The sequence below is a fragment of the Oncorhynchus mykiss genome, chromosome 21 (genome assembly GCF_013265735.2).
Source record: "Oncorhynchus mykiss isolate Arlee chromosome 21, USDA_OmykA_1.1, whole genome shotgun sequence".
NCBI lineage: Eukaryota > Metazoa > Chordata > Actinopteri > Salmoniformes > Salmonidae > Oncorhynchus > Oncorhynchus mykiss.
In genome coordinates, this window is record NC_048585.1 from 19,641,650 (window position 1) to 19,713,738 (window position 72,089).

General features: G+C 44.3%; 2 long non-coding RNA genes and 4 gene segments (V, D, J or C); 2 read left to right on the top strand and 4 right to left on the bottom strand.

The window, feature by feature from the left end:
- The first annotated feature begins 14,416 nt into the window (after positions 1–14,416).
- Positions 14,417–32,027, top strand: LOC110499920. The segment is given in 2 exon segments: positions 14,417–14,641; positions 31,581–32,027. Coding segments are annotated over 2 exon segments (390 nt in total).
- Positions 16,220–18,182, bottom strand: LOC118942898. The segment is given in 2 exon segments: positions 16,220–16,808; positions 17,728–18,182. Coding segments are annotated over 2 exon segments (402 nt in total).
- An 11,577-nt stretch (positions 32,028–43,604) lies between the features above and the next one.
- Positions 43,605–48,164, bottom strand: LOC118942907. Of its 2 annotated transcripts, XR_005038548.1 has the most exons (3): positions 48,030–48,161; positions 47,779–47,938; positions 43,605–43,658 (listed from the first exon to the last, which is right to left on the bottom strand). It is a non-coding gene; the product is annotated as an uncharacterized LOC118942907 (long non-coding RNA). The 2 variants fall into 2 exon arrangements; XR_005038549.1 differs by lacking the exon at positions 43,605–43,658 and having other exon boundaries at positions 47,093–47,938; positions 48,030–48,164.
- A 7,755-nt stretch (positions 48,165–55,919) lies between these two features.
- LOC110499922 lies at positions 55,920–58,136 on the bottom strand. The segment is given in 2 exon segments: positions 55,920–56,547; positions 57,966–58,136. Coding segments are annotated over 2 exon segments (333 nt in total).
- Positions 58,137–63,886: 5,750 nt separating this feature from the next.
- Positions 63,887–66,288, bottom strand: LOC118943002. The segment is given in 2 exon segments: positions 63,887–64,225; positions 66,285–66,288. Coding segments are annotated over 2 exon segments (321 nt in total).
- A 1,276-nt stretch (positions 66,289–67,564) lies between these two features.
- On the top strand, positions 67,565–68,113 carry LOC118942906. The gene is made up of 2 exons (XR_005038547.1): positions 67,565–67,676; positions 67,826–68,113. It is a non-coding gene; the product is annotated as an uncharacterized LOC118942906 (long non-coding RNA).
- The last annotated feature ends 3,976 nt before the right edge of the window (positions 68,114–72,089 follow it).

Consider the following 72,089-nt stretch of genomic DNA (forward strand, 5'->3'; position numbering starts at 1 on the left):
ACTGACTAGGCCTAATCAAAAATTGCTTTCAGAAGAAGCCTTTGACTCTCCTCCTGAACTGTAACCATAGGCCTACACAGCACAGCCATTGGTTAGCCAGCACACAACACGTTTTTGATCAGCAAGCATAGAGAAGGCCGGGGCTCAGGTTAGGAATATCCATTGCGATGTGTAATGCAGCCTAGTTCATTTTACACCATCCCAACAGCTATCTTAGAAACATAACTTTGTGCTGTGCTTCTCTGAGCATACACTTTGTAGCCTATAGCCTCTAGGCTAGGGATCATTTCATTGAGACCACACTTAATAGCCTATAGACGCACTTGATTATGAGGGGTGGCATCGGACACACGATATATTGTAAAGCCTAATAAGCAACTAATTCTAAAACACTGAGAAATACACACATTTCATAAAATGCTAATTACATGATCCTCCCCTGGACTAAATTGAAGAAAAAAAGAATACTAAACCCTCCCCTTGAGATAAATTTAAAAAGCATGAACCCATTTTCCTCCAGGTACCCATTCTGTACATTTTGATCCATCCCTTACAATGAACTACTGGTTGATGACAACGCAGTTAGAACATAAATAATTAAGCAATGACATTTAGGTCTGATAGTTTTAAAAGAAACTGTGAATCAGGCTTTATTAATATATGTCTATACCATTCAACATGTACAACTAAAGTTGAAATATTGAAAGAGACAACTAAAATATTTGTTCCAAAGGGAAAACTTTATTTTCATAAAATCTTCAAAGCAAACATTCCTACAGTATCTGATAGAAATAAAACAGAACTCATCAAATTTAGCACTGATACAACCTCAGTCTACAGAGAAGATTGACACATGAACTCAAGCAAAGCCCCCTGTTAGTCTACATGTCAGTGATCAAAAGACAGAACATCTGATCTCAGAACAGAGTCAAAGCAGAGGAACCAGCAGCCTCTCTCCACAGGGTTGTGTGACTGAGGGGTCCTACCCAGAACAGAGCCTTCCTCGGGGTCTTGGTGACTGGAGTCTGGGATTTCTGCTGGGCTTCACAGGTCACCTCTCCTGCCTTGGTCCACTCCAGGCCAGTGAGAGTCAGGGTGCTGCTCCAGCTGTACAGGCCATCCTTCTCCAGGACCGTAGAACTGGTCTCCTGCTTCTGGCTGGTCCCGTCCACTTTCCATCTTATGGTCCAGTCTGAGGGGAAGCCCTTGTTGGCCAGACACGTCAGTGTGGCTGTTATTGTACTGGACAGTTCCTCTCTAGCGGGGGGCAGGACAGTGAGGGTGGGAGCACTGTTACCTGGAACAAACAGAACACATCAACTGCATCAACTATGTCCAAAAGATTTATAAAAGCAATAGATATACAAATATATTGATTTTGAAATGCCTTCTAAATATAGTGTAGTTAGATTGATAAAAGATTTGAAGAAAACACAAACCATAATATGATAGATATACAATGCAGATTTATGAACAATATGAGTCAAGTGTTAACTTTAGCATTACTAGTATGTCAGATATCTTAGAATTGTTTCTGATCAGAATACTCTTTTTTTATTTTTATAAGAGATTTGAAGAAAACACAAAATGATAGATATACAATGCAGATTTATGAACAATATGAGACAAGTGTAAGTGCATTACTAGTATGTCAGATATCTTAGGATTGTTTCTGATCAGAATAAATTTTACCCCCTTTTCGTGGTATCCAATTGTTTTTAGTAGCTACTATCTTGTCTCATCACTACAACTCCCGTACGGGCTCAGGAGAGACAAAGGTTGAAAGTCATGCGTCCTCGGATACACAACCCAACCAAGCCGCACTTCTTAACACAGCGCGCATCCAACCCGGAAGCCAGCCGCACCAATGTGTCAGGGGAAAACACCGTGCACCTGGCAACCTTGGTTAGCGTGCACTGCGCCCGGCCCGCCACAGGAGTCTCTGGTGCACGATGAGACAATCCCTCCCTAACACGGACGACCGGACCTCCCGGTCGCGGCCGGTTGCGACAGAGCCTGTGCGTGAACCCAGAGTCTCTGATGGCACAGCTGGCGCTGCAGTACAGCGCCCTTAACCACTGCGCCACCCGGGACGCCTCTGATCAGAATACTCTTAACATCTCCAGTATATTAAGATAATCCAACAGGTTGTATAAAAACATTGTCACGTTCTGATCTTAGTTCCATTGTTTTGTCTTTGTTTTAGTATGGTCAGGGCGTGAGTTGGGGTGAGCAGTCTATGTTCCTTTTTCTATAATTTGTGATTTCTGTGTTTGGCCTGGTATGGTTCTCAATCAGAGGGAGCTGTCAATCGTTGTCCCTGATTGAGAACCATACTTAGGTAGCCTGATTTCACTTTTGAGTTGTGGGTGATTATTTTCCGTGTCAGTGTTTGTTCCACATGGAACTGTTTCAGTTTTGTTATTTCTCTGTGGCCAATGTGAGTAAAACATTTACACGTGTTAACCCTCGCAAAGCTGCCGGCCCAGACTGCATCCCTAGGTGCGTCCTCAGAGCATGCGCAGACCAACTGTCTAGTGTGTTTACAGACATATTCAATCAATCCCTATCCCAGTCTGTTGTCCCCACATGCTTGAAGATGGCCACCATTATTCCTGTTTATAAGAAAGCTAAGGTAACTGAACTAAATGACTATCACCCCATAGCACTCACTTCTGACATCATGTAGAGCTTTGAGAGACTAGTCAAGGATCATATCACCTCCACCCTACCTGACACCCTAGACCCACTCCAATTTGCCTACCGCCCCAATAGGTCCACAGACGATGCCATCACACCGTCTGGACAAGAGGAATACCTATGTAAGAATGCTGTTCATTGACCACAGCTCAGCATTCAACACCATAGTACCCTCCAAACTCATCATTAAGCTTGAGAGCCTGGGTCTCGACCCCGCCCTGTGCAACTGGGTCCTGGACTTTCTGACGGGCCGCCCACCAGGTGGTGAAGGTAGGAAACAATATCTCCACTCCGCTGATCCTCAACACTGGGGCCCCACAGGGGTGTGTTCTCAGCCCTCTTCTGTACTCCCTGTTCACCCATGACTGCTTGGCCATGTACGTCTGCAACTCAATCATCAAGTTTGGAGATGACACTACAGTGGTAGGCTTGATTACCAACAACGACGAGACAGCCTACAGGGAGGAGGTGAGGGGCCTCGGAGTGTGGTGTCAGGAAATTACCTCTCACTCAACGTCAACAAAACAAAGGAGATGATTGTGGACTTCAGGAAACAGCAGAGGGATCACCCCCCCATCCACATCGACGGGACCGAAGTGGAGAAGGTGAAAAGTTTTAAGTTTCTCGGCAAACACATCACAGACAAACTGAAATGGTCCACCCACACAGACAGCGTGGTGAAGAAGGCGCAACAGCGCCTTCAGGAGGCTGAAGAAATTTGACTTGTCACCAGAAACACTCACAAACTTTTACAGATGCACAATCAAGAGCATTCTGTTGGGATGTATCACCGCCTGGTATGGCAACCCCAGAGGGTAGTACGGTCTGCACAACGCATCACCAGGGGCAAGCTACCTGCGCTCCAGGACACCTACAGCACCATATGTCACAGGAAGGCCAAAAATATCATCAAGGACAACAACCACCCGAGCCACTGCCTGTTCACCCTGCAATCATCCAGAAGACGAGGTCAGTACAGGTGCATCAAATCTGAGACCGAGAGACTGAAAAACAGCTTCTATCTCAAGGCCATCAGACCGTTAAACAGCCATCACTAACATAGAGAGGCTGCTGCCAACATACAGACTCAATCTCTGGCCACTTTAATAAATGGATCACTAGTCACTTTAAATAACGCCCCTTTAATAATGTTTAAATGTCCTACATTACTCATCTCTTATGCAAATACTGTATTCGATACCATCTACTGTATCTTGCCTGCGCCGCACGGCCATCGCTCATCCATGTATTTATATGTACATATTATTCTTTATCCTTTTACATTTGTGTGTGTATAAGGTAGTTGTTGTGATTTTTTTAGATTACTTGTTAGAAATTACTGCACTGTCGGAACTAGAAGCACAAACATTTCGCTACACTCGCATTAACATCTGCTAACCATGTGTATGTCACCAATAACATTTGATTATATCTGATCATCATCAGAATAATAATATAATGGTGGTGTGACATAAAAGTTACCATACATTAGTTATCTGAGTAAACAGTTGCTGTTTGATAGAAAAGCTGTGACATGAAGGATAAAATACTCCAATAACTGGAACCTACTTGAAAACTGAAATAGATTTGAAACATGGATTTGCATAATGCATCTGCTCCACTGCTCTAATAGTATTTATATCCCTGTGAGTTTAACACTTCATGACTGAGAGCTGTTCTTCATGACAACAGAACCCACAACAACCATGACTTTTATCACCATATTCATCTGGACACTTGTTTTCTGCTTTCAAGGTAACAGTTTTCAGAATGAATTGTTGAAGATTCATTTAATCTATAGTGTTTACATGTAGAGTATATCAATGTTAATATTTCTATTCAGAACTATTCATTACAATATGTAATATTTAATTTATAGAAATGTTTATTTTTTATTTTTCAGAATCCAGAGGACAGTACGTTGTGACACAGACTCCTGCAGTGAAAGCTGTTCTCCCAGAACAGACAGTCTCTCTGAACTGTAAAACCAGCAGTGATGTTCATGCTTTGTTTTTTTATGAATACCTAGCCTGGTACCAACAGAAACCTGGAGGAGCTCCTAAACTCCTTATTTACTATGCTACAACACTTCAGTCTGGGACTCCATCTAGATTCAGTGGCAGTGGATCTGGGAGTGACTTCACTCTGACCATCAGTGGAGTCCAGGCTGAAGATGCAGGAGATTACTACTGTCAGAGTTTCCACAGTGATGGAGTGTTCACACAGTGATACAGAGTCGTACAAAAACCTCCCTCAGTCAGACTGCACAGTGACTGTACTGATACAGCTGGGACCTACTGCAGGTGCTGATGATGAAGAGACAGTGACATGGAACACTGGCTGAACTAAAATACACTGAGCTAAATATATCAGTGATGCTGACAGTAATGTCAACTCATCCACCTTCATGTTAAATCATTCCTTAGGTGATAACACCCATATGTCCAGATTGCATTAGTATTCCTTTTATGTTGCTGTAGTTCATATGTAAACATTGCCTTTACATGTCACATAATACGTTGAATGGACTCTGTGCAACAACAAGTGTCTCACATCATTTCAGAACAAAATCCCCAGTCTCTGTAAGATCCCTCTGTCAGGAAGTGAATTTCAAGCAAAGATTCATCCATATTTATTGAGATGGTATAACACAGTTATAAGCCCCTAAAACAACGTGAGGTTCGGTCAAGAGCAAGACCGCTCTCCTGCTAGAACCTTCCAGCAACTTGCCAGACTCTAATTTAGCCCAGTTAAATCTAGTTCACCAATCAGGGTCATGATTGCCTGGACAATCAGCCCCAACCTTTAAAATGCTGCTGCTCACACAAACCTCTTCAACAGGTCTCTTACACGGAGGAGGTGGAAATAGTTGTAGGAGTTGAGCAGAGGAACCTATGGCAGTGGATTTTTATTTTTTTAACCTTTTTAACCTTTTTTTAACCAGGCAAGTCACCTGTTTAGGACATGGCAGATTTACGCCCCCTTTGGAGAAATTGGGTACCCCTAGAAAACTGAAAAAAAAATTATAAAAAATTGCTAATATATGCATATAATAATTATTATTGGATAGAAAACACTCTAAAGCTTCTAAAACCGTTGGAATTATGTCTGTAAGTATAGCAGAACTCACAGGGCATGCATTCTTCCAAACTAGTTTTTGTGGCCATGAAAGTTGGAGCAACTTTGACGTCATGGCCCCCACCCTTCCCGACCACTTATGGATCTGGGGACACTTTCCATCTCTTCCACTAGATGTCCTCTTTCTTTGGAGCGTTCAATCGTTCAAATCGCGCGAGAATTGGCCCTATAGGAGTGATTGGAGTAAGTGTCGCGATAAAAAAACCTGTGCGTTAGGGCGCGAATTGGTCACAGCCATTCCTTTGTTCCAGTACTCCTGGGAAGAGCAAACGATGCTCGGTTGAATTGAAGTTTGTTTTGCACGTCTAAAACATCATAAAGCTTGCTTCTGCACTTAGTTTGACCTGTTTAGTCGACATATAATGTGTAATTTTGAAGTTTTGATGCGCAACTTATCCGGACCGGAGGACGTTTTGGGTGCATTTCAGCTGATGTTATTAGCAGTAGCTAATACAAAGACGCAAGACTTGAAACCAAACGATGTATTGGGTAAGTATGAACCCTTCCAGAACATTCTGAACGAAGACCATCGAAGGTAAGGGAATATTTATGCTTAAATCTGTGTTTCTGTTGACTCCAACATTACGTAGAAATGTAGCTTGGAACTGAGCGCCGTCTCAGATATATTGAATAGTGTGCGATTTCTGTAACGTTAAAAAGAAATGTAACAGAGCGGTTGCATAAAGAAGCAGTGTATCTTTCTAAGAACAAATTCTTATTTTCAATGACGGCATAGGAACAGTGCCTGTCCAGGGGCAGAACGACAGATTTGTACCTTGTCAGCTCAGGGATTTGAACTTGCAACCTTTCGGTTACTAGTCCAAAGCTCTAACCACTAGGCTACCCTGCCGCCCCAGAGCCTGAGAAGGATCCTGATACACTGATCCTGAGAAGGTGTATTTTGAGGCATTTATTGTGCAGGTGATAAATTGTACTGCCCAAACGAACAAGAAATCCAAGAAACTGGACATAATTGTATCTGCAGCTGAAAGGTTTTTGGGTCTTCAGGAATTAACAGCCGAAGCATTGCAGGGAATACTGTCTGAAGTCGTACAAAAACCTCCCTCAGTCAGACTGCACAGTGACAGTACTGCTACAGCTGGGACCTACTGCAGGAAGAGACAGTGACATGGAACACTGAGCAGGTCAACTTTGAAAATGGTTAGAACGCATGATACAAATCACACGTTCTCCAACGTCCTCATTATCGTCCTCATCATCATCATCATTAATATCATCATCATGGTTGTATCTTGTTATATTGGTAATGAACTGAAAGTGTGTATGAAAGTTATTAGACGTTTTGAAACACATTACCAGTCCATATGCAGAGTAAGATCTACAGAAGTAAAAGAAAAGTGATGTTAAATCATCATCAGCCCCTCAAACCAAATCCCTACATGCACTTCACAACCAGCTATTGATGTGATCAACTAGCATGTATTAACCCTTTCCATGAGCTGTTAGATCTGTGAATGAGACAGGATGCTGGGCTCAAACATGAGACACATTTACATAGAGACATACACTACACACTATCATCGTGAAGTATAATTATTTTTTATCTGTCATTAATTACTTGGTGCCTTATCTGTTATGTGTCCCTCCCTGAATCCGCCATAGAGGATAAAATCAGTCACCTCCCTCACATCAGTCCCAGTCCAGGGTATGTCAGGGAGTGAAACTGGTCAACTGGTAGACTGGGAGCTGTAGGAGTGAAACTGAGATTTACATAGACAGGGCTGGGTGGTTCTGCTTGTCCCAGAATAGACCAGCACTGTCACCAGATGTTCAGCCAGGGGGAAGAGACAGTGACATGGACCACTGACTGAACTAAACAGTGGCGGTCGGTGCCATTTAAGATGAGGGAGGATGATTATTATTTAATATGAGCATGGCCTTATTTCTGTTACAGCATATTGGATGACTGTCATTCATATTCCATTCACCCAGTTTAACATAGATTGGTTTAGGCTACTAAATATTACTTGCATTTTCCCTATACCCATCATGAGGTTCCCAACCACCTAGCCTATGAATTCAATATAGGTGCACACAGCTCGAGAGAAAGATTTGAGGTGACAGTGACACATTCAATACCGCCTTGCACACTCTTGCCTGCATCTAGCTGACCTAGTGTCACGTTCTGACCTCTATTTCTGTTGTTTTGTAATTATTTAGTATGGTCAGGGCGTGAGTTGGGTGGGCAGTCTATGTTTGTTTTTCTATGTTTTGGGGCATTTCTATGTTTTCGGCCTAGTATGGTTCTCAATCAGAGGCAGGTGTCATTAGTTGTCTCTGATTGAGAATCATACTTAGGTAGCCTGGGTTTCACTGTGTGTTTGTGGGTGATTGTTCCTGTCACTGTGTTTGGTGTCACAGGATAGGACTGTTTTGCGTTTTCACATTTCTTGTTTTTGTTAGTTTGTTCATGTGTAGCGATTTATTAAAACATGAATAACCACCACGCTGCGCTTTGGTCCGCTTCTCTTCCTCCTACAGACGAACGCCCTTACAGAATCACCCACCACAACAGGACCAAGCAGCGTGTCAACAGGCAGGAGCAGCAGGAGAAGCAACAGCGGCTGCAGGAGATACGTAGTAAGGAATTCTGGACATGGGAGGAAATCCTCGACGGGAGAGGACCCTGGGCTAAGCCAGGAGAATATTGCCGCCCCAAGGCCGAGCTGGAGGCAGCAAAAGCAGAGAGGCGGCATTCTGAGAAGCAAGCACGGCGGCGCGGACGGAAGCCCGAGAGTCACCCCCAAAAATTTATTGGGGGGGGGCACAGGGGGAGTGTGGCAGAGTCAGGAGTCAGACCTGAGCCAACTCTCCCCGTTTATCGTGAGGAGCCAAGGAGGAGCTCAGAACCAGAGCTGGTGTTGGAGGTGAGCGAAGCAGAGACTGTGAAGGAGTTAATGGGGAAATTGGAGGAGAGTGATATGAGGGACTTGCTGGTTTGGTGCATGAGGCACGACATTCGCCCGACGGAGCGTGTCAGGGATTTAATGGCACCGGGGTCAGCTCTCCATACTCATCCTGAGGTGCGTGCGAGGGGTCTGGTGAAGACTGTGCCAGCCTCACGCACCAGGCCTCCTGTGCATCTCCCTAGCCTTGCACGTCCTGTGCCATCTCAGCACTACAGTGCTCCTAGCAGTGCTAACTGTGGCGGGCGTGGTGCTGGTCAGGCACCGTGTTATGCAGTTGTGCGCACGGTGTCCCCAGTACGCGTGCTTAGCCCGGTGCGCTACATCCCAGCTCCCCACATCTGCCGGGCTAGGGTGAAGATCCAGCCAGGGCGGTTGGTGCCAGCCCTGCTCTCAAGATCTCCAGTACGCCTTCACGGCCCGGTCTATCCGTCACCACCTCCACACCCCAGCCCTCCGGTAGCAGCTCCCCGCACAAGGCTTCCTGTGCGTGTCCTCGGCCCAGTACCACCAGTGCCAGCACCACGCATCAGGCCTACAGTCCGCCTCGCCTGTCCAGCACTGCCGGAGCCTCCCGCCTGTCCGGCGCCATCGGAGCTTCCCGTCTGCCCAGCGCCATCTGAGCTTCCCGTCTGCCCAGCGCCATCTGAGCTTCCCGTCTGCCCAGCGCCATCTGAGCTTCCCGTCTGCCCAGCGACGCCAGCGCCGCCCGTCTGCCCAGCGCCGCCCGTCTGCCCAGCGCCGCCAGCGCCGCCCGTCTGCCCAGCGCCGCCCGTCTGCCCAGCGCCGCCAGCGCCGCCCGTCTGCCCAACGCCGCCAGCGCCGCCCGTCTGCCCAGCGCCGCCAGTGCCGCCCGTCTGCCCAGCGCCGCCAGTGCCGCCCGTCTGCCCAGCGCCGCCAGTGCCGCCCGTCTGCCCAGCGCCGCCAGTGCCGCCCGTCAGCCAGGGGCCGCCAGTCAGCCAGGGGCCGCCAGTGCCGCCAGTCAGCCAGGGGCCGCCAGTGCCGCCAGTCAGCCAGGGGCCGCCAGTGCCGCCAGTCAGCCAGGGGCCGCCAGTGCCGCCAGTCAGCCAGGGGCCGCCAGTGCCGCCAGTCAGCCAGGGACCGCCCGAGCAGCTGCCCCTCTGTCCCGAGCAGCTGTCCCTCTGTCCCGAGCAGCTGTCCCTCTGTCCCGAGCAGCTGTCCCTCTGTCCCGAGCAGCTGCCGCCCCTCTGTCCCGAGCAGCTGCCGCCCCTCTGTCCCGAGCAGCTGCCGCCCCTCTGTCCCGAGCTGCTGCCGCCCCTCTGTCCCGAGCTGCTATCGCCCCTCTGTCCCGAGCTGCTATCGCCCCTCTGTCCCGAGCTGCTATCGCCCCTCTGTCCCGAGCTGCTATCGCCCCTCTGTCCCGAGCTGCTATCGCCCCTCTGTCCCGAGCTGCTATCGCCCCTCTGTCCCGAGCAGTTGTCCCTCTGTCCCGAGCAGCCCCTCTGTCCAGTGGGGTCATTGAGAGGGGTGGTCATGGTGAGTAAGCCAGGGAGGCGGACAATAAGGCGGACTAAGACAATGGTGAAGTGGGGTCCGCGTCCCGCGCCAGAGCCGCCACCGCGGACAGACGCCCACCCAGACCCTCCCCTATAGGTCAAGGTTTTGCGGCCGGAGTCCGCACCTTTGGGGGGGGGTACTGTCACGTTCTGACCTCTATTTCTGTTGTTTTGTAATTATTTAGTATGGTCAGGGCGTGAGTTGGGTGGGCAGTCTATGTTTGTTTTTCTATGTTTTGGGGCATTTCTATGTTTTCGGCCTAGTATGGTTCTCAATCAGAGGCAGGTGTCATTAGTTGTCTCTGATTGAGAATCATACTTAGGTAGCCTGGGTTTCACTGTGTGTTTGTGGGTGATTGTTCCTGTCACTGTGTTTGGTGTCACAGGATAGGACTGTTTTGCGTTTTCACATTTCTTGTTTTTGTTAGTTTGTTCATGTGTAGCGATTTATTAAAACATGAATAACCACCACGCTGCGCTTTGGTCCGCTTCTCTTCCTCCTACAGACGAACGCCCTTACACCTAGCGTGCAATCATTAGTCCAACAGTTGCAAACTGTAAGGACTGACGCCGGACAGGAGAAGCAGGTACGGAGAGTCAAACATTTATTAGGGAACAAATCAAATCAAATGTATTTATAAAGCCCTTCTTACATCAGCTGATATCTCAAAGTGCTGTACAGAAACCCATTTTAACACTCCAAACAGCAAGCAATGCAGGTGTAGAAGCACGGTGGCTAGGAAAAACTCCCTAGAAAGGCCAGAACCTAGGAAGAAACCTAAAGAGGAACCAGGCTATGAGGGGTGGCAAGACCTCTTCTGGCTGTGCCGGGTGGAGATTATAAGAGAACATGGCCAAGATGTTCAAATGTTCATAGATGACCACACCCACAGGGACTGATAGAACTGAACTACTAGTGTAATGCAGAAGGGAATCATAGTACTGCATTACTAGTATAATACAATATGTGAGGTATCCTGAGAACAGAGGATGTGTGCCAGCACAGAGGGATAAGGCAACATGTGAGTTATGCTTTAGTAAGGTTGTCTTCTTAGCGTTCATGGCAATGGTTATCAACTATACCGCAGAAATGGAACGTAAATCACAGAGAAAATATTTTGTGGTGGCAGCTGCAGAGAAGTACTTGGGTATACGAGAGTAAACTTCAGAAGAGTTACTATTATATTTGTTGTCCCTAATTTTGTGATATCCAATTGGTAGTTACAGTCTTGTCCGATCGCTGCAACTCCCCTATGGACTCGGGAGAGTCAAAGGTTGAGAGCCATGTGTCCTCCAAAACACAACCCTGCGAAGCCACACCACTTCTTGACACACTGTTCGATTAACCCTGAAGCTAGCCACACCAATGTGTCATCACGTTCTGTTCGGCTCTTCCCGAGCAGTGTCACACTCATCTGGTTTATTCTCTCCAGACACAGCAGTGATGTAGCCACAGTCTGGGGCACCTATCCTCTCCCGTTGCTGGCTTGAATGTCCTGAACATTGTCTGAGCTGCATTTGTGCAGGGAAGCTCATTAACCCCAATACTCCTCAGGTGTGGGGGTTGTGGTTCAGGTCCCTAACTAACACACTCCTTCCCTCATTCACTCAACGAGAAGAGCACTCAAAAGGCGTTAACTAATTCAAAGGAAGTCAATCAAATAAGTAAATAAGAAAGAAACCAAAACACAGCACACGATAGGACTAAATAAATATTAAAGGACTTCTAAATAGATACATTCTATATAAATACATTCTATATAAATACATTCTATATAAAAACATTCTATATAAATACATTCTAAATAAATACATTCTATATAAATACATACATTCTATATAAATACATTCTATATAAATACATTCTAAATAAATACATTCTATATAAATACATTTTGTATAAATACATTCTAAATAAATACATTCTATATAAATACATTCTAAATCAAGTAAATCCCGGCTGGCCAAACCCTCCCCTAACCCGGACAACAGTGGTCCAATTGTGCGCCGCCTCATGGGTCTCACAGTCACGGCCAGCTGTGACACAGCCTGGGATCAAACCCAGGTCTGAAGTGACACCTCAAGCACTGTGATGCAGTGCCGTAGACAGCTGCGATGCAGTGCCTCAGAAACCTGCGATGCAGTGTCTTAGACCGCTGTGCCACTCAGGATGCCCACTTCAGAAGAGTTACAGGGTGTGTTGAGGGGTGGTGTCCCGTCATGCCAGGCCATTGGCATGGTGCAGGAGCAGATAGGGTCAAAGTAGTGGAAAATGGTAGTGGGTTTTAATATGTAGGTGGTAGCTGAAGGGAAGTACCTGAGTGTACGAGATATTACTGCAGAAGAGTTCATGGGACAGTGTTTTTATAAAATAGTGGTATGTAGGTGTAGGGTTAGTTGGTGTGTAAGTTTTTCCTTTTAGGAACAGGAATAATAAAGGTAATCTAATGAAGATGGCCTCACAATTTAGTACAGTAAGTGGCAGTTTATACACCCTTAAATTGAATGCAATCCTCTAACCCAATCCAGAAAGAAGAAGAAGAGCTCTTCAAATACAGCAGCACATGCTTCAGTGCTCTAATAGTATTTATATTCCTGTGAGTTTAACACTTGATGACTGAGATCTGTTCTTCATGACAACAGAACCCACAACATGACTTTTATCACCATCTTCATCTGGACACTTGCCTTCTGCTTTCAAAGTTAACATTATCAGAATGTATTGTTGAAAAATATTTGAATCTACATGAAGGTATAACATACAGTATATTCATGTTAATATTTGTTTTCATATCTATTGATTAGTATATGTAATATTTATTGGATAGAAATGTTTTTATTCTATTCAGAATCCAGAGGACAGATCACTGTGACTCAGACTCCTTCAGTGGAAACTGTTCTCCCAGGACAAATGGTCTCCTTATTTATCGAGGAAGTACTCTTATTTCTGGGACTCCATCTAGATTCAGTGGCAGTGGATCCAGGCTGAAGATGCAGGAGATTACTACTGTCAGTTACCACTGTGGGAATGTGTTCACACAGTGATATTGAGCCGTACAAAAACCTCTCTCAGATTTCACAGTAACTGCACTAGTTGAGTGTGACTGGAGGTGCTGATGATGAAGAGACAGTCACATGGAACTCTGACTGAACTGAAATACACTGAGATAAATATATCAGTGATGCTGACTATAATGTCAACTCATCCACCTTCATGTTAAATCATTCCTTAAGTGATAACACCCATATGTCCAGATTGCATTAGTATTCCTCCTATGTTGCTGTAGTTCATATGTAAACATTGCCTTTACATGTCACATAATACGTTGAATGGACTCTGTGCAACAAGTGTCTCACATCATTTCAGAACAAAAACCCCAGTCTCTGTAAGATCCCTCTGTCAGTAAGTGAATTTCAAGCAAAGATTCAACCATGTTTATTGAGATGGTATAACAAAGTTATAAGCCCCTAAAACAACGTGAGGTTCGGTCAAGAGCAAGACCACTCTCCTGCTAGAACCTTCCAGCACCTTGCCAGACTCTAATTTAGCCCAGTTAAATCTAGTTTACCAATCAGGGCCATGATTGCCTGGACAATCAGCCCCAACCTTTAAAATGCTGCTGCTCACACAAACCTCTTCAACAGGTCTCTTACACAGAGGAGGTGGAAATAGTTGTAGGAGTTGAGCTGGGGAACCTATGGCAGTGGATGCCCCAGAGCCTGAGAATGTCCTTGAAGGATCCTGATACACTGATCCTGAGAAGGTGGATTTTGAGGCATTTATTGTGCAGGTGATAAATTGTACTGCCCAAACGAACAAGAAATCCAAGAAACTGGACATAATTGTATCTGCAGCTGAAAGGTTTTTGGGTCTTCAGGAATTAACAGCCGAAGCATTGCAGGGAATACTGTCTAAAGATGTTTCTCCCTGCCAACCCCCTGAGACTGTGTTGGGACCTGATTAGACAGATGACTTTGACCTATGGAGTACATAAATATTTGTTGATTTTATTTTAGGAACATTTTTCTCCCCTTTCCCTTTTTTCGACATAAATTGAGTGCAGTAATACACCTTTTTTTTTTGGGGGGGGGGGGGGGGGGGGGGGGTTGTAGTCTAAAAAAAAAACTAAATAATAATAAAAATAACTACAATTTCCTAGTAGCACCAAAGAAAGTAAGTTTGCATAGAGAGGACACTTTGCATTGGCAGCACATGCTTCAGTGGTCTGGGAGTGTTTATAGCCCTGTGAGTTTAAGAGACACTTCATGACTGAGAGCTGTTCTTCATGACAACAGAACCCACAACAACCATGACTTTTATCACCATATTCATCTGGACACTTGCTTTCTGCTTCCAAGGTTACAATTTTAATTCAATCTACAGTTTTTACATGTACGGTATATCAATGTTAATATTTATATTCAGAACTATTCATTATTATATGTAATATTTAATTCATATAAATGTTTTTACTATATTTTCAGAATCCAGAGGACAGTACGTTGTGACACAGACTCCGGCAGTGAAAGCTGTTGTCCCAGAACAGACAGTCTCTCTGAACTGTAAAACCAGCAGTAATGTTTACAACAATAACTATCTAGCCTGGTACCAACAGAAACCTGGAGGAGCTTCTAAACTCCTTATTTACTATGCTACAACACTTCAGTCTGGGACTCCATCTAGATTCAGTGGCAGTGGATCTGGGAGTGACTTCACTCTGACCATCAGTGGAGTCCAGGCTGAAGATGCAGGAGATTACTACTGTCAGAGTTTACACTACCCCAACAGTGTTTGGTTGTTCACACAGTGATACAGAGCCGTACAAAAACCTCCCTCAGTCAGACTGCACAGTGACTGAGGGAGAAGAGACAGTGACATGGAACACTGATCAGTGACGAAACTTTGAATAACGTTAGAAACCTTCATTCAGATCACATGTTCTCCATTGTCATCAACAGTATCATCATCACCAACATCACCATCATCATCATCATGTCATGGTTGACTCATTATATTTGTCACAGTCTGAAAGTACACCTATAAATGTTATTTGATGCTATAAAACACACACAATATCAGTCCATATTCAAGTGAGGTGATGTTACATCAGCATCCGCACCATAAATAGAATCTCCATATGAACCTCACAACCAAACATGTGATGTGATCATCTAGCATTATATTAACTATCTTGATGAGCAGGTTACTGACTGTTACATTAGTGAATGAGACATGATGCTGGGCTCAAATATGAGACTTGTTTATGCACATATCTAATTTAAGTATGATGTCCATTTATTACTTATGTATCTGTTATGTCTCCCTCCCTGAATCAACCATAAACGTTCAAACCAGTCCACTCCCCCACATCTGGCCCAGTCCAGGATATTTCAGGCAGTGAAACTGTTCATCAGCTAGACTGGAAGTTGTGGGAGTGAAACTAAAATGTACATAGACAGAGCTGGGTGGTCCTGCATGTCCCAGAATAGAGCTCTAATGTCACCAGATGTTCACTCTGTTACCAGGGTGTTAGAGGTAGAGAAGACTCTATGACTATCTTGCAGATGTGATACTGGTAATATTATGTGGACAACTTTTTAAATAAATGTAGCTAAATGCAGGTGTGAGATATCGATCAAATGTTCATTTATAAATCTAGGAGCCAAGCAGGTCAAAAACTTCTGAGAAATATGAATAAAGAGTACCTACTGTACTACAAATGGCTAAACCTCTCCTGTTAATCTGTGAAAATAGTAGTATCCTTTGTTAGTATGAACTACCTGTTAATGACGTTGTGGTTAGAACATAAATAACTAAGCAATAAGGTTTAGGTCAGATAGTTTTCATAGAAACTGTGAGTCCTACTTTATGAAAAATGTTCTATGTCATTCAACATTTAAGACTAAAGTAAAATTATTGAAAGAGACAAAAACATATTTGTTTCTAAGATAAGTCTTTATTTTCATCTATTCATCAAAGCATCAAAGCAAACATTCCTACAGTATCTAATAGTTATATAACAGAACACATCACATCTAACACTGATACAACATCAGTCTACAGAGACGATTGACACATGAACTCAAGCAAAGCCCCCTGTTAGTCTACATGTCAGTGATCAATAACACAGAGAACATCTGATCTCAGAACAGAGTCAAAGCAGAGGAACCAGCAGCCTCCCTCCACAGGGTTGTGTCACTGAGGGGTTCTACCCAGAACAGTCAGCCCTCCTCAAGGTCTTGGTGACTGGAGTCTGGGATTTCTGCTGGGCTTCACAGGTCACCTCTCCTGCCTTGGTCCACTCCAGGCCAGTGAGAGTCAGGGTGCTGCTCCAGCTGTACAGGCCATCCTTCTCCAGGACCGTAGGACTGGCCTCCTGCTTCTGGCTGGTCCCGTCCACTTTCCAGCTCAAGGTCCAGTCTGAGGGGAAGCCCTTGTTGGCCAGACACGTCAGTGTGGCTGTTGTTGTACTGGACAGCTCCTCACTAGAGGGGGGCAGGACGGTGAGGGTGGGGGCACTGTTATCTGGAACAAACAGAACACATCAACTAAGTAATTACAACAAGTACAGCTTTAGTAAGAGATTATCTTCAGAAAAGTACACATTAAAATATAGTGAATTGGAAATGCCATCTAAATATGAATGTAGAAGTTGGACTGTTGAAAAGATTTGGAAAAAACACTAAAGTAATAGGATACAAAGCAGATTTATGAACCAAACAAGTATAAAGTGGTTAAATAACTAGAGTTACTAGTCATATGGTGTCAGTTATACATGTTATACAGATATTGTTTAGGAATGGATCTGATCAGAACAGCCAAGTCATATTAATAGTATTTACATCACATATCAAACATGTTGGATTATGAAGTCAGTTACAACCATAACTGAGATCCTTTGTCTTCACACTAACAGTGAAGTCTACCATGAACAGAATGCAACAATGATGAATACCATATAAAATACCATTAGTTATTATACCAGCATTAGGAGTTATATTCTGCAATTATACAAATAAGACGTATTTAAACCTACAATTTATCATTTTGATTAAATAAATATTTATTTGAATGAAGGCTCATTCAAAATCTAAATTTAACCAAAAATATTTGAGTTAAAGATAATAAAAATATAAATAAAAAATGGCACACAAACAGTAATACACAATGCAACAACTATATTCCATATTATTAAATATTTATCATACTGGAACTCTCCTCTGCAATCCATCAAACCACACATTTAAATAAACACCTACATTTGAACATGTTATTTAAATAACATTTCATTTGAAAGAAGGCTTAGTCAAAAGTAATACAAAAAATATATTTTTTTAGGAAGGAAAATATGAAAAATCACAATATATTCATATAGACGAAGTTTCACAGAGTAAAATACCCCCAAAAATAATCAGAAAGAAATATCAAAGAGCGTGTTACTTACTTCCAACATCTAGTCTGGTGCCGCTACCAAAAGTGTACCACAGTGATACAATCCCTATTACTGCTGGTACAACAACCTCCTGCATGTTTGGCACTCTTCATTTCATTAGACTGTGGTTCAAATAATTAACTCTACTATAGTATGAATACATTTCAGAAATGAATTATTCTACTCAATTAGAAATAAAGTGTTTTTCATGTTGATTTCCTTAACATGGACCAAACCTGACTTTTTCTTGTACATCTCCTACTACTGTAGGTGCAGCATGTTTATTCATACAACTAATCTAAAATGTAGGCGAATCACTTCATAGTTTAAAGGCAGGTCATATTTGATTAGATGTAATAACATTCATATTAAAAGTGGCCATAGTATGTGTAGGGCTTGTGTATTTTGTTTAAATCATCTAAAAAAGTTCATTTGAAAAATCCTCAATATCAAGTCAAAATGTATAGAGAAATTGAAACACAACATCAAAAGTTGAATAAATAGTTTGGAATAAATAATTTGTTCTTTACTTACTTCCAACATCATGTCATGTATTGTCATGTTGTGTCTTTCTGTCCTTTCCTTTCACCCTGTCTCCCTCTGCTGGTCGTATTAGGTTACCTTTTCTCCCCCGCTTTCCCCCAGCTGTTCCTTGTCTCCTCTTGACTACCTCGTCACCCCTTCTCCCACCTGTTCCCCTTTTCCCTCTGATTAGGTCCCTATATCTCTCTCTGTTTCTGCTCCTGTCTTTGTCGGATTCTTGTTTGTTGTGTTTCATGCCTGAGCCAGACTATCGTCATGTTTGCTGTAACCTTGTCCTGTCCTGTCGGAATCTGCCGGTCTATCTGAGCCTACCTATGTTTGGTTATTAAAGAAGCTCTGTTTAAGTTAGTTCGCTTTTGGGTCCTCATTCACTCACCGTAACAGAAGAATCCGACCAAGAATGGACCCAGCGACTTCGGATCCTCTCCACTCAGCCGTCGGGATCCAGGGAGCGATGCTAGGCAGACACGAGCAGGAATTGTCTGCTGCTCGACATGCCGTTGAGACCCTGGCCACCCAAGTCTCCAACCTCACAGAACAGGTTCACCATCTCCGCCTCGATCCACCGGCCACTTCCAGGGCTTTCGAATCTCCGGAGCCCAGAATCAATAACCCGCCGTGTTACTCTGGGGAGCCCACTGAATGCCGCTCGTTCCTCACCCAGTGTGATATTGTGTTTTCTCTCCAGCCCAACACTTACGCCAGGAGCACTGCTCGTGTCGCCTACGTCATATCTCTCCTTACTGGACGGGCTCGTGAGTGGGGCACGGCAATCTGGGAGGCAAGGGCTGAGTGTACTAACCAGTATCAGGACTTTAAGGAGGAGATGATACGGGTTTTTGATCGATCTGTTTTTGGGGAGGAGGCTTCCAGGGCCCTGTCTTCCCTATGTCAAGGCAATCGATCCATAACAGACTACTCTATTGAGTTTCGCACTCTTGCTGTCTCCAGTGGCTGGAACGAGCCGGCCTTGCTCGCTCGTCTTCTGGAGGGTCTCCGCGCAGAGGTAAAGGATGAGATTCTCTCCCGGGAGGTTCCTTCCAGCGTGGATTCCTTGATTGAACTCGCTATTCGCATTGAGCGACGGGTTGATCTTCGTCACCGAGCTCGTGGAAAGGAGCTCGTGCTCTCCGTCGCCCCCCTCTCCGCATCACTACCATCTTCCTCTGCCGGCTCGGGAGCTGAGCCTATGCAGCTGGGAGGTATCCGCATCTCGACTAAGGAGAGGGAACGGAGAATCACCAACCGCCTCTGTCTCTATTGCGGTTCTGCTGGTCATTTTGTCACTTCATGTCCAGTAAAAGCCAGAGCTCATCAGTAAGCGGAGGGCTACTGGTGAGCGCTACTACTCCTGTCTCTCCTTCAAGATCCTGCACTACCTTGTCGGTCCATCTACGCTGGACCGGTTCGTCAGCTTCCTGCAGTGCCTTAATAGACTCTGGGGCGGAGGGCTGTTTTATGGACGAGACCTGGGCTCGGGAACATGACATTCCTCTCAGACAGTTAAGGGAGTCCACGGCCTTGTTCGCCCTGGATGGTAGTCCTCTCCCCAGGATTCAGCGTGAGACGCTACCTTTAACCCTCACTGTTTCTGGTAATCATAGCGAAACCATTTCTTTTTTGATTTTTCGTTCACCTTTTACACCTGTTGTTTTGGGCCATCCCTGGCTAGTTTGTCATAATCCTTCCATTAATTGGTCTAGTAATTCTATCCTCTCCTGGAACGTCTCTTGTCATGTGAAATGTTTAATGTCTGCTATCCCTCCTGTTTCCTCTGTCTCTTCTTCACAGGAGGAGCCTGGTGATTTGACAGGGGTGCCGGAGGAATATCACGATCTGCGCACGGTGTTCAGTCGGTCCAGGGCCACCTCTCTTCCTCCACACCGGTCGTATGATTGTAGTATTGATCTCCTTCCGGGAACCACTCCCCCCCGGGGTAGACTATACTCTCTGTCGGCTCCCGAACGTAAGGCTCTCGAGGATTATTTGTCTGTAGCTCTTGACGCCGGTACCATAGTCCCCTCCTCCTCTCCCGCCGGAGCGGGGTTTTTTTTTGTCAAGAAGAAGGACGGGTCTCTGCGCCCCTGCATAGATTATCGAGGGCTGAATGACATAACAGTTAAGAATCGTTATCCGCTTCCTCTTATGTCTTCAGCCTTCGAGATCCTGCAGGGAGCCAGGTTTTTCACTAAGTTGGACCTTCGTAACGCTTACCATCTCGTGCGCATCAGGGAGGGGGACGAGTGGAAGACGGCGTTTAACACTCCGTTAGGGCACTTTGAATACCGGGTTCTTCCTTTCGGCCTTGCTAACGCTCCAGCTGTCTTTCAGGCATTAGTCAATGATGTCCTGAGAGACATGCTGAACATCTTTGTTTTCGTTTACCTTGACGATATCCTGATTTTTTTCACCGTCACTCCAGATTCATCTTCAGCACGTTCGACGTGTCCTCCAGCGCCTTTTAGAGAATTGTCTTTTTGTGAAGGCTGAGAAGTGCACTTTTCATGCCTCCTCCGTCACATTTCTCGGTTCTGTTATTTCCGCTGAAGGCATTAAGATGGATCCCGCTAAGGTCCAAGCTGTCATTGATTGGCCCGCCCCTAAGTCACGCGTCGAGCTGCAGCGCTTTCTCGGCTTCGCGAACTTCTATCGTCGTTTCATCCGTAATTTCGGTCAGGTGGCAGCTCCTCTCACAGCCCTTACTTCTGTCAAGACGTGCTTTAAGTGGTCCGTTTCCGCCCAGGGAGCTTTTGATCTCCTCAAGAATCGTTTTACATCCGCTCCTATCCTTGTTACACCTGACGTCTCTAGACAGTTCGTTGTCGAGGTTGACGCGTCAGAGGTGGGCGTGGGAGCCATTCTTTCTCAGCGCTCCCTCTCTGACGACAAGGTCCACCCATGCGCGTATTTTTCTCATCGCCTGTCGCCGTCGGAACGTAACTATGATGTGGGAAACCGCGAACTGCTCGCCATCCGGTTAGCCCTAGGCGAATGGCGACAGTGGTTGGAGGGGGCGACCGTTCCTTTTGTCGTTTGGACTGACCATAGGAACCTTGAGTACATCCGTTCTGCCAAACGACTTAATGCGCGTCAGGCGCGTTGGGCGCTGTTTTTCGCTCGTTTCGAGTTCGTGATTTCTTATCGTCCGGGCTCTAAGAACACCAAGCCTGATGCTTTATCTCGTCTCTTCAGTTCTTCAGTAGCCTCCACTGACCCCGAGGGGATTCTCCCTGAGGGGCGTGTTGTCGGGTTGACTGTCTGGGGAATTGAGAGGCAGGTAAAGCAAGCGCTCACTCACACTCCGTCGCCGCGCGCTTGTCCTAGGAACCTTCTTTTCGTTCCCGTTCCTACTCGTCTGGCCGTTCTTCAGTGGGCTCACTCTGCCAAGTTAGCCGGCCACCCTGGCGTTCGGGGTACGCTTGCTTCCATTCGCCAGCGTTTTTGGTGGCCCACCCGGGAGCATGACACGCGTCGTTTCGTGGCTGCTTGTTCGGTCTGCGCGCAGACTAAGTCCGGTAACTCCCCTCCTGCCGGCCGTCTCAGGCCGCTTCCCATTCCCTCTCGACCGTGGTCTCACATCGCCTTAGATTTTGTCACCGGACTGCCTTCGTCAGCGGGGAAGACTGTTATTCTTACGGTTGTCGATAGGTTCTCTAAGGCGGCTCATTTCATTCCCCTTGCTAAGCTTCCTTCTGCTAAAGAGACGGCACAAATCATCATCGAGAATGTTTTCAGAATTCATGGCCTTCCGTCAGACGTCGTTTCGGACAGAGGTCCGCAATTCACGTCTCAATTTTGGAGGGAGTTTTGCCGTTTGATTGGGGCTTCCGTCAGTCTCTCTTCCGGCTTTCACCCCCAGTCTAACGGTCAAGCAGAACGGGCCAATCAGACTATTGGTCGCATCTTACGCAGTCTTTCTTTTCGCAACCCTGCGTCTTGGTCAGAACAGCTCCCCTGGGCAGAATACGCCCACAACTCGCTTCCTTCGTCTGCGACCGGGCTATCTCCTTTTCAGAGTAGCCTCGGGTACCAGCCTCCGCTGTTCTCATCTCAGTTCGCCGAGTCCAGCGTCCCCTCCGCTCAGGCTTTTGTCCAACGTTGCGAGCGCACCTGGAAGAGGGTCAGGTCTGCACTTTGCCGTTATAGGACGCAGACTGTGAGGGCTGCTAATAAGCGTAGAACTAAGAGTCCTAGATATTGTCGCGGTCAGAGAGTTTGGCTCTCCACTCAGAACCTTCCCCTTAAGACGGCTTCTCGCAAGTTGACCCCGCGGTTCATTGGTCCGTTCCGTATTTCTCGGGTCATTAATCCTGTCGCAGTTCGACTTCTTCTTCCGCGATACCTTCGTCGCGTCCACCCGGTCTTCCATGTCTCCTGTATTAAGCCCGTTCTTCGCGCCCCCGCTCGTCTTCCCCCCCCCCCCCCCATCCTTGTCGAGGGCGCACCCATCTACAGGGTCCGCAGGATTTTGGACATGCGTCCTCGGGGCCGTGGTCACCAGTACCTCGTTGATTGGGAGGGGTACGGTCCTGAGGAGAGGAGTTGGGTTCCCTCTCGGGACGTGCTGGACCGTGCGCTGATCGAGGATTTCCTCCGTTGCCGCCAGGTTTCCTCCTCGAGTGCGCCAGGAGGCGCTCGGTGAGTGGGGGGGTACTGTCATGTATTGTCATGTTGTGTCTTTCTGTCCTTTCCTTTCACCCTGTCTCCCTCTGCTGGTCGTATTAGGTTACCTTTTCTCCCCCGCTTTCCCCCAGCTGTTCCTTGTCTCCTCTTGACTACCTCGTCACCCCTTCTCCCACCTGTTCCCCTTTTCCCTCTGATTAGGTCCCTATATCTCTCTCTGTTTCTGCTCCTGTCTTTGTCGGATTCTTGTTTGTTGTGTTTCATGCCTGAGCCAGACTATCGTCATGTTTGCTGTAACCTTGTCCTGTCCTGTCGGAATCTGCCGGTCTATCTGAGCCTACCTATGTTTGGTTATTAAAGAAGCTCTGTTTAAGTTAGTTCGCTTTTGGGTCCTCATTCACTCACCGTAACACATCAAGTCTGGTGCCGCTACCAAAAGTCCACCACAGTGATACAATCACTATTACTGCTGGTACAAAAACCTCTCTGTGTTGTGATGCTGCAGCTGTTACAGTGAAGATCACGTATACAGAATCATAATCAACACAGATACACTTTAACATATTCCAGGTAGAACAAACACTTCATATTAGCTGTTTCTAGATAATACAAATATGAATTGTATCTTAAATCCAGATAGTAGTATTTTTCCTTCCTCTGTGTATCAGGTGTTCTCCTAGTCTGTAGATACAGTCCAGCATTAGATCAGTGTTGCTAGTATTCCTCCATATTGTCCATATGAAAGACATCAGCAGCAGCAGTAGTGATAGTGATCCATGTTGTATATTCCTTTATTAAACATGCTGATCTCACATTTAACAGTGGTGGTAAAGTCACAGAGGACAGATAACACAACCAGAGGAATTCTACCAGCTTTAGTTTAGAGAAGTGTTCACTAACTGATTAGAGGAACTTACATGAGAGACCGAGCATGAGTGAACAGACAGTTCATTATATCTGATCATCATCAGAATAATAATATAATGGTGGTGTGACATAAAAGTTACCATACATTAGTTATCAGATAAAACAGTTGCTGTTTGATGTTGTAAAAGGGGCAGCAGGTAGCTAGCGGTTAGAGTGTTGGGCCAGTAACTGAAAGGTCACTAGTTCAAATATCTGGGTCGACAAGGTGAAAAATATGCTGATGTGACCTTGAGCAAGGCACTTAACCCTAATTGCTCCAGGGTCGCCGTTGGCAACGGCAGACCCTGGCCTTGACCCCACTCTCCGAGGTTGTCTCAGGGGGAGTTGGGATATGCAAAAATAAATAATTCCAATTCACACTTGGGCATAAAACTCTGTGAAATAAGACACATTTAATTACCCACCTAATTATTATAAAATAAATCTCAAAATGTATTCTGATGGGAAACTACTTGGAACCTGAAATAGATTTGAAACATTAATTTGCATAATGCATCTGTCCTGCTGCTCTAAGAGCATTTATATCCCTGTGAGTTTAACACTTCATGACTGAGAGCTGTTCTTCATGACAACAGAACCCACAACAACCATGACTTTTATCGCCATATTCATCTGGACATTTGCTTTCTACATACAAGGTTACAATTTTCAGAATGTATTGTTGAAAATGAATTAAATCTACAGTGTTTACATATACAGTATATCAATGTTAATATTTCTATTCAGAACTATTCATTACTATATGTAACATTCCATTTCTATAAATGTTTTTACTATATTTTTCAGAATCCAGAGGACAGTACGTTGTGACACAGACTCCGGTAGTGAAAGCTGTTCTCCCAGAACAGACAGTCTCTCTGAACTGTAAAACCAGCAGTGATGTTCACGGTGGTTACTATCTAGCCTGGTACCAACAGAAACCTGGAGGAGCTCCTAAACTCCTTATTTACGATGCTACAACACTTCAGTCTGGGACTCCATCTAGATTCAGTGGCAGTGGATCTGGGAGTGACTTCACTCTGACCATCAGTGGAGTCCAGGCTGAAGATGCAGGAGATTACTACTGTCAGAGTTACCACAGTGGTGGAGTGTTCACACAGTGATACAGAGTCGTACAAAAACCTCCCTCAGTCAGACTGCACAGTGACTGTACTGATACAGCTGGGACCTACAGCAGGTGCTGATGATGAAGAGACAGTGACATGGAACACTGACTGAACTAAAATACACTGAGATAAATATATCAGTGATGATGTCTATAATGTAAACTTATCCCAGGTGCTGAGGGGTTGACAGTGACATGGAACACTGATCAGTAGAGGAGGTCAACTTGAGTATGTTTACAAAGCATCATTCAGATCACAATTTCCCCGTCATCCTCATCACACTTGTGAATATTTATTGTCATGGTCGTGAAGTTCACTTATAAAAGTTATATGAAGTTTTAAAACACACATTACCTGTTCATAATCAGAGTCAGATCCACAGATGTAAAAAATGAACAATGGTGATGTTACATCAGCATCAGCCCCATAAATCAAATCCCCATATGAACCTCACAACCAAACATGTGATGTGATCATCAAGCAATATATGAACTATCTTGATGAGCAGGTCTGTTACATCTGTGAATGAGACATGATGCTGGGATCAAACATGAAATATGTTTGAATAATATACATTTGATCTGTCATAATATCTGTAATTGTAACTAACCTGAATCCACCATAGAGGTTAAAACCAGTCACTCATATATGTCCCAGTCTAACTACTAGACCTGTAGCTGTGGGAGTGAAACTGAGATTTACATGGGCTGGGTGGTTATGCTTGTCCCAGAATAGAGCAGCACTGTTACCAGATGTTCACACTGTCCCCAGAGGGTTGGAGATAGAGAAGACTATGACTATCGTGAAGCTGTGATACTGGTTATATTATGTGGATCTTGTAAAACAAATTTAGCTTAATGTAGGTGTGATCACATTGTTGAGAGTCCAAGATATTGATCAAATGTTCAATAACATTAGTTTACTGTCTTTATGAGTCTATAAATCAAGCAGGTAAAAAACAGTCCAAGAAAAATTAATAAGGAGTACCATCTACTGCGTGTGTCTAGACCTCTCCTGTTAATCTGTTAACATTGTAGTATCTAGACCTCTCCTGTTAATCTGTTAACATTGTAGTATCTAGACCTCATCTGTCAACCTGTTAACATTGTAGTATCTAGACCTCTCCTGTTAATCTGTTAACATTGTAGTATCTAGACCTCTCCTGTTAATCTGTTAACATTGTAGTATCTAGACCTCTCCTGTTAATCTGTTAACATTGTAGTATCTAGACCTCTCCTGTTAATCTGTTAACATTGTAGTATCTAGACCTCTCCTGTTAATCTGTTAACATTGTAGTATCTAGACCTCTCCTGTTAATCTGTTAACATTGTAGTATCTAGACCTCATCTGTCAACCTGTTAACATTGTAGTATCTAGACCTCTCCTGTTAATCTGTTAACATTGTATTATCTAGACCTCTCCTGTTAATCTGTTAACATTGTAGTATCTAGACCTCTCCTGTTAATCTGTTAACATTGTAGTATCTAGACCTCTCCTGTTAATCTGTTAACATTGTAGTATCTATAGACCTCTCCTGTCAATCTGTTAACATTGTAGTATCTAGACCTCTCCTGTTAATCTGTTAACATTGTAGTATCTATAGACCTCTCCAGTCAATCTGTTAACATTGTAGTATCTAGACCTCTCCTGTTAATCTGTTAACATTGTAGTATCTGGACCTCATCTGTTAACCTGTTAACATTGTAGTATCTAGACCTCTCCTGTTAATCTGTTAACATTGTAGTATCTAGACCTCTCCTGTAAATCTGTTAACATTGTAGTATCTAGACCTCTCCTGTTAATCTGTTAATATTGTAGTATGTAGACCTCTCCTGTTAATCTGTTAACATTGTAGTATCTAGACCTCTCCTGTTAATATTGTAGTATCTAGACCTCTCCTGTTAATCTGTTAACATTGTAGTATCTAGACCTCATCTGTTAAACTGTTAACATTGTAGTATCTAGACCTCATCTGTTAACCTTTTAACATTGTAGTATGTAGACTTCTCCTGTTAATCTGTTAACATTGTAGTATCTAGTCCTCTCCTGTTAACCTGTTAACATTGTTGTATCTAGACCTCTTCTGTTAACATTGTAGTATGTAGACCTCTCCTGTTAACCTGTTAACATTGTAGTATCTAGACATCTCCTGTTAATCTGGTAACGTACTATCTAGACCTCTCCTGTTAACCTGTTAACATTGTAGTATCTAGACCTCTCCTGTTAATCTGTTAACATTGTAGTATCTGGACCTCTCCTGTTAATCTGTTAACATTGTAGTATCTAGACCTCTCCTGTTAAATGTGCAACAAGGGGAAAAAGATCTCTGGACCATCTTTACTCCGCATACAGAGACGCATGCAAAACCCTCCCTCGCCCTCCATTTGGCAAATCTGACCATAATTCTATCCTCCTGATTCCTGCGTACAAGCTAAAATTAAAGCAGGAAGCACCAGTGACTTGATCAATAAAAACGTTGTCAGATGAAGCAGATTCTAAGCAACAGGACTGTTTGCTGGCACAGACTGGAATATGTTCCGGGATTCCTTCAGGGTCATTGAGGAGTACACCACATCTGTCATTGGCTTCATCAATAAGTGCATTGATGACATCATCCCCACAGTGACCGTACGTACAAACCCTAACCAGAAACCATGGATTGCAGGCAACATTCGCACTGAGCTAAAGGCTAGAGCTTCCGCTTTCAAGGAAGCTCATAAGAAATCCTGCTATGCCATCCGACAAACCATCAAATTGGCAAAGCGTCAATACAGGACTAAGATCGAATTGTACTACCCTGGCTCTGACGCTAGACGGATGTGGCAGGACTTGCAAACCATTACAGACTACAAACGGAAGCACAGCCGAGAGCTGCACAGTGACACGAGCCTACCAGATGAGCTAAATAACTTCTATGCTCGCTTCGAGGCAAATAACATTGAAACATGCATGAGAGCACCAACTGTCATGGAAGGCTGTGTGATCATGCTCTCTGCAGCCGATGTGAGTAAGACCTTTAAACAGGTCAACATTTTTAAGGCCGCAGGGCCAGACGGATTACCAGGACGTGTACTGCGAGCATGCGCTGACCAACTGGCAAGTCTCTTCACTGACACTTTCAACCTCTCTCTGTCTGAGTCTGTAATACCAACATGTTTCAAGCAGACCACCATAGTGACTGTGCCCAAAAACACTAAGGTAACCTGCCTAAATGACTACCAACTCGTAGCACTCACGTCTGTAGCCATGAAGTGCTTTGAAAGGCTGGTCACGGCTCACATCTACACCATCATCCCAGCAACCCTAGACTCACTCCAATTTGCATACCGCCCCAACAGATCCACAGATGATGCAATCTCTATTGCACTCCACACTGCCCTTTCCCACCTGGACAAAAGGAACACTTATGTGAGAATGCTATTCATTGACTACAGCTCATCTTTCAACACCATAGTGCCCTCAAAGCTCATTAATAAGCTAAGGACCATGGGAATAAACACTTCCCTTTGCAACTGGATCCTAGACAACTTGACGGGCAGCCCCCAGGTGGTAAGGGTAGGTAACAACACATCTGCAACGCTGATTCTCAGCACGAGGACCCCTCAGGGGTGCGTGCTCAGTCACCTCCTGTACTCCCTGTTCACCCATGACTGCATGGCCAAGCATGATGCCAACACCATAAATTAAGTTTGCCGACGACACAACATTGGTAGGCCTGATCACCGACAATGACGAGACAGCCAATAGGCAGAAGGTCTGTATCGGTTCCCCCCTGTATATAGTCTAACTATTGTTATTTTACTGCTGCTCTTTAATTACTTGTTACTTTTATCTCTTATCCGTACTTTTAAAGCTGTGTTGTTGGTTAGGGCTCTCGTAAGTAAGCATTTCTCTGTAAGGTCTGTTGTATTCGGCGCATGTGATTAGTAACATTTGATTTGATTTGCTGGTTGAAGATGATGTGGTTTCATGTGAGAACATAAATAACTAAGCAATGACATTTAGGTCTGATATTTTTCAAAGAAACTGTGAATCAGACTTTATTAATGTATGTCTATACCATTCAACAACATTTAAGACTGCAGTTTAATTATTAAAAGAGACAGAAATATGTGTTCCAAAGGGAAATCTTTATTTTCATCTATTCATCAAAGCATCAAAGCAAACATTCCTACAGTGTCTAATAGTAAAAAAACAGAACTCATCAAATCTAACACCGATTCAATCTCAGTCTACAGAGAGGACTGACACATGAACTCAAGCAAAGCCCCCTGTTAGTCTACATGTCAGTGATCAATAAGACAGAGAACATCTGATCTCAGAACAGAGTCAAAGCAGAGGAACCAGCAGCCTCCCTCCACACGGTTGTGTCACTGAGGGGTCCTACCCAGAACAGTCAGCCCTCCTCAAGGTCTTGGTAACTGGAGTCTGGGATTTCTGCTGGGCTTCACAGGTCACCTCTCCTGCCTTGGTCCAAACAAGTATAAAGTGGTTCAATAACTAGAGTTACTAGTCATATGGTGTCAGTTATACATGTTATACAGATATTGTTTAGGAATGGATCTGATCAGAACAGCCAAGTCATATTAATAGTATTTACATCACATATCATCCATGTTGGATTATGAAGTCAGTTACAACCATAACTGAGATCCTTTGTCTTCACACTAACAGTGAAGTCTACCATGAACAGAATGCAACAATGATGAATACTATATACAATACTATTAGTTATTATACCAGAATTGGGAGTTATAGTCTGCAATCATTCAAACCAGACGTAAATAAACTTATAATTTATCATTTTGATTCAATAAAATGTTATTTGAAAGAAGGCTCATTCAAAAGTATTGACTCACGACAACAAAAGTGAATAAAATGATACATTTTGTTGTTTACTTATTTCCAACATCTAGTCTGGTGCCGCTACCAAAAGTGTACCACGGTGATACAATCCCTATTTGTAACGTCTGCTTCCAACTCACACTCTCAAACACATAGATCCCCTGAACGCAGCTCACTTTCCAACTCACACTCTCAAACACCTAGATCCCCTCTAGCTCACTGTCCAGATCCCAATCACCTGAATTCTGTTCACACACCTGTATGTCATTTACACACACTACTTAGTTCAGTTCTTTTCACCCCGTCATTGTGAGGTATTGTTTGTTTTGTGACACACTTCTATTCAGAGCTCTGTTTGTCCCGTATTCAGTCCTGTGTATGATCGTTTTTGGCCTGCCTCACTAACGATGCCTTTTGCCTATTCCCTGCCTGTACTTCAGCCTAACGGATTTCCTGTTATCAACCTCTTGCCTGCTCTCCTGGACTACATTCCTAGCCTTGTCGCTGCCTGTACGGTTGCCTTTTTGGACCCCTGTGTATGACCTTCTGCCTGTCCCTGGACACAGCTACCTGCCTCCTCATGTTGTCCTTTACAAACAAACACCTGCTGCGCCCTGCATTGAAACCAGCTCTCTGTCTCCCATCGTGTTCATTACACTATTACTGCTGGTACAAAAACCTCTCTGTGTTGTGATGCTGCAGCTGTTACAGTGAAGATCACTCATACAGAATCATAATCAACACAAATACACTTTAACATCTTCCAGGTAGAACAAACACTTCATATTAGCTGTTTCTAGATAATACAATGAATTGTATCTTAAATCCAGATATGAGTCATTTTTCCTTCCTCTGTGTATCAGGTTCTCCTAGTCTGGAGGTACAGTCCAGCATTAGATCAGTGTTGCTAGTATTCCTCCATATTGTCCATATGAAAGACAACAGCAGCAGCAGTAGTGATAGTGATCCATGTTGTATATTCCTTTATTAAACATGCTGATCTCAGATTTAACAGTGGTGGTAAAGTCACAGAGGACAGACAACACTACCAGAGGAATCCTACCAGCTTTAGTTTAGAGAAGTGTTCACTAACTGATTAGAGGAACTTACATGAGAGACCGAGCATGAGTGAACAGACAGTTCTTTACATCTGATCATCATCAGAATAATAATATAATGGTGGTGTGACATAAAAGTTACCATACATTAGTTATCAGATAAAACAGTTGCTGTTTGATGTTGTAAAAGGGGCAGCAGGTAGCTAGCGGTTAGAGTGTTGGGCCAGTAACTGAAAGGTCACTAGTTCAAATATCTGGGTCGACAAGGTGAAAAATATGCTGATGTGACCTTGAGCAAAGCACTTAACCCTAATTGCTCCAGGGTCGCCAATTCACACTTGGACATTAAACTGTGTGAAATAAGACACATTTAAGTACCCACCTAATTATTATAAAATACATCTCAAAATGTATTCTGATGGGAGCCTACTTGGAACCTGAAATAGATTTGAAACATTAATTTGCATAATGCATCTGCTCCACTGCTCTAAGAGTGTTTATATCCCTGTGAGTTGAACACTTCATGACTGAGAGCTGTTCTTCATGACAACAGAACCCACAACAACCATGACTTTTATCACCATCTTCATCTGGACACTTGTTTTCTACATACAAGGTTACAATTTTCAGAATGTATTGTTGAAAATGAATTAAATCTACAGTGTTTACATGTACAGTATATCAATGTTAATGTTTCTATTCAGAACTATTCATTACTATATGTAACATTCCATTCCTATAAATGTTTGACAATATTTTTCAGAATCCAGAGGACAGTACGTTGTGACACAGACTCCGGTAGTGAAAGCTGTTGTCCCAGAACAGACAGTCTCTATGAACTGTAAAACCAGCAGTAATGTGTATTCTAATAATCGCCTAGCCTGGTACCAACAGAAACCTGGAGGAGCTCCTAAACTCCTTATTTACTATGCTACAACACTTCAGTCTGGGACTCCATCTAGATTCAGTGGCAGTGGATCTGGGAGTGACTTCACTCTGACCATCAGTGGAGTCCAGGCTGAAGATGCAGGAGATTACTACTGTCAGAGTGCACACAGTGGTGGAGTGTTCACACGGTGATACAGAGTCGTACAAAAACCTCCCTCAGTCAGACTGCACAGTGACTGTACTGCTACAGCTGGGACCTACTGCAGGTGCTGAGGGGGAAGAGACAGTGACATGGAACACTGACTGAACTAAATTACACTGAGATAAATATATCAGTGATGCTGACTATAATGTCAACTTATCCACCTTCATGTTAAATCATTCCTGAACTGACAACACCCATAGGTCCAGACTACATAAATATGTCTTCCCTTTTGCTGTGGCTAACAAACAGTTTATTAACATTTCAGACAATAAATTGAATAGACTCCATCTATGTGAAGTAATAATGTCTCACATAATTTCAGAATAAGTATCCCAGTCTCTGTTAGGCCCCTGTATTGGGTAGTGCATTTCAAGTTAAGATTGAACTATATTTACTGAGATCATATAACATGATTATGACCCATAATAACAACCTGAGGTTCTGTCATACAAGAGACAGTGACATGGAACACTGGTTAGTGAAGTCAACTTTGAATATGTTTAGAAAGCATCATTCTAATCACATGTTACCCATCATCATCATCATCATCATCATCATCATCATCATCATCATCATCATCATCAATGTAGTGCACCTTCAAAAGTTATTTGAAGTTCTGAAATACCCACAATACCAGTCCAATATGCAAAACAAGATGTAGAGAAATAAAAAAATAGGTGGTGTTACATCAGCATCAGCCCCCTAAATCAAATCCCCATATGAACCTCACAACCAAACATGTGATGTGATCATCTAGCATTATATTAACTATTTTAATGAGCAGGTTACAGCAGGCTGTTACATCTGTGATTGAGAAATGATGCTGGATCTGTGAATGAAACAAGCTGCTGGGCTCAAACAGACATACAGTATTATCTATCATTAATTACATGGAGGCATATCTGTTGTGTCTCCCTCCCTGAAGTACCTCAGTCAGGTAGTGAATTTCAAGCAAAGATTCAACAATATTTTTTGAGATTATCTAACATTATTATAACCCCCTAAAACGTCCTGTGGTTATGTCAAGGCAAAACGCCTCTCCTGCCACACCTGGCTAGATCCTTTCAGCACGTTCCCAGGCCTTTAATTGAGCCGATCTGAGGCTTGTTAACCACTTAAGACCCTAATTGTCTGAACAATCAGCCTCAACCTTTAAAATGCTGCTGCTCACACAGATCTCTCCAATGAATGGAGGTTGTGGGAAGGTGAAGGAAGCATGGAGAGGTCAGGAACAGAAGTTGGGTTTTGGAGAAACACCATCAGTGCTCTGCAAGCAAAGTAGCTGATGGAGAGGCAGGAGCTTGGTGAACAGATAGATGTGATTGTGGACAGCGAGGAAGAAGGAGAAGATGTGGGAATTGGGAAGATGTTTGTTGAGGAAGAATGGTGTCAGACATGATAAAGAAGAATCTGGATCAATAGGAATCCCTTGCCTTTTGGCAGATCCATTTCTGGTTTCAGGTTGGGGCAGAAAGGAGTTGGGTGCAGTTGAATCAGTGAAGGTAACCTGTAGTGGACTTGTGATGTTTGTGTTTCTTCTTATTAGAGGGAGCAGGTGCTCTGTCACTCAACTTGGGTCATGATCTGTTTCTTGCTTTGCTTTTACCAACAGGATGTAATGTAAAAATCTTCCCAGTGTGAAGTAGTTCTTAATTGTTGTGATTGTGAAGTCATGTAAAACGTTTCAGTGTGAAAATGTTCCTAGTCAGTTGCACGCGTGTCTGTGGATGGCTGAGCTCCTACAGATGTTTCAAATATATGCACTGTCAATCGAAAATGTAGCATCCAAGTCTTTGCCATCGCTGTTAATTCTCTCCTCACATCAACCCTCAGCACTTTGACGAGCAAGTCCGGGTGTTTATATGCTGACCTCACACCTCAACAAGCTTCTGATTGGTCAGAGTCAATGCCCTTGGCCACCATTGATTGGCAGATGTGTGAAGCAAATGTGCGTGCCCACAGAACCGTTTGTCGAGGTCAGGGGCACAGGTTACATAAAGAGATGCGCATGCAATTATTGTATTGAACATTTTCACACTGGGAGAGATTTTACAGCATGATGTACAATCAGAAAACAATCAGAACGGTTGGACTATTTCACACTGGGAAGATTTTTACATGACACAGGGCACCATTGAAAGGGGTGAATTCTGGGCTAGTGATAAGTGTGCAGGTGGAGCAATTGAAGTTTAAATACCTGGTGTTTGTGATGCCCACCGTTTGGTGGGACGTTGATCCGGTGGGGGGAGTGGTGAAAGAGTCATTGTCAGTCCTTTTGAGTTTTGAGTCTATATTAGTTATCATGTTAGAGCTTTTGTGCAGAATCCACTGTACTGTTTCAGGTGCAACGTTCATGGTCATGTTGCAGCAGTGTGTAGGAGGGAGATTCCAAGATGTGTGCAGAAGGGCATGGGACAGAGGATTGTGTAGTTTTGCTGGATAAAGTTGTGTCAACAGTAGGGGTGCTGATGTTGTTGGAGATCGTAAGTGTCAGGTGCGAGAGAGGCAGGTTGACGTGACCAGAGTCAGAGTAGTGCAGAGGGTGTCGTATGCTGAGGCAATGAAGGAAGTGGAAGAGGATGGGTGAAGGGTGAGGGATCCCAGTGAGTAGTAGATTTGTGCCAGCACAGGGGGATAGGGCAGCGAGTGAATTATGCTTCAGTAAGGTTGTTGTCTTAGCGTTCATAGCATTGGTTATCAACTGTACCATAGAAATGGAACGTAAATTATAGAGAATAGCTGTCGAGGTGGCAGCTGCAGAGAAGTGACACAGCCTGGGATCAAACCCGGGTCTGAAGTGACACCTCAAGCACTGTGATGCAGTGCCTTAGACAGCTGTGATGTCGTGACTCAGAAAGCTGCGTCGCAGAGTCGTAGACCGCTGCGCCACTCAGGAGACCCACTTCAGCAGAGTTACAGGGTGTGTTGAGGGGTAGTGTCCCGTCATGTCAGGCCATTGGCATGGTTCAGGAGCAGATAGGGTCAAAGTAGTGGAAAATGGTAGTGGGTTTTAATATGTAGGTGGTAGCTGAAGGGAAGTACCTGAGTGTACGAGATATTACTGCAGAAGAGTTCATGGGATAGTGTTGTTATGAAATAGTGGTATGTAGGTGTAGGGTTGTTGTGCACTTGAGTGAGGACCCAAAAGCGGTTTAACAAAAACAGAGTCCTTTAATGTAAACACAGGGGAGACATAGATCCTCTTCAGATGTAGATAATGGAAAAATAGACAACCCGCAGAGAGGGCGACAAATGAAACAAAAAGTCCTTCTGATAATTACAAAAGAGCCCCCTTCTTAGCAGCAGAGGAGAATAGCTGGGTTAGCGGCGACAGGCTGCAGGTCTCTCTGGGTAGGCGCGGGTCGTAGAGGAACAGTGGTACCTGATCTCACATAGCCTCAGATGAACTGGACACAGTACAAACAACAAGACAGTTAGCTGAGTACAGGATGCACTTGCCAGGCGGATTCCGACAGGACGGGACAGGATAAGGGTGAAGCAAACGAGACGATAGTTTGTTTCTGGCATGAGAAACTCAAACGAGAATCTGACAAAGAAAGAAGCAGGAACAGAGAGAGAAATAGAGACCTAATCAGAGGGAAAAAGGGAACAGGTGGGAAAAGGGTGAACGAGGTAGTTAGAGGAGATGAGGAACAGCTGGAGAAGGAGAGAAAGAGAAGGTGACCTAAAACGACCAGCAGAGGGAGACAGAGTGAAGATAAAGAACAGGAACAAGACATAACATGATAAGACATGACAAGGGTTAGTAGGTGTGTACGTTTTTTCCTTTTAGGAACAGGAATAGTACGTTTGCATAGAGAGGACACATTGCATTGGCAGCACATGCTTCAGTGCTCTGGGAGTGTTTATAGCCCTGTGAGTTTAACACTTCATGACTGAGAGCTGTTCTTCATGACAACAGAACCCACAACAACCATGACATTTATCACCATCTTCATCTGGACACTTGTCACACCCTGACCATAGAGAGCCTTTGATTATCTATGGTATAGTAGGTCAGGGCGTGACTGGGGGTTATTCTAGTTTATATTTTCTATATGGGGTTCTAGTTTAGTATTTCTATGTTAGTGATTTGTATGATTCCCAACTAGAGGCAGCTGGTAATCGTTGTCTCTAATTGGGGATCATATTTAAGTAGCATTTTTCCCATCTGTGTTGGTGGGATATTGTTTATGTTTAGTTGCATGTTAGCACTCGATCATCGGCACGTTTATTCTTTATTGTTTTGTTGTGTGGTTCACTTACTTTAAATAGAAAAGATGTGGAACCCAGATCACGCTGCACGTTGGTCCGAGTATGCTTCCAACGATCGTGACAACACTTGCCTTCTGCTTTCAAAGTTAACATTATCAGAATTGTCATGTATTGTCATGTTGTGTCTTGTTCCTGTTCTTTCTCTTCACCCTGTCTCCCTCTGCTGGTCGTTTTAGGTTACCTTTTCTTCCCCTCTTTCCCCCAGCTGTTCCTTGTCTCCTCTAACTACCTCGTTCACCCCTTTTCCCACCTGTTCCCTTTTTCCCTCTGATTAGGTCTCTATATCTCTCTCTGTTCCTGCTTCTGTCTTTGTCGGATTCTTGTTTGTGTTTCTCATGCCTGAACCAGTGTATCGTCGTGTTTGCTGATACCTTGTCCTGTCCTGTCGGAATCTGCCAGTTCATCTAACCTTGTCCTGTCCTGTCGGAATCTGCCTGTCCATCTGAGCCTACGTGTGTTTCATCATTAAAGAAACTCTGTTTTTGTTAATTCGCTTTTGGGTCCTCATTCACGCACCTGACAGAAGAATCCGACCAAGAATGGACCCAGCGACTTCGGATCCTCTCCACTCAGCCGTCGAGATCCAGGGAGCGATGCTAGGCAGACACGAGCAGGAATTGTCTGCTGCTCGACATGCCGTTGAGACCCTGGCCGCCCAAGTCTCCAACCTCACAGAACAGGTTCACTATCTCCGCCTCGATCCACCGGCCACTTCCAGGGCTTTCGAATCTCCGGAGCCCAGAATCAATAACCCGCCGTGTTACTCTGGGGAGCCCACTGAATGCCGCTCGTTCCTCACCCAGTGTGATATTGTGTTTTCTCTCCAGCCCAACACTTACTCCAGGAGCACTGCTCGTATCGCCTACGTCATATCTCTCCTTACTGGACGGGCTCGTGAGTGGGGCACGGCAATCTGGGAGGCAAGGGCTGAGTGTACTAACCAGTATCAGGACTTTAAGGAGGAGATGATACGGGTTTTTGATCGGTCTGTTTTTGGGGAGGAAGCTTCCAGGGTCCTGTATTCCCTATGTCAAGGTAATCGATCCATAACAGACTACTCTATTGAGTTTCGCACTCTTGCTGTCTCCAGTGACTGGAACGAGCCGGCTTTGCTCGCTCGTTTTCTGGAGGGTCTCCGCGCGGAGGTAAAGGATGAGATTCTCTCCCGGGAGGTTCCTTCCAGCGTGGATTCCTTGATTGAACTCGCTATTCGCATAGAGCGACGGGTTGATCTTCGTCACCGAGCTCGTGGAAAGGAGCTCGCGTTCTCCGTTGCCCCCCTCTCCGCATCACTACCATCTTCCTCTGCCGGCTCGGGTGCTGAGCCTATGCAGCTGGGAGGTATCCGCATCTCGACTAAAGAGAGGGAACGGAGAATCACCAACCGCCTCTGTCTCTATTGCGGTTCCGCTGGTCATTTTGTCACTTCATGTCCAGTAAAAGCCAGAGCTCATCAGTAAGCAGAGGGCTACTGGTGAGCGCTACTACTCCTGTCTCTCCTTCAAGATCCTGCACTACCTTGTCGGTCCATCTACGCTGGACCGGTTCCTCAGCTTCCTGCAGTGCCTTGATAGACTCTGGGGCGGAGGGCTGTTTTATGGACGAGACCTGGGCTCGGGAACATGACATTCCTCTCAGACAGTTAAGGGAGCCCACGGCCTTGTTCGCCTTGGATGGTAGTCCTCTCCCCAGGATTCAGCGTGAGACGCTACCTTTAACCCTCACTGTCTCTGGTAATCATAGCGAAACCATTTCTTTTTTAATTTTTCGTTCACCTTTTACACCTGTTGTTTTGGGCCATCCCTGGCTAGTTTGTCATAATCCTTCTATTAATTGGTCTAGTAATTCTATCCTCTCCTGGAACGTCTCTTGTCATGTGAAATGTTTAATGTCTGCTATCCCTCCTGTTTCCTCTGTCTCTTCTTCACAGGAGGAGCCTGGTGATTTGACAGGGGTGCCGGAGGAATATCACGATCTGCGCACGGTGTTCAGTCGGTCCAGGGCCACCTCTCTTCCTCCACACCGGTCGTATGATTGTAGTATTGATCTCCTTCCGGGAACCACTCCTCCCCGGGGTAGACTATACTCTCTGTCGGCTCCCGAACGTAAGGCTCTCGAAGATTATTTGTCTGTAGCTCTTGACGCCGGTACCATAGTCCCCTCCTCCTCTCCCGCCGGAGCGGGGTTCTTTTTTGTCAAAAAGAAGGACGGGTCTCTGCGCCCCTGCATAGATTATCGAGGGCTGAATGACATAACAGTGAAGAATCGTTATCCGCTTCCTCTTATGTCTTCAGCCTTCGAGATCCTGCAGGGAGCCAGGTTTTCACTAAGTTGGACCTTCGTAACGCTTACCATCTCGTGCGCATCAGGGAAGGGGACGAGTGGAAGACGGCGTTTAACACTCCGTTAGGGCACTTTGAATACCGGGTTCTTCCTTTCGGCCTCGCTAACGCTCCAGCTGTCTTTCAGGCGTTAGTCAATGACGTCCTGAGAGACATGCTGAACATCTTTGTTTTCGTTTACCTTGACGATATCCTGATTTTTTCACCGTCACTCCAGATTCATGTTCAGCACGTTCGACGTGTCCTCCAGCGCCTTTTAGAGAATTGTCTTTTTGTGAAGGCTGAGAAGTGCACTTTTCATGCCTCCTCCGTCACATTTCTCGGTTCTGTTATTTCCGCTGAAGGCATTAAGATGGATCCCGCTAAGGTCCAAGCTGTCATTGATTGGCCCGTCCCTAAGTCACGCGTCGAGCTGCAGCGCTTTCTCGGCTTCGCGAACTTCTATCGTCGTTTCATCCGTAATTTCGGTCAGGTGGCAGCTCCTCTCACAGCCCTTACTTCTGTCAAGACGTGCTTTAAGTGGTCCGTTTCCGCCCAGGGAGCTTTTGATCTCCTCAAGAATCGTTTTACATCCGCACCTATCCTTGTTACACCTGACGTCTCTAGACAGTTCGTTGTCGAGGTTGACGCGTCAGAGGTGGGCGTGGGAGCCATTCTTTCTCAGCGCTCCCTCTCTGACGACAAGGTCCACCCTTGCGCGTATTTTTCTCATCGCCTGTCGCCGTCGGAACGTAACTATGATGTGGGAAACCGCGAACTGCTCGCCATCCGCTTAGCCCTAGGCGAATGGCGACAGTGGTTGGAGGGGGCGACCGTTCCTTTTGTCGTTTGGACTGACCATAGGAACCTTGAGTACATCCGTTCTGCCAAACGACTTAATGCGCGTCAGGCTCGTTGGGCGCTGTTTTTCGCTCGTTTCGAGTTTGTGATTTCTTATCGTCCGGGCTCTAAGAACACCAAGCCTGATGCTTTATCTCGTCTCTTCAGTTCTTCAGTAGCCTCCACTGACCCCGAGGGGATTCTCCCTGAGGGGCGTGTTGTCGGGTTGACTGTCTGGGGAATTGAGAGGCAGGTAAAGCAAGCACTCACTCACACTCCGTCGCCGCGCGCTTGTCCTAGGAACCTTCTTTTCGTTCCCGTTCCTACTCGTCTGGCCGTTCTTCAGTGGGCTCACTCTGCCAAGTTAGCCGGCCACCCTGGCGTTCGGGGTACGCTTGCTTCCATTCGCCAGCGTTTTTGGTGGCCCACCCGGGAGCATGACACGCGTCGTTTCGTGGCTCCTTGTTCGGTCTGCGCGCAGACTGAGTCCGGTAACTCCCCTCCTGCCGGCCGTCTCAGGCCGCTTCCCATTCCCTCTCGACCGTGGTCTCACATCGCCTTAGATTTTATCACCGGACTGCCTTCGTCAGCGGGGAAGACTGTTATTCTTACGGTTGTCGATAGGTTCTCTAAGGCGGCTCATTTTATTCCCCTTGCTAAGCTTCCTTCTGCTAAAGAGACGGCACAAATCATCATCGAGAATGTTTTCAGAATTCATGGCCTTCCGTCAGACGTCGTTTCGGACAGGGGTCCGCAATTCACGTCTCAATTTTGGAGGGAGTTTTGCCGTTTGATTGGGGCTTCCGTCAGTCTCTCTTCTGGCTTTCACCCCCAGTCTAACGGTCAAGCAGAACGGGCCAATCAGACTATTGGTCGCATCTTACGCAGTCTTTCTTTTCGTAACCCTGCGTCTTGGTCAGAACAGCTCCCCTGTGCAGAATACGCCCACGACTCGCTTCCTTCGTCTGCGACCGGGCTATCTCCTTTTCAGAGTAGCCTCGGGTACCAGCCTCCGCTGTTCTCATCTCAGTTCGCCGAGTCCAGCGTCCCCTCCGCTCAGGCTTTTGTCCAACGTTGCGAGCGCACCTGGAAGAGGGTCAGGTCTGCACTTTGCCGTTATAGGGCGCAGACTGTGAGAGCTGCTAATAAGCGTAGAACTAAGAGTCCTAGATATTGTCGCGGTCAGAGAGTTTGGCTCTCCACTCAGAACCTTCCCCTTAAGACAGCTTCTCGCAAGTTGACCCCGCGGTTCATTGGTCCATTCCGTATTTCTCAGATCATTAATCCTGTCGCAGTGCGACTTCTTCTTCCGCGATATCTTCGTCGCGTCCACCCGGTCTTCCATGTCTCCTGTGTTAAGCCCGTTCTTCGCGCCCCCGCTCGTCTTCCCCCCCCCCCCCCCCCCCCCCCCCATCCTTGTCGAGGGCGCACCTATCTACAGGGTCCGTAAGATTTTGGGGGGCCGTGGTCATCAGTACCTAGTGGATTGGGAGGGGTACGGTCCTGAGGAAAGGAGTTGGGTTCCCTCTCGGGACGTGCTGGACCGTTCGCTGATCGATGATTTCCTCCGTTGCCGCCAGGTTTCCTCCTCGAGTGCGCCAGGAGGCGCTCGGTGAGTGGGGGGGTACTGTCATGTATTGTCATGTTGTGTCTTGTTCCTGTTCTTTCTCTTCACCCTGTCTCCCTCTGCTGGTCGTTTTAGGTTACCTTTTCTTCCCCTCTTTCCCCCAGCTGTTCCTTGTCTCCTCTAACTACCTCGTTCACCCCTTTTCCCACCTGTTCCCTTTTTCCCTCTGATTAGGTCTCTATATCTCTCTCTGTTCCTGCTTCTGTCTTTGTCGGATTCTTGTTTGTGTTTCTCATGCCTGAACCAGACTATCGTCGTGTTTGCTGCAACCTTGTCCTGTCCTGTCGGAATCTGCCAGTTCATCTAACCTTGTCCTGTCCTGTCGGAATCTGCCTGTCCATCTGAGCCTACGTGTGTTTCATCATTAAAGAAACTCTGTTTTTGTTAATTCGCTTTTGGGTCCTCATTCACGCACCTGACAAGAATTTATTGTTGAAAAAGAATTGAATCTCCACAAAGGTATGACAAACAGTATATTCATGTTAATATTTATTTTCATAACTATAGATTATTATGTAATATTTTTGGGATAGAAATGTTTTTATTCTATTCAGAATCCAGAGGACAGAACGTTGTGACACAGACTCCTTCAGTGGAAAATGTTCTCCCAGGACAGATGGTCTCCTTATTTATTGAGGAAGTACTCTTATTTCTGGGACTCCATCTAGATTCAGTGGCAGTGGATCTGGGAGTGACTTCACTCTGACCATCAGTGGAGTCCAGGCTGAAGATGCAGGAGATTACTACTGTCAGTTACCACTGTGGGAATGTGTTCACACAGTGATATAGAGCCGTACAAAAACTCTCTCAGATTTCACAGTAACTGCACTAGTTGAGTGTGACTGGAGGTGCTGAGGGGGAAGAGACAGTGACATGGAACTCTGACTGAACTGAAATACACTGAGATAAATATATCAGTGATGCTGACAGTAATGTCAACTCATCCACCTTCATGTTAAATCATTCCTTAAGTGATAACACCCATATGTCCAGATTGCATTAGTATTCCTCTTATGTTGCTGTAGTTCATATGTAAACATTGCCTTTACATGTCACATAATACGTTGAATGGACTCTGTGCAACAAGTGTCTCACATAATTTCAGAACAAAAACCCCAGTCTCTGTAAGATCCCTCTGTCAGGAAGTGAATTTCAAGCAAAGATTCAACCATGTTTATTGAGATGGTATAACAAAGTTATAAGCCCAAAAAACAACGTGAGGTTCAGTCAAGAGCAAGACCACTCTCCTGCTAGAACCTTCCAGCACCTTGCCAGACTCTAATTTAGCCCAGTTAAACCTAGTTTACCAATCAGGGTCATGATTGCCTGGACAATCAGCCCCAACCTTTAAAATGCTGCTGCTCACACAAACCTCTTCAACAGGTCTCTTACACGGAGGAGGTGGAAATAGTTGTAGGAGTTAAGCTGGGGAACCTATGGCAGTGGATGCCCCAGAGCCTGAGAATGTCCTTGAAGGATCCTGATACACTGATCCTGAGAAGGTGGATTTTGAGGCATTTATTGTGCAGGTGATAAATTGTACTGCCCAAACGAACAAGAAATCCAAGAAACTGGACATAATTGTATCTGCAGCTGAAAGGTTTTTGGGTCTTCAGGAATTAACAGCCGAAGCATTGCAGGGAATACTGTCTGAAGATGTTTCTCCCTGCCAGCCCCCTGAGACTGTGTCGGGACCTGATTAGACAGGTGACTTTGACCTATGGAGTACATAAATATTTGTTGATTTTATTTTAGGAACATTTTTCTCCCCTTTCCCTTTTTTCGACATAAATTGAGTGCAGTAATACACCTTTTTTGGGGGGGGTTGTAGTCTAAAAAAAAAAACTAAATAATAATAAAAATAACTACAATTTCCTAGTAGCACCAAAGAAAGTAAGTTTGCATAGAGAGGACACTTTGCATTGGCAGCACATGCTTCAGTGGTCTGGGAGTGTTTATAGCCCTGTGAGTTTAAGAGACACTTCATGACTGAGATCTGTCCTTCATGACAACAGAACCCACAACAACCATCAAATCAAATCAAATCAAATCAAATTTATTTATATAGCCCTTCGTACATCAGCTGATATCTCAAAGCGCTGTACATAAACCCAGCCTAAAACCCCAAACAGCAAGCAATGCAGGTGTAGAAGCACGGTGGCTAGGAAAAACTCCCTAGAAAGGCCAAAACCTAGGAAGAAACCTAGAGAGGAACCAGGCTATGTGGGGTGGCCAGTCCTCTTCTGGCTGTGCCGGGTGGAGATTATAACAAAACATGGTCAAGATGTTCAAATGTTCATAAATGACCAGCATGGTCGAATAATAATAAGGCAGAATAGTTGAAACTGGAGCAGCAGCACAGTCAGGTGGACTGGGGACAGCAATGAGTCATCATGTCAGGTATTCCTGGGGCATGGTCCTATGGCTCAGGTCCTCCGAGAGAGAGAAAGAAAGAGAGAATTAGAGAGAGCATATGTGGGATGGCCAGTCCTCTTCTGGCTGTGCCGGGTGGAGATTATAACAGAACATGGCCAAGATGTTCAAATGTTCATAAATGACCAGCATGGTCGAATAATAATAAGGCAGAACAGTTGAAACTGGAGCAGCAGCACAGCCAGGTGGACTGGGGACAGCAAGGAGTCATCATGTCAGGTAGTCCTGGGGCATGGTCCTAGGGCTCAGGTCCTCCGAGAGAGAGAAAGAGAGAGGGAGAGAATTAGAGAACGCACACTTAGATTCACACAGGACACCGAATAGGACAGGAGAAGTACTCCAGATATAACAAACTGACCCTAGCCCCCGACACATAAACTACTGCAGCATAAATACTGGAGGCTGAGACAGGAGGGGTCAGGAGACACTGTGGCCCCATCCGAGGACACCCCCGGACAGGGCCAAACAGGAAGGATATAACCCCACCCACTTTGCCAAAGCACAGCCCCCACACCACTAGAGGGATATCTTCAACCACCAACTTACCATCCTGAGACAAGGCTGAGTATAGCCCACAAAGACCTCCGCCACGGCACAACCCAAGGGGGGGGGGGGGGGGGGGGGGCGCCAACCCAGACAGGATGACCACATCAGTGACTCAACCCACTCAGGTGACGCACCCCCTCCAGGGACGGCATGAGAGAGCCCCAGTAAAGCCAGTGACTCAGCCCCTGAATAGGGTTAGAGGCAGAGAATCCCAGTGGAAAGAGGGGAACCGGCCAGGCAGAGACAGCAAGGGCGGTTCGTTGCTCCAGAGCCTTTCCGTTCACCCTCCCACTCCTGGGCCAGACTACACTCAATCATATGACCCACTGAAGAGATGAGTCTTCAGTAGAGACTTAAAGGTTGAGACCGAGTTTGCGTCTCTGACATGGGTAGGCAGACCGTTCCATAAAAATGGAGCTCTATAGGAGAAAGCCCTGCCTCCAGCTGTTTGCTTAAAAATTCTAGGGACAATTAGGAGGCCTGCGTCTTGTGACCGTAGCGTACGTGTAGGTATGTACGGCAGGACCAAATCAGAGAGATAGGTAGGAGCAAGCCCATGTAATGCTTTGTAGGTTAGCAGTAAAACCTTGAAATCAGCCCTTGCTTTGACAGGAAGCCAGTGTAGAGAGGCTAGCACTGGAGTAATATGATCAAATTTTTTGGTTCTAGTCAGGATTCTAGCAGCCGTATTTAGCACTAACTGAAGTTTATTTAGTGCTTTATCCGGGTAGCCGGAAAGTAGAGCATTGCAGTAGTCTAACCTGGAAGCGACAAAAGCATGGATTAATTTTTCTGCATCATTTTTGGACAGAAAGTTTCTGATTTTTGCAATGTTACGTAGATGGAAAAAAGCTGTCCTTGAAATGGTCTTGATATGTTCTTCAAAAGAGAGATCAGGGTCCAGAGTAACGCCGAGGTCCTTCACAGTTTTATTTGAGACGACTGTACAACCATTAAGATTAATTGTCAGATTCAACAGAAGATCTCTTTGTTTCTTGGGACCTAGAACAAGCATCTCTGTTTTGTCCGAGTTTAAAAGTAGAAAGTTTGCAGCCATCCACTTCCTTATGTCTGAAACACATTCTTCTAGCAAGGGCAATTTTGGGGCTTCACCATGTTTAATTGAAATGTACAGCTGTGTGTCATCCGCATAGCAGTGAAAGTTAACATTATGTTTTCGAATGACATCCCCAAGAGGTAAAATATATAGTGAAAACAATAGTGGTCCTAAAACGGAACCTTGAGGAACACCGAAATTTACAGTTGATTTGTCAGAGGACAAACCATTCACAGAGACAAACTGATATCTTTCCGACAGATAAGATCTAAACCAGGCCAGAACTTGTCCGTGTAGACCAATTTGGGTTTCCAATCTCTCCAAAAGAATGTGGTGATCGATGGTATCAAAAGCAGCACTAAGGTCTAGGAGCACGAGGACAGATGCAGAGCCTCGGTCCGATGCCATTAAAATGTCATTTACCACCTTCACAAGTGCCGTCTCAGTACTATGATGGGGTCTAAAACCAGACTGAAGCATTTCGTATACATTGTTTGTCTTCAGGAAGGCAGTGAGTTGTTGCGCAACAGCCTTTTCTAAAATTTTTGAGAGGAATGGAAGATTCGATATAGGCCGATAGTTTTTTATATTTTCTGGGTCAAGGTTTGGCTTTTTCAAGAGAGGCTTTATTACTGCCACTTTTAGTGAGTTTGGTACACATCCGGTGGATAGAGAGCCGTTTATTATGTTCAACATAGGAGGGCCAAGCACAGGAAGCAGCTCTTTCAGTAGTTTAGTTGGAATAGGGTCCAGTATGCAGCTTGAAGGTTTAGAGGCCATGATTATTTTCATCATTGTGTCAAGAGATATAGTACTAAAACACTTGAGCGTCTCTCTTGATCCTAGGTCCTGGCAGAGTTGTGCAGACTCAGGAAAACTGAGCTTTGAAGGAATACGCAGATTTAAGGAGGAGTTCGTAATTTGCTTTCTAATAATCATAATCTTTTCCTCAAAGAAGTTCATGAATTTATCACTGCTAAAGTGAAAGTCATCCTCTCTTGGGGAATGCTGCTTTTTAGTTAGCTTTGCGACAGTATCAAAAAGGAATTTCGGATTGTTCTTATTTTCCTCAATTAAGTTAGAAAAATAGGATGATCGAGCAGCAGTAAGGGCTCTTCGGTACTGCACAGTACTGTCTTTCCAAGCTAGTCGGAAGACTTCCAGTTTGGTGTGGCGCCATTTCCGTTCCAATTTTCTGGAAGCTTGCTTCAGAGCTCGGGTATTTTCTGTGTACCAGGGAGCTAGTTTCTTATGAGAAATGTTTTTAGTTTTTAGGGGTGCAACTGCATCTAGGGTATTGCGCAAGGTTAAGTTGAGTTCCTCAGTTAAGTGGTTAACTGATTTTTGTCCTCTGGCGTCCTTGGGTAGACAGAGGGAATCTGGAAGGACATCAAGGAATCTTTGTGTTGTCTGTGAATTTATAGCACGACTTTTGATGATCCTTGGTTGGGGTCTGAGCAGATTATTTGTTGCAATTGCAAACGTAATAAAATGGTGGTCCGATAGTCCAGGATTATGAGGAAAAACATTAAGATCCACAACATTTATTCCATGGGACAAAACTAGGTCCAGCGTATGACTGTGACAGTGAGTGGGTCCAGAGACATGTTGGACAAAACCCACTGAGTCGATGATGGCTCCGAAAGCCTTTTGGAGTGGGTCTGTGGACTTTTCCATGTGAATATTAAAGTCACCAAAGATTAGAATATTATCCGCTATGACTACAAGGTCCGATAGGAATTCAGGGAACTCAGTGAGGAACGCTGTATATGGCCCAGGAGGCCTGTAAACAGTAGCTATAAAAAGTGATTGAGTAGGCTGCATAGATTTCATGACTAGAAGCTCAAAAGACGAAAACGTCATTTTTTTTTTTGTAAATTGAAATTTGCTATCGTAAATGTTAGCAACACCTCCGCCTTTGCGGATATTCATCTGGACACTTGCTTTCTGCTTCCAAGGTTACAATTTTAATTCAATCTACAGTTTTTACATGTACGGTATATCAATGTTAATATTTATATTCAGAACAATTCATTATTATATGTAATATTTAATTCATATAAATGTTTTTACTATATTTTACAGAATCCAGAGGACAGTACGTTGTGACACAGACTCCGGTAGTGAAAGCTGTTCTCCCAGAACAGACAGTCTCTCTGAACTGTAAAACCAGCAGTAATGTGTATTCTAATAACTATCTAGACTGGTACCAACAGAAACCTGGAGGAGCTCCTAAACTCCTTATTTACTATGCTACAACACTTCAGTCTGGGACTCCATCTAGATTCAGTGGCAGTGGATCTGGGAGTGACTTCACTCTGACCATCAGTGGAGTCCAGGCTGAAGATGCAGGAGATTACTACTGTCAGAGTTACCACTACATCATTAGTAAAGATGTGTTCACACAGTGATACAGAGACGTACAAAAACCTCCCTCAGTCAGACTGCACAGTGACTGTACTGATACAGCTGGGACCTACTGCAGGTGCTTAGGGGGAAGAGACATTGACATGGAACACTGACTGAACTAAATTACACTGAGCTAAATACATCAGTGATGATGTCTATAATGTAAACTTATCCCAGGTGCTGAGGGGAAGACAGTGACATGGAACACTGATCAGTAGAAGAGGTCAACTTTGAGTATTTTTACAAAGCATCATTCAGATCACAAGTTCCCCATCATCCTCATCACACTTGTGAATATTTATTGTCATGGTCGTGAAGTTCACTTATAAAAGTTATATGAAGTTTTAAAACACACATTACCTGTTCATAATCAGAGTCAGATCCACAGATGTAAAAAAATAAACAATGGTGATGTTGCATCAGCCCCATAAATCGAATCTCCATATGAACCTCACAACCAAACGTGTGATGTGATCATCGAGCAATATATGAACTATCTTGATGAGCAGGTCTGTTACATCTGTGAATGAGACATGATGCTGGGCTCAAACATGAAATATGTTTGAATAATATACATTTGATCTGTCATAATATCTGTAATTGTAACTAACCTGAATCCACCATCGAGGTTAAAACCAGTCACTCATATCTGTCCCAGTCTAACTACTAGACTGGTAGCTGTGGGAGTGAAACTGAGATTTACATGGGCTGGGTGGTTCTGCTTGTCCCAGAATAGAGCAGCACTGTTACCAGATGTTCACACTGTCCCCAGAGGGTTGGAGATAGAGAAGACTATGACTATCGTGAAGCTGTGATACTGGTTATATTATGTGGATCTTGTAAAACAAATTTAGCTTAATGTAGGTGTGATCACATTGTTGAGAGTCCAAGATATTGATCAAATGTTCAATAACATTAGTTTACTGTCCTTATGAGTCTATAAATCAAGCAGGTAAAAAACAGTCCAAGAAAAATGAATAAGGAGTACCATCTACTGCGTGTGTCTAGACCTCTCCTGTTAATCTGTTAACATTGTAGTATCTAGACCTCTCCTGTTAATCTGTTAACATTGTAGGATCTAGACCTCTCCTGTTAATCTCTTAACATTGTAGTATCTAGACCTCTCCTGTTAATCTGTTAACATTGTAGTATCTAGACCTCTCCTGTTAATCTGTTAACATTGTAGTATCTAGACCTCTCCTGTTAATCTGTTAACATTGTAGTATCTAGACCTCATCTGTCAACCTGTTAACATTGTAATATCTAGACCTCTCCTGTTAATCTGTTAACATTGTAGTATCTAGACCTCTCCTGTTAATCTGTTAACATTGTAGTATCTAGACCTCTCCTGTTAATATGTTAATATTGTAGTATGTAGACCTCTCCTGTTAATCTGTTAACATTGTAGTATCTAGACCTCATCTGTTAACCTTTTAACATTGTAGTATGTAGACTTGTCATGTTGTGTCTTGTCTCTGTCCTTTCCCTTCACCCTGTCTCCCTCTGCTGGTCGTTGTTAGGTTACCTTTTCTCCCCCGCTTTCTCCCAGCTGTTCCTTGTCTCCTCTAACTACCCATTCACCCCGTTTCCCACCTGTTCCCTTTTTCCCTCTGATTAGGTCCCTATATCTCTCTCTGTTTCTGTTCCTGTCCTTGTCGGATTCTTGTTTGTGTTTCATGCCTGAGCCAGACTATCGTCATGTTTGCTGTAACCTTGTCCTGTCCTGTCGGAATCTGCCGGTCTATCTGAGCCTACCTATGTTTGGTTATTAAAGAAGCTCTGTTTAAGTTAGTTCGCTTTTGGGTCCTCATTCACTCACCATAACAGAAGAATCCGACCAAGAATGGACCCAGCGACTTCGGATCCTCTCCACTCAGCCGTCGGGATCCAGGGAGCGATGCTAGGCAGACACGAGCAGGAAGTGTCTGCTGCTCGACATGCCGTTGAGACCCTGGCCACCCAAGTCTCCAACCTCACAGAACAGGTTCACCATCTCCGCCTCGATCCACCGGCCACTTCCAGGGCTTTCGACTCTCCGGAGCCCAGAATTAATAACCCGCCGTGTTACTCTGGGGAGCCCACTGAATGCCGCTCGTTCCTCACCCAGTGTGATATTGTGTTTTCTCTCCAGCCCAACACTTACTCCAGGAGCACTGCTCGTGTCGCCTACGTCATATCTCTCCTTATTGGACGGGCTCGTGAGTGGGGCACGGCAATCTGGGAGGCAAGGGCTGAGTGTACTAACCAGTATCAGGACTTTAAGGAGGAGATGATACGGGTTTTTGATCGATCTGTTTTTGGGGAGGAGGCTTCCAGGGCCCTGTCTTCCCTATGTCAAGGCAATCGATCCATAACAGACTACTCTATTGAGTTTCGCACTCTTGCTGTCTCCAGTGGCTGGAACGAGCCGGCCTTGCTCGCTCGTCTTCTGGAGGGTCTCCGCGCAGAGGTAAAGGATGAGATTCTCTCCCGGGAGGTTCCTTCCAGCGTGGATTCCTTGATTGAACTCGCTATTCGCATTGAGCGACGGGTTGATCTTCGTCACCGAGCTCGTGGAAAGGAGCTCGCGCTCTCCGTCGCCCCCCTCTCCGCATCACTACCATCTTCCTCTGCCGGCTCGGGTGCTGAGCCCATGCAGCTGGGAGGTATCCGCATCTCGACTAAGGAGAGGGAACGGAGAATCACCAACCGCCTCTGTCTCTATTGCGGTTCCGCTGGTCATTTTGTCACTTCATGTCCAGTAAAAGGCCAGAGCTCGTCAGTAAGCGGAGGGCTACTGGTGAGCGCTACTACTCCTGTCTCTCCTTCAAGATCCTGCACTACCTTGTCGGTCCATCTACGCTGGACCGGTTCGTCAGCTTCCTGCAGTGCCTTAATAGACTCTGGGGCGGAGGGCTGTTTTATGGACGAGACCTGGGCTCGGGAACATGACATTCCTCTCAGACAGTTAAAGGAGCCCACGGCCTTGTTCGCCCTGGATGGTAGTCCTCTCCCCAGGATTCAGCGTGAGACGCTACCTTTAACCCTCACTGTTTCTGGTAATCATAGTGAAACCATTTCTTTTTTAATTTTTCGTTCACCTTTTACACCTGTTGTTTTGGGCCATCCCTGGCTAGTTTGTCATAATCCTTCCATTAATTGGTCTAGTAATTCTATCCTCTCCTGGAACGTCTCTTGTCATGTGAAATGTTTAATGTCTGCTATCCCTCCTGTTTCCTCTGTCTCTTCTTCACAGGAGGAGCCTGGTGATTTGACAGGGGTGCCGGAGGAATATCACGATCTGCGCACGGTGTTCAGTCGGTCCAGGGCCACCTCTCTTCCTCCACACCGGTCGTATGATTGTAGTATTGATCTCCTTCCGGGAACCACCCCCCCCCGGGGTAGACTATACTCTCTGTCGGCTCCCGAACGTAAGGCTCTCGAAGATTATTTGTCTGTAGCTCTTGACGCCGGTACCATAGTCCCCTCCTCCTCTCCCGCCGGAGCGGGGTTTTTTTTTGTCAAGAAGAAGGACGGGTCTCTGCGCCCCTGCATAGATTATCGAGGGCTGAATGACATAACAGTGAAGAATCGTTATCCGCTTCCTCTTATGTCTTCAGCCTTCGAGATCCTGCAGGGAGCCAGGTTTTTCACTAAGTTGGACCTTCGTAACGCTTACCATCTCGTGCGCATCAGGGAGGGGGACGAGTGGAAGACGGCGTTTAACACTCCGTTAGGGCACTTTGAATACCGGGTTCTTCCTTTCGGCCTCGCTAACGCTCCAGCTGTCTTTCAGGCATTAGTCAATGATGTCCTGAGAGACATGCTGAACATCTTTGTTTTCGTTTACCTTGACGATATCCTGATTTTTTCACCGTCACTCCAGATTCATGTTCAGCACGTTCGACGTGTCCTCCAGCGCCTTTTAGAGAATTGTCTTTTTGTGAAGGCTGAGAAGTGCACTTTTCATGCCCCCTCCGTCACATTTCTCGGTTCTGTTATTTCCGCTGAAGGCATTAAGATGGATCCCGCTAAGGTCCAAGCTGTCATTGATTGGCCCGTCCCTAAGTCACGCGTCGAGCTGCAGCGCTTTCTCGGCTTCGCGAACTTCTATCGTCGTTTCATCCGTAATTTCGGTCAGGTGGCAGCTCCTCTCACAGCCCTTACTTCTGTCAAGACGTGCTTTAAGTGGTCCGTTTCCGCCCAGGGAGCTTTTGATCTCCTCAAGAATCGTTTTACATCCGCTCCTATCCTTGTTACACCTGACGTCTCTAGACAGTTCGTTGTCGAGGTTGACGCGTCAGAGGTGGGCGTGGGAGCCATTCTTTCTCAGCGCTCCCTCTCTGACGACAAGGTCCACCCATGCGCGTATTTTTCTCATCGCCTGTCGCCGTCGGAACGTAACTATGATGTGGGTAACCGCGAACTGCTCGCCATCCGGTTAGCCCTAGGCGAATGGCGACAGTGGTTGGAGGGGGTGACCGTTCCTTTTGTCGTTTGGACTGACCATAGGAACCTTGAGTACATCCGTTCTGCCAAACGACTTAATGCGCGTCAGGCGCGTTGGGCGCTGTTTTTCGCTCGTTTCGAGTTCGTGATTTCTTATCGTCCGGGCTCTAAGAACACCAAGCCTGATGCTTTGTCTCGTCTCTTCAGTTCTTCAGTAGCCTCCACTGACCCCGAGGGGATTCTCCCTGAGGGGCGTGTTGTCGGGTTGACTGTCTGGGGAATTGAGAGGCAGGTAAAACAAGCGCTCACTCACACTCCGTCGCCGCGCGCTTGTCCTAGGAACCTTCTTTTCGTTCCCGTTCCTACTCGTCTGGCCGTTCTTCAGTGGGCTCACTCTGCCAAGTTAGCCGGCCACCCTGGCGTTCGGGGTACGCTTGCTTCCATTCGCCAGCGTTTTTGGTGGCCCACCCGGGAGCATGACACGCGTCGTTTCGTGGCTGCTTGTTCGGTCTGCGCGCAGACTAAGTCCGGTAACTCTCCTCCTGCCGGCCGTCTCAGGCCGCTTCCTATTCCCTCTCGACCGTGGTCTCACATCGCCTTAGATTTTGTCACCGGACTGCCTTCGTCAGCGGGGAAGACTGTTATTCTTACGGTTGTCGATAGGTTCTCTAAGGCGGCTCATTTCATTCCCCTTGCTAAGCTTCCTTCTGCTAAAGAGACGGCACAAATCATCATCGAGAATGTTTTCAGAATTCATGGCCTTCCGTCAGACGTCGTTTCGGACAGAGGTCCGCAATTCACGTCTCAATTTTGGAGGGAGTTTTGCCGTTTGATTGGGGCTTCCGTCAGTCTCTCTTCCGGCTTTCACCCCCAGTCTAACGGTCAAGCAGAACGGGCCAATCAGACTATTGGTCGCATCTTACGCAGTCTTTCTTTTCGCAACCCTGCGTCTTGGTCAGAACAGCTCCCCTGGGCAGAATACGCCCACAACTCGCTTCCTTCGTCTGCGACCGGGCTATCTCCTTTTCAGAGTAGCCTCGGGTACCAGCCTCCGCTGTTCTCATCTCAGTTCGCCGAGTCCAGCGTCCCCTCCGCTCAGGCTTTTGTCCAACGTTGCGAGCGCACCTGGAAGAGGGTCAGGTCTGCACTTTGCCGTTATAGGGCGCAGACTGTGAGGGCTGCTAATAAGCGTAGAACTAAGAGTCCTAGATATTGTCGCGGTCAGAGAGTTTGGCTCTCCACTCAGAACCTTCCCCTTAAGACGGCTTCTCGCAAGTTGACCCCGCGGTTCATTGGTCCGTTCCGTATTTCTCGGGTCATTAATCCTGTCGCAGTTCGACTTCTTCTTCCGCGATACCTTCGTCGCATCCACCCGGTCTTCCATGTCTCCTGTATTAAGCCCGTTCTTCGCGCCCCCGCTCGTCTTCCCCCCCCCCCCCCCCATCCTTGTCGAGGGCGCACCCATCTACAGGGTCCGCAGGATTTTGGACATGCGTCCTCGGGGCCGTGGTCACCAGTACCTTGTCGATTGGGAGGGGTACGGTCCTGAGGAGAGGAGTTGGGTTCCCTCTCGGGACGTGCTGGACCGTGCGCTGATCGAGGATTTCCTCCGTTGCCGCCAGGTTTCCTCCTCGAGTGCGCCAGGAGGCGCTCGGTGAGTGGGGGGGTACTGTCATGTTGTGTCTTGTCTCTGTCCTTTCCCTTCACCCTGTCTCCCTCTGCTGGTCGTTGTTAGGTTACCTTTTCTCCCCCGCTTTCTCCCAGCTGTTCCTTGTCTCCTCTAACTACCCATTCACCCCGTTTCCCACCTGTTCCCTTTTTCCCTCTGATTAGGTCCCTATATCTCTCTCTGTTTCTGTTCCTGTCCTTGTCGGATTCTTGTTTGTGTTTCATGCCTGAGCCAGACTATCGTCATGTTTGCTGTAACCTTGTCCTGTCCTGTCGGAATCTGCCGGTCTATCTGAGCCTACCTATGTTTGGTTATTAAAGAAGCTCTGTTTAAGTTAGTTCGCTTTTGGGTCCTCATTCACTCACCATAACAAGACTTCTCCTGTTAATCTGTTAACATTGTAGTATCTAGACCTCTCCTGTTAATATGTTAACATTGTATTATCTAGACCTCTCCTGTTAATCTGTTAACATTGTAGTATCTAGTCCTCTCCTGTTAACCTGTTAACATTGTAGTATCTAGACCTCTTCTGTTAACATTGTAGTATGTAGACCTCTCCTGTTAATCTGTTAACATTGTAGTATCTAGACCTCTCCTGTTAATCTGTTAACATTGTAGTATCTAGACCTCTCCTGTTAATCTGTTAACATTGTAGTATCTAGACCTCTCCTGTTAATCTGTTAACATTGTAGTATCTAGACCTCTCCTGTTAATCTCTTAACATTGTAGTATCTAGACATATCCTGTTAACCTGTTAACATTGTAGTATCAAGACCTCTCCTGTTAACCTGTTAACATTGTAGTATCAAGACCTCTCCTGTTAATCTGTTAACATTGTAGTATCTAGACCTCTCCTGTTAACCTGTTAACATTGTAGTATCTAGACCTCTCCTGTTAATCTCTTAACATTGTAGTATCTAGACCTCTCCTGTTAATCTCTTAACATTGTAGTATCTAGAATTTTCCTGTTAATCTGTTAACATTGTAGTATCTAGACCTCTCCTGTTAATCTCTTAACATTGTAGTATCTAGACCTCTCCTGTTAATCTGTTAACATTGTAGTATCTAGACCTCTCCTGTTAATCTCTTAACATTGTAGTATCTAGACCTCTCCTGTTAATCTGTTAACATTGTAGTATCTAGACCTCTCCTGTTAATCTGTTAACATTGTAGTATCTAGACCTCTCCTGTTAATCTGTTAACATTGTAGTATCTAGACCTCATCTGTCAACCTGTTAACATTGTAGTATCTAGACCTCTCCTGTTAATCTGTTAACATTGTAGTATGTAGACCTCTCCTGTTAACCTGTTAACATTGTAGTATCTAGACCTCTCCTGTTAATATGTTAATATTGTAGTATGTAGACCTCTCCTGTTAATATGTTAACATTGTAGTATCTAGATCTCATCTGTTAACCTTTTAACATTGTAGTATGTAGACTTCTCCTGTTAATCTGTTAACATTGTATTATCTAGACCTCTCCTGTTAATCTGTTAACATTGTAGTATCTAGTCCTCATCTGTTAACCTTTTAACATTGTAGTATGTAGACTTCTCCTGTTAATCTGTTAACATTGTAGTATCTAGACCTCTCCTGTTAATATGTTAACATTGTATTATCTTGACCTCTCCTGTTAATCTGTTAACATTGTAGTATCTAGACCTCTCCTGTTAATATGTTAGCATTGTAGCATCTACACCTCTCCTGTTAGCATTGTAGTATCTACACCTCTCCTGTTAACATTGTAGTATCTACACCTCTCCTGTTAACGGTGTAGTATCCAGACATATCCTGTTAATCTGTTAACATTGTAGTATCTAGACCTCTCCTGTTAATCTGTTAGCATTGTAGTATCTAGACCTCTCCTGTTAATATGTTAGCATTGTAGCATCTACAGCTCTCCTGTTAGCATTGTAGTATCTACACCTCTCCTGTTAACATTGTAGTATCTACACCTCTCCTGTTAACGGTGTAGTGTCCAGACATATCCTGTTAATCTGTTAACATTGTAGTATCTAGACCTCTCCTGTTAATCTGTTAGCATTGTAGTATCTAGACCTCTCCTGTTAATATGTTAGCATTGTAGCATCTACAGCTCTCCTGTTAGCATTGTAGTATCTACACCTCTCCTGTTAACATTGTAGTATCTACACCTCTCCTGTTAACGGTGTAGTGTCCAGACATATCCTGTTAATCTGTTAACATTGTAGTATCTAGACCTCTCCTGTTAATCTGTTAGCATTGTATCTAGACCTCTCCTGTTGTTATTCTTGTTTTAATATTAACTACTGGTTGATGACAATGGGGTTTCAAGTGAGAACATAAATACCTAAGTAATGACATAGAGGACTGGTAGGTTTAAAATAAACTGTGAATCAGGCTTTATTTCTATGTCTACACCATTCAACATTTAAGACCAAAGTCTAATTATTGAAAGAGAAAATAAAAAATGTGTTCCAAAGGGAAATCGTTATTTTCATGTATTTATCAAAGCAAATATTCACACAGTATCTAATAGTAATAAAACAGAACACATCACATCTAACACTGATACAACCTCAGTCTACAGAGAGGATTGACACATGAACTCAAGCAAAGCCCCCTGTTAGTCTACATGTCAGTGATCAATAAGACAGAGAACATCTGATCTCAGAACAGAGTCAAAGCAGAGGAACCAGCAGCCTCCCTCCACAGGGGTGTGTGACTGAGGGGTCCTACCCAGAACAGTCAGCCCTCCTCAGGTTCTTGGTGACTGGAGTCTGGGATTTCTGCTGGGCTTCACAGGTCACCTCTCCTGCCTTGGTCCACTCCTGGCCAGTGAGAGTCAGGGTGCTGCTCCAGCTGTACAGGCCATCCTTCTCCAGGACCCTAGAACTGGTCTCCTGCTTCTGGCTGGTCCCGTCCACTTTCCATCTTATGGTCCAGTCTGAGGGGAAGCCCTTGTTGGCCAGACACGTCAGTGTGGCTGTTGTTGTACTGGACAGCTCCTCACTAGAGGGGGGCAGGACGGCGAGGGTGGGAGCACTGTTACCTGGAACAAACAGAATACATCAACTAAGTAATTACAACAAGTACAGCAACACTAAGAGATTATCTCCATCAAGGTCCACAACCAAATAAAGTGAATTGGAAATGCCCTCTAAATATGAATGTAGAAGTTGGATTATTTAAAAGATGTGGAGAAAACACTAAAGTAATAGGATACAAAGCAGATTTATGAACCAAACAAGTATAAAGTGGTTAAATAACTATAGAGTTACTAGTCATATGGTGTCAGTTATACATGTTATACAGATATTGTTTAGGAATGGATCTGATCAGACCAGCCGACTCATATTCATAGTATTTACATCACATATCAAACATGTTGGATTATGAAGTTAGTTACAACCATAACTGAGGCCCTTTGTCTACCATGAACACAATGCAACAGTGATGCCTACTTTATCCTATACTATATATTAGTTATAATACCAGAATTAGGAGTTCTAGTCCACAATCTTACAAATCAGAAAGACAAATAAACCTACAATTTAGCATGTCGATGATATAGAATATTATTTGAAAGAAAGGCTCAGTCAAAAGTAATTTGAAAAGCATCTAAAATATCTCAAATGTAAATATGTCAATAGAGACAGAGTTTAGGAAAGTAAATATCCCAAAATGTAGTCTGAAAGACATATCAAAAGAGCTTGTTACTTACGTCCAACATCAAGTCTGGTCAAGTCACTATTACTGCTGGTACAAAAACCTCCTGACCATTGGGGAAGCTGAATTTATTTAGACTGTGGTTCAAAAAATGAACTCTACTATGGTAGAACTCTACTATGGTGTAGTATGTTTATTCATACACTAGAATCTAAAATGTAGAGTAATCACTCATTGTTTAAATTCAGGTCAAAATTGATTAAATGTAATGAAATGGCCTTGAAAAAAATGGCCTTGAATATTTCCCCCAAAATCATGGAGATAAAGTGAGTTACAAAATCCTCAATATCGAGGCTAAATGTATAGAGAAATTGAAACGCGACATATTAACTGTATAAAACAGTTAATTTTGTGTTTACTTACTTCCAACATCAAGTCTGGTACCGCTACCAAAAGTCAACCACAGTGATACAATCCCTATTACTGCTGGTACAAAATCCTCTCTGTGTTGTGATGGTGCAGCTGTTACAGTGAAGATCACTCATACAGAATCATAATCAACACACACTTTAACATCTTCCAGGTAGAACAAACACTTCATATTAGCTGTTTCTAGATAATACAAATATGAATTGTATCTTAAATCCAGATAGCAGTATTTTTCCTTCCTCTGTGTATCAGGTTCTCCTAGTCTGGAGGTAAAGTCCAGCATCAGATTAGTGTTGCTAGTATAACACTACAATTTAAATCCTACCAGCTTTAGTTTAGAGAAGTGTTCACTAACTGATTAGAGGAACTTACATGAGAGACCGAGCATGAGTGAACAGACAGTTCATTATATCTGATCATCATCAGAATAACAATATAATGGTAGTGTGACATAAAAATGACCATGGATCAGTTATCAGAGTTAACAGTTGCTGTTTGATGTTATTAAAGCTAGCTAATGCAGGACAAAATATATTTTAATGAAGGGAACCGACTTGGAAATTGAAATAGATTTTACAAAATAATTTGCATAATGCATCTGCACACTTTGCATTAGCAACACATGCTTCAACGCTCTGAGAGCATTTATATCCCTGTGAGTTTAACACTTCATGACTGAGTGCTGTCCTTCCTGACCACAGAACCCACAACAACCATGATTTTTATTACCATCTTCATCTGGACACTTGCTCTCTGCTTCAAGGGTAACATTTTCAGGATTTATTGTTGAAAAATAATTTAATCTATACCATCCATTGTTATTATTTATATTCAGAATTATTCATTACTATATGTACAATTTCATTCATTTAAGCATTTGTATTCTGTTTTTCAGAATCCAAAGGACAGATCACTGTGACTCAGACTCCTGAAATGAAAGCATTCCAGACTGGAGACGCAGTCACTTTAAGATGTAGATTTAACAAACCTCCTGCTTGTAGTCCCCCTTGTGTAGCCTGGTACCAACAGAAACCTGGAGGAGCTCCTCAACTCCTTATTTACTATGCTACAACACTTCAGTCTGGGACTCCATCTAGATTCAGTGGCAGTGGATCTGGGAGTGACTTCACTCTGACCATCAGTGGAGTCCAGGCTGAAGATGCAGGAGATTACTACTGTCAGAGTTACCACAGTGGTGATGTGTTCACACAGTGATACAGAGCCGTACAAAAACCTCCCTCAGTCAGACTGCAAAGTGACTGTACTGATACAGCTGGGACCTACTGCAGGTGCTGAGGGGGAAGAGACAGTGACATGGAACACTGACTGAACTAAAATACACTGAGATAAATATATCAGTGATGCTGACTATAATGTCAACTTATCCACCTTCATGTTAAATCATTCCTGAACTGACAACACCCATATGTCCAGACTACATAAATATGTCTTCCCTTTTGCTGTGGCTAACAAACCTTTTATTAACATTTCAGACAATATATTGAATAGACTCCATCTATGTGAAGTAATAATGTCTCACATAATTTCAGAATAAGTATCCCAGTCTCTGTTAGGCCCCTGTATTGGGTAGTGCATTTCAAGTTAAGATTGAACTATATTTACTGAGATCATATAACATGATTATGACCCATAATAACAACCTGAGGTTCTGTCATACAAGAGACAGTGACATGGAACACTGGTTAGTGAAGTCAACTTTGAATATGTTTAGAAATCATCATTCTAATCACATGTTCCCCATCATCATCATCATCATCATCATCATCATCATCAATGTAGTGCACCTTCAAAAGTTATTTGAAGTTCTGAAATACTCACAATACTAGTCCAATATGCAAAACAAGATGTAGAGACGTAAATAAAAAGAAGGTGGTGTTACATCAGCATCAGCCTCCTAAATCAAATCCCCATATGAACCTCACAACCAAACATGTGATGTGATCATCTAGCATTATATTAACTATTTTAATGAGCAGGTTACAGCAGGCTGTTACATCTGTGATTGAGAAATGATGCTGGATCTGTGAATGAAACAAGCTGCTGGGCTCAAACAGACATACAGTATTATCTATCATTAATTACATGGAGGCATATCTGTTGTGTCTCCCTCCCTGAAGTACCTCAGTCAGGTAGTGAATTTCCAGCAAAGATTCAACAATATTTATTGAGATTATCTAACATTATTATAACCCCCTAAAACGTCCTGTGGTTATGTCAAGGCAAAACGCCTCTCCTGCCACACCTGGCTAGATCCTTTCAACACGTTCCCAGGCCTTTAATTGAGCCGAGCTGAGGCTTGTTAACCACTTAAGACCCTGATTGTCTGAACAATCAGCCTCAACCTTTAAAATGCTGCTGCTCACACAGATCTCTCCAATGAATGGAGGTTGTGGGAAGGTGAAGGAAGCATGGAGAGGTCAGGAACAGAAGTTGGGTTTTGGAGAAACACCATCAGTGCTCTGCAAGCAATGTAGCTGATGGAGAGGCAGGAGCTTGGTGAACAGATAGATATGATTGTGGACAGCGAGGAAGAAGGAGAATATGTGGGAATTGGGAAGATGTTTGTTGAGGAAGAACGGTGTCAGACATGATAAAGAAGAATCTGGATCAATAGGAATCCCTTGCCTTTTGGCAGATCCATTTCTGGTTTCAGGTTGGGTCAGAAAGGAGTTGGGTGCAGTTGAATCAGTGAAGGTAACCTGTAGTGGACTTGTGATGTTTGTGTTTCTTCTTATTAGAGGGAGCAGGTGCTCTGTGTCACTCAACTTGGGTCATGATCTGTTCCTTGCTTTGCTTTTACCAACAGGATGTAATGTAAAAATCTTCCAAGTGTGAAGTAGTTCTTAATTGTTGTGATTGTGAAGTCATGTAAAACGTTTCAGTGTGAAAATGTTCCTAGTCAGTTGCACGCGTGTCTGTGGATGGCTGAGCTCCTACAGATGTTTCAAATATATGCACTGTCAATCGAAAATGTAGCATCCAAGTCTTTGCCATCGCTGTTAATTCTCTCCTCACATCAACCCTCAGCACTTTGACGAGCAAGTCCGTGTGTTTATATGCTGACCTCACACCTCAACAAGCTTCTGATTGGTCAGAGTCAATACCCTTGGCCACCATTGATTGGCAGATGTGTGAAGCAAATGTGCGTGCCCACAGAACCGTTTGTCGAGGTCAGGGGCACAGGTTACATAAAGAGATGCGCATGCAATTATTGTATTGAACATTTTCACGCTGGGAGAGATTTTACATCATGATGTACAATCAGAAAACAATCAGAACGGTTGGACTATTTCACACTGGGAAGATTTTTACATGACACAGGGCACCATTGAAAGATTGAGTTCTGGGGTAGTGATAAGTGTGCAGGTGGAGCAATTGAAGTTTAAATACCTGGTGTTTGTGATGCCCACCATTTGGTGGGACGTTGATCCGGTGGGGGAGTGGTGAAAGAGTCATTGTCAGTCCTTTTGAGTTTTGAGTCTATATTAGTTATCATGTTAGAGCTTTTGTGCAGAATCCACTGTACTGTTTCAGGTACAACGTTCATGGTCATGTTGCAGCAGTGTGTAGGAGGGAGATTCCAAGATGTGTGCAGAAGGGCATGGGACAGAGGATTGTGTAGTTTTGCTGGATAAAGTTGTGTCTAGGGGTGCTGATGTTGTTGGAGATCGTAAGTGTCAGGTGCGAGAGAGGCAGGTTGACTTGACCAGAGTCAGAGTGGTGCAGAGGGTGTCGTATGCTGAGGCAATGAAGGAAGTGGAAGAGGATGGATGAAGGGTGAGGGATCCCAGTGAGTAGTAGATTTGTGCCAGCACAGGGGGATAGGGCAGTGAGTGAATTATGCTTCAGTAAGGTTGTCTTAGCGTTCATAGCATTGGTTATCAACTGTACCATAGAAATGGTACGTAAATTATAGAGAATAGCTGTCGAGGTGGCAGCTGCAGAGAAGTATTTGGGTTATGGGATTTCACCTATGAAGAGTTGCAGGGTGTGTTGAGTGGTGGTGTCCCGTCCTCCCAGGTCGTTGGCATGGTGCAGGAGTCGATAGGGTCAAAGTAGTGGAAATGGGGTAGTGGGTTTTAATGGTTAGGTAGAAGCTGAAGAGAAGTACCTGGTGTATGAGGTTTTACACTAGAAGAGTTAATGGGGTGATTTTAATTTGTATGAAATAGTGGTATGTAGGGTTAGTTGATGGGGAAAGTTTGTCCTTTTAGGAACAGGAATAATAAAGATAATTTAATGTAGATTTTGTAGGCCGTGACTGGCCTTACAATTTAGTCAGTAGGGGGTGGTGTATACACCTTTAAATGTGATGTGATCCTCTAACCCAATCCCAAAGAAGAAGAGCTCTTCAACTACAGTTTCCCTGAGGGACCAATAGTCTGTTTGCATAGAGAGGACACTTTGCATTGACAGCACATGCTTCAGTGCTCTGGGAGTGTTTATAGCCCTGTGAGTTTAACACTTCATGACTGAGATCTGTTCTTCATGACAACAGAACCCACAACAACCATGACTTTTATCACCATCTTCTTCTGGACACTTGTTTTCTACATACAAGGTTACAATTTTCAGAATGTATTGTTGAAAATGAATTAAATCTACAGTGTTTACATGTACAGTATATCAATGTTAATATTTCTATTCAGAACTATTCATTACTATATGTAATATTTAATTCATATAAATGTTTTTACTATATTTTTCAGAATCCAGAGGACAGTACGTTGTGACACAGACTCCGGCAGTGAAAGCTGTTCTCCCAGAACAGACAGTCTCTCTGAACTGTAAAACCAGCAGTGATGTTTACAACAATAACTATCTAGCCTGGTACCAACAGAAACCTGGAGGAGCTCCTAAACTCCTTATTTACTATGCTACAACACTTCAGTCTGGGACTCCATCTAGATTCAGTGGCAGTGGATCTGGGAGTGACTTCACTCTGACCATCAGTGTAGTCCAGGCTGAAGATGCAGGAGATTACTACTGTCAGAGTTTACACTGGCCTGATAGCACTCGGTGGTTCACACAGTGATACAGAGACGTACTAAAACCTCCCTCAGTCAGACTGCACAGTGACAGTACTGATACAGCTGGGACCTACTGCAGGTGCTGAGGGAGGACGAGACAGTGACATGGAACAATGGTCACTAGAGGAGATGAACTGTGACATGTGACAATAATAGAAAGCAATCATTCAGATCACATGACCATCCTCATCATCATCATCATCATCATGGTTATGACATAGTTTTTGTCATGTCCTTTAAGTAGTACTTCAAAGTTTTTTTACTTAAGTACTTTATACCACTGACTAGGCCTAATCAAAAATTGCTTTCAGAAGAAGCCTTTGACTCTCCTCCTGAACTGTAACCATAGACCTACACAGCACAGCCATTGGTTAGCCAGCACACAAAACGTTTTTGATCAGCAAGCATAGAGAAGGCCGGGGCTCAGGTTTGAAATATCCATTGCGATGTGTAATGCAGCCTAGTTTGTTTTACACCATCCCAACAGCTATCTTAGAAACATAACTTTGTGCTGTGCTTCTCTGAGCATACACTTTGTAGCCTATAGCCTCTAGGCTAGGGATCATTTCATTGAGACCACACTAAATAGCCTATAGACGCACTTGATTATGAGGGGTGGCATCGGGAACACAACGATATATTGTAAAGCCTAATAAGCAACTAATTCTAAAACACTGAGAAATACACACATTTCATAAAATGCTAATTACATGATCCTCCCCTGGACTAAATTGAAAAAAAAAAGAATACTAAACCCTCCCCTTGAGATAAATTTAAAAAGCATGAACCCATTTTCCTCCAGGTACCCATTCTGTACATTTTGATCCATCCCTTACAATGAACTACTGGTTGATGACAACGCAGTTAGAACATAAATAATTAAGCAATGACATTTAGGTCTGATAGTTTTAAAAGAAACTGTGAATCAGGCTTTATTAATATATGTCTATACCATTCAACATGTACAACTAAAGTTGAAATATTGAAAGAGACAACTAAAATATTTGTTCCAAAGGGAAAACTTTATTTTCATAAAATCTTCAAAGCAAACATTCCTACAGTATCTGATAGAAATAAAACAGAACTCATCAAATTTAGCACTGATACAACCTCAGTCTACAGAGAAGATTGACACATGAACTCAAGCAAAGCCCCCCGTTGCTCGACATGTCAGTGATCAAAATACAGAACATCTGATCTCAGAACAGAGTCAAAGCAGAGGAACCAGCAGCCTCTCTCCACAGGGTTGTGTGACTGAGGAGTCCTACCCAGAACAGTCAGCCTTCCTCGGGGTCTTGGTGACTGGAGTCTGGGATTTCTGCTGGGCTTCACAGGTCACCTCTCCTGCCTTGGTCCACTCCAGGCCAGTGAGAGTCAGGGTGCTGCTCCAGCTGTACAGGCCATCCTTCTCCAGGACCCTAGAACTGGTCTTCTGGTTGTTGCTGGTCCCGTCCACTTTCCAGCTCAAGGTCCAGTCTGAGGGGAAGCCCTTGTTGGCCAGACACGTCAGTGTGGCTGTTATTGTACTGGACAGTTCCTCTCTAGCGGGGGGCAGGACAGTGAGGGTGGGAGCACTGTTACCTGGAACAAACAGAACACATCAACTGCATCAACTATGTCCAAAAGATTTATAAAAGCAATAGATATACAAATATATTGATTTGGAAATGCCTTCTAAATATAGTGTAGTTAGATTGATAAAAGATTTGAAGAAAACACAAACCATAATATGATAGATATACAATGCAGATTTATGAATAATATGAGTCAAGTGTAAGTGGTTAACTTTAGCATTACTAGTATGTCAGATATCTTAGGATTGTTTCTGATCAGAATACTCTTTTTTTATTTTTATAAAAGATTTGAAGAAAACACAAAATGATAGATATACAATGCAGATTTATGAACAATATGAGTCAAGTGTTAACTTTAGCATTACTAGTATGTCAGATATCTTAGGATTGTTTCTGATCAGAATACTCTTTTTTTATTTTTATAAAAGATTTGAAGAAAACACAAAATGATAGATATACAATGCAGATTTATGAACAATATGAGTCAAGTGTTAACTTTAGCATTACTAGTATGTCAGATATCTTAGGATTGTTTCTGATCAGAATACTCTTTTTTTATTTTTATAAAAGATTTGAAGAAAACACAAAATGATAGATATACAATGCAGATTTATGAACAATATGAGACAAGTGTAAGTGGTTAACTAGTATGTCAGATATCTTAGGATTGTTTCTGGTCAGAATAAATTTTACCCCCTTTTCTCCCCAATTTCGTGGTATCCAATTGTTTTTAGTAGCTACTATCTTGTCTCATCGCTACAACTCCCGTACGGGCTCAGGAGAGACGAAGGTTGAAAGTCATGCGTCCTTGGATACACAACCCAACCAAGCCGCACTTCTTAACACAGCACGCATCCAACCCGGAAGCCAGCCACACCAATGTGTCAGGGGAAACACCGTGCACCTGGCAACCTTGGTTAGCGTGCACTGCGCCCGGCCCGCCACAGGAGTCTCTGGTGCGCGATGAGACAATCCCTCCCTAACACGGACGACGCTAGGCCAATTGTGCTTCGCCCCACGGACCTCCCGGTCGCGGCCGGTTGCGACAGAGCCTGTGCGTGAACCCAGAGTCTCAGATGGCACAGCTGGCGCTGCAGTACAGCACCCTTAACCCCTGCGCCACCCGGGACACCTCTGATCAGAATACTCTTAACATCTCCAGTATATTAAGATAATCCAACAGGTTGTATAAAAACATTGTCACGTTCTGATCTTAGTTCCATTGTTTTGTCTTTGTTTTAGTATGGTCAGGGCGTGAGTTGGGGTGGGCAGTCTATGTTCCTTTTTCTATAATTTGTGATTTCTGTGTTTGGCCTGGTATGGTTCTCAATCAGAGGGAGCTGTCAATCGTTGTCCCTGATTGAGAACCATACTTAGGTAGCCTGATTTCACTTTTGAGTTGTGGGTGATTATTTTCCGTGTCAGTGTTTGTTCCACATGGAACTGTTTCAGTTTTGTTATTTCTCTGTGGCCAATGTGAGTAAAACATTTACACGTGTTAACCCTCGCAAAGCTGCCGGCCCAGACTGCATCCCTAGGTGCGTCCTCAGAGCATGCGCAGACCAACTGTCTAGTGTGTTTACAGACATATTCAATCAATCCCTATCCCAGTCTGTTGTCCCCACATGCTTGAAGATGGCCACCATTATTCCTGTTTATAAGAAAGCTAATGTAACTGAACTAAATGACTATCACCCCATAGCACTCACTTCTGACATCATGTAGAGCTTTGAGAGACTTTGACACCCTAGACCCACTCCAATTTGCCTACCGCCCCAATAGGTCCACAGACGATGCCATCACACCGTCTGGACAAGAGGAATACCTATGTAAGAATGCTGTTCATTGACCACAGCTCAGCATTCAACACCATAGTACCCTCCAAACTCATCATTAAGCTTGAGAGCCTGGGTCTCGACCCCGCCCTGTGCAACTGGGTCCTGGACTTTCTGACGGGCCGCCCACCAGGTGGTGAAGGTAGGAAACAATATCTCCACTCCGCTGATCCTCAACACTGAGGCCCCACAGGGGTGTGTTCTCAGCCCTCTTCTGTACTCCCTGTTCACCCATGACTGCTTGGCCATGTACGCCTGCAACTCAATCATCAAGTTTGGAGATGACACTACAGTGGTAGGCTTGATTACCAACAACGACGAGACAGCCTACAGGGAGGAGGTGAGGGGCCTCGGAGTGTGGTGTCAGGAAATAACCTCTCACTCAACGTCAACAAAACAAAGGAGATGATCGTGGACTTCAGGAAACAGCAGAGGGATCACCCCCCCATCCACATCGACGGGACCGAAGTGGAGAAGGTGAAAAGTTTTAAGTTTCTCGGCATACACATCACAGACAAACTGAAATGGTCCACCCACACAGACAGCGTGGTGAAGAAGGCGCAACAGCGCCTTCAGGAGGCTGAAGAAATTTGACTTGTCACCAGAAACACTCACAAACTTTTACAGATGCACAATCAAGAGCATTCTGTTGGGATGTATCACCGCCTGGTATGGCAACCCCAGAGGGTAGTACGGTCTGCACAACGCATCACAACAAGCTACCTGCCCTCCAGGACACCTACAGCACCATATGTCACAGGAAGGCCAAAAAGATCATCAAGGACAACAACCACCCGAGCCACTGCCTGTTCACCCTGCAATCATCCAGAAGACGAGGTCAGTACAGGTGCATCAAATCTGAGACCGAGAGACTGAAAAACAGCTTCTATCTCAAGGCCATCAGACCGTTAAACAGCCATCACTAACATAGAGAGGCTGCTGCCAACATACAGACTCAATCTCTGGCCACTTTAATAAATGGATCACTAGTCACTTTAAATAACGCCCCTTTAATAATGTTTAAATGTCCTACATTACTCATCTCTTATGCAAATACTGTATTCGATACCATCTACTGTATCTTGCCTGCGCCGCACGGCCATCGCTCATCCATGTATTTATATGTACATATTCTTCTTCATCCCCTTACACTTGTGTCTATAAGGTAGTAGTTTTGGAATTGTTAGCTAGATTACTTGTTGGTTATTACTGCATTGTCGGAACTAGAAGCACAAGCATTTCGCTACACTCGCATTAACATCTGCTAACCATGTGCATCACCAATGACATTTGATTATATCTGATCATCATCAGAATAATAATATAATGGTGGTGTGACATAAAAGTTACCATACATTAGTTATCTGAGTAAACAGTTGCTGTTTGATAGAAAAGCTGTGACATGAAGGATAAAATACTCCAATAACTGGAACCTACTTGAAAACTGAAATAGATTTGAAACATTAATTTGCATAATGCATCTGCTCCACTGCTCTAATAGTATTTATATCCCTGTGAGTTGAACACTTCATGACTAAGAGCTGTTCTTCATGACAACAGAACCCACAACAACCATGACTTTTATCACCATCTTCATCTGGACACTTGTTTTCTGCTTTCAAGGTTACAGTTTTCAGAATTCATTGTTTGAGATTAATTTAATCTATAGTGTATACATGTAGAGTATATCAATGTTAATATTTCTATTCAGAACTATTCATTACAATATGTAATATTTCATTTATATAAATGTTTATTTTTGTCTTTTTCAGATGCCAGAGGACAGTACGTTGTGACACAGACTCCGGTAGTGAAAGCTGTTGTCCCAGGACAGCCAGTCTCTCTGAACTGTATAACCAGCAGTAATGTGTATTCTAATAATCGCCTAGCCTGGTACCAACAGAAACCTGGAGGAGCTCCTAAACTCCTTATTTACCTTGCTACAACACTTCAGTCTGGGACTCGATCTAGATTCAGTGGCACTGGATCTGGGAGTGACTTCACTCTGACCATCAGTGGAGTCCAGGCTGAAGATGCAGGAGATTACTACTGTCAGAGTTTCCACTATCCCAATAGTAAACATGTGTTCACACAGTGATACAGAGTCGTACTAAAACCTCCCTCAGTCAGACTGCACAGTGACAGTACTGATACAGCTGGGACCTACTGCAGGTGCTGATGATGAAGAGACAGTGACATGGAACACTGACTGAACTAAAATACACTGAGATAAATATATCAGTGATGCTGACTATAATGTCAACTTATCCACCTTCATGTTAAATCATTCCTGAACTGACAACACCCATAGGTCCAGACTACATAAATATGCCTTCCCTTTTGCTGTGGCTAACAAACCTTTTATTAACATTTCAGACAATAAATTGAATAGACTCCATCTATGTGAAGTAATAATGTCTCACATAATTTCAGAATAAATATCCCAGTCTATGTTAGGCCCCTGTATTGGGTAGTGCATTTCAAGTTAAGATTGAACTATATTTACTGAGATCATATAACATGATTATGACCCATAATAACAACCTGAGGTTCTGTCATACAAGAGACAGTGACATGGAACACTGGTTAGTGAAGTCAACTTTGAATATGTTTAGAAAGCATCATTCTAATCACATGTTACCCATCATCATCATCATCATCATCAATGTAGTGCACCTTCAAAAGTTATTTGAAGTTCTGAAATACTCACAATACCAGTCCAATATGCAAAACAAGATGTAGAGACGTAAATAAAAAGAAGGTGGTGTTACATCAGCATCAGCCTCCTAAATCAAATCCCCATATGAACCTCACAACCAAACATGTGATGTGATCATCTAGCATTATATTAACTATTTTAATGAGCAGGTTACTGGCTGTTACATCTGTGATTGAGAAATAATGCTGGATCTGTGAATGAAACAAGCTGCTGGGCTCAAACAGACATTCAGTATTATCTATCATTAATTACATGGAGGCATATCTGTTGTGTCTCCCTCCCTGAAGTATCTCAGTCAGGTATTGAATTTCAAGCAAAGATTCAACAATATTTTTTGAGATTATCTAACGTTATTATATCCCCCTAAAACGTCCTGTGGTTATGTCAAAGCAAAACGCCTCTCCTGCCACACCTGGCTAGATCCTTTCAGCACGTTCCCAGGCCTTTAATTGAGCCGATCTCAGGCTTGTTAACCACTTAAGACCCTGATTGGCTGAACAATCAGCCTCAACCTTTAAAATGCTGCTGCTCACACAGATCTCTCCAGTGAATGGAGGTTGTGGGAAGGTGAAGGAAGCAGGGAGAGGTCAGGAACAGAAGTTGGCTCTTGGAGAAACACCATCAGTGCTCTGTAAGCAATGTAGCTGATGGAGAGGCAGGAGCTTGGTGAACAGATAGATATGATTGTGGACAGCGAGGAAGAAGGAGAAGATGTGGGATGTGGGAAGATGTGTGTTGAGGAAGAATGGTGTCAGACATGATAAAGAAGAATCTGGATCAATAGGAATCCCTTGCCTTTTGGCAGATCCATTTCTGATTTCAGGTTGGGTCAGAAAGGAGTTGGGTGCAGTTGAATCAGTGAAGGTAACCTGTAGTGGACTTGTGATGTTTGTGTTTCTTCTTATTAGAGGGAGCAGATGCTCTGTGTCACTCAACTTGGGTCATGATCTGTTTCTTGCTTTGCTTTTAGCAACAGGATGTAATGTAAAAATATTCCCAGTGTGAAGTAGCTCTTAATTGTTGTGATTGTGAAGTCATGTAAAACTTTTCAGTGTGAAAATGTTTCTAGTCAGTTGCACGCGTGTCTGTGGATGGCTGAGCTCCTGCAGATGTTTCTCTCACACCACCTCGCCCTTGATTTAACTATCTAAGTAGCATAATGAGCTGTAAACTGGTCAAGATAACTTGTTCTCAGAGGTGTACGGTTTTAACATGTTTGTATAGTTAACTTACTAACAAATATATGCACTGTCAATCGAAAATGTAGCATCCAAGTCTTTGCCATCGCTGTTAATTCTCTCCTCACATCAACCCTCAGCACTTTGACGTGCAAGTCCGGGTGTTTATATGCTGACCTCACGCCTCAACAAGCTTCTGATTGGTCAGAGTCAATAACCCTGGCCACCATTGATTGGCAGATGTGTGAAGCAAATGTGCGTGCCCACAGAACCGTTTGTCGAGGTCAGGGGACACAGGTTACATAAAGAGATGCGCATGCAATTATTGTATTGAACATTTTCACACTGGGAGAGATTTTACATCATGATGTACAATCAGAAAACAATCAGAACGGTTGGACTATTTCACACTGGGAAGATTTTTACATGACACAGGGCACCATTGAAAGGGGTGAATTCTGGGCTAGTGAGAAGTGTGGAGGTGGAGAAATTGAAGTTTAAATACCTGGTGTTTGTGACGCCCGCCGTTTGGTGCGCCGTAGATCCGGTGGTGAAACAGAGGAGTCATTGTCAGTCCTTTTGAGTTTTGAGTCTATATTAGTTATCATGTTAGAGCTTTTGTGCAGAATCCACTGTACTGTTTCAGGTACAACGTTCATGGTCATGTTGCAGCAGTGTGTAGGAGGGAGATTCCAAGATGTGTGCAGAAGGGCATGGGACAGAGGATTGTGTAGTTTTGCTGGATAAAGTTGTGTCAACAGTAGGGGTGCTGATGTTGTTGGAGATCGTAAGTGTCAGGTGCAAGAGAGGCAGGTTGACATGACCAGAGTCAGAGTAGTGCAGAGGATGTCGTATGCTGAGGCAATGAAGGAAGTGGAAGAGGATGGGTGAAGGGTGAGGGATCCCAGTAAGTAGTAGATTTGTGCCAGCACAGGGGGATAGGGCAATGAGTGAATTATGCTTCAGTAAGGTTGTCTTAGCGTTCATAGCATTCATTATCAACTGTACCATAGAAATGGAATGTACATTTTTGGAAATAGCTGTCGAGGTGGCAGCTGCAGAGAAGTATTTGGGTATATGAGATTTCACTTAAGAAGAGTTGCAAGGTGTGTTGAGTGGTGGTGTCCCGTCCTCCCAGGTCGTTGGCATGGTGCAGGAGTCGATAGGGTCAAAGTAGTGGAAATGGGGTAGTGGGTTTTAATGGGTAGGTGGTAGCTGAAGAGAAGTACCTGGTGTATGAGGTGATACACTAGAACAGTTCATGGGGTGATTTTATTTGTATGAAATAGTGGTATGTAGGGTTAGTTGGTGGGGCAAGTTTGTCCTTTCAGGAACAGGAATAATAAAGATAATTTAATGTTGATATGGTAGGCAGTGACTGGCCTTACAATTTAGTACAGTAGGGGGTGGTGTGTACACCTTTAAATTAGATGTGATCCTCTAACCCAATCCCAAAGAAGAAGAGCTCTTCAACTACAGTTTCCCTGGGGGACCAATAGTCTGTTTGCATAGAGAGAACACTTTGCATTGACAGCACATGCTTCAGTGCTCTGGGAGTGTTTATATCCCTGTGAGTTTAACACTTCATGACTGAGAGCTGTTCTTCATGACAACAGAACCCACAACAACCATGACTTTTATCACCATATTCATCTGGACACTTGTTTTCTGCTTTCAAGGTTACAGTTTTTGGAATTTATTGTTGAACATTAATTAAATCTACAGTGTTTACATGTACATTATATCAATGTTAATATTTCTATTCAGAACTATTCATTACTATATGTAATATTTAATTCATATAAATGTTTTTACTTTATTTTTCAGAATCCAGAGGACAGTACGTTGTGACACAGACTCCGGTAGTGAAAGCTGTTGTCCCAGAACAGACAGTCTCTCTGAACTGTAAAACCAGCAGTAATGTTTACAACAATAACTATCTAGCCTGGTACCAACAGAAACCTGGAGGAGCTCCTAAACTCCTTATTTACCTTGCTACAACACTTCAGTCTGGGACTCCATCTAGATTCAGTGGCAGTGGATCTGGGAGTGACTTCACTCTGACCATCAGTGGAGTCCAGGCTGAAGATGCAGGAGATTACTACTGTCAGAGTTTACACTATCCAGGTAGCACTCGGT